Genomic DNA, 57162 nt, shown 5'->3' with positions numbered 1-57162 from the left:
ATTAAAGAAATCACCTGCTTGTCTTCTGAGAGGTTAAAGCCTGGACATAGCAGTGTGCGTTCTTCAGTATTAGCAGTTTTTGAGTGTAAACCAGGCACCAACGCCACGGCTGGCAGCAGGGCAGCTTTGCTGGGGGAAGGCAGCAGAAGGGCACCACGAAGGCATGGTGTGTGGGGAGTGAGAAACTCCGTTCCTGTACCCCCCCCGTTTTGCCAGTCTTCCCACCTTACCCGCAGCACGTGCCATCTAACCTCTCAGCGCCTCATCTCCTCCAGCTGGGAAGTGGGGAGCGATAACGTTTACCTACCTCATGAGGTGCCGAGGGGCTCCACCTGCTTAACTGGCACGCGTGTGGGGCACGGTTATGATTTCTGAGCAGGTCACCCAGCGGGAATCCAAAGGGTTTTGTCTTAGTTACCAGTAAGTTGTTCAAATGTGTCCTCTGAATCAGTCCAGCTGGAAGAAAGCGGGTATCTCCCCTGCTTTATAACGACATTAAGCCAGATAACTCCCCCGCATTGTAATGATATTAAACCGGAGATAAATGTAGGCCAACAGCCAAAAGGTGAACATTGTCAATGAATAATGCCTTCTGGCACAGGAAAAAAAAAAAAAAAAAAAAGAAGTCCTAGTGTTTCACTTTTTGCCATTTGTTTTTATTACAGCTCCTGTTCCCTCAGAAGTTATGTGGCGACAGGGACAGCCCTTTAGATCCCATCATTTTTGCACTAGCGCTGCCTGTACTTTGAATGCTCCCTAATAAACACCTTTTGGAGAGGCTACTTTACTCTTTATGTTATATGCATGTGTGCACAACTGATAGAGATTGATGTCTGTTTCTACCAGACACAATTACACAGCCTATAAAACCATCAAGGAGGGTATTTTTCCATTAAAGGGAAAAAAAAAGTCTTTATCTTGGGCACCACTTACACTTATTATTCATTAAAACAATAGATGAAAAGTATATGTGCAAATAAAACCAAGACATCTCCTTCAGGCAGCGTCTGAATCGTGTTTTTCTGCTTATTAAGAGGAGAGTGGCTAGGCATGAGGTTAGAACAAATATGTGAAGTGTGGTCTTGAGGATGTATTTCACCTTTCATCTCCCCTGGGTTACAAGAGACTTCACGAGCACTGTCTAACTTCTACCTGCAAGATCCCACCAATGTTTTGAGAAACAACGCCCGAAGCCAGGCCCTGAATACTGTTTGATGGGTATGGTCCAATTCTGTGAAGCGCAAAGCCTCTGGACAATTAACCTACCGAAGGACAGGATTTTCATAAGGGATTTGGGCAAAGGAAGCCCAGTGATGAATATGCCTTCTCCAAGGAACCTGATCCAGCAGCAAGGAGAGAAAATGTCAGCCCTGCTCGTTCCGCATCTGGCTCCACTGTACTCTTACTTGCTTCTAACCAAATCATGTCTTTGAAAGAAAGCAACACTCTCTTTATATATGTATAATGTATATGCAGATAGCGTATAACAGAGGAAGACACTGGGACGTGTACCTATGTTAAATAGTTTACATAAGTGAAATTCTAATATATTGTATGTAAATTACCATTTATTATGCCCAGAAAACATGCTGTGTTGAATTGAAAAAAGGCTCTTATTGTCAGCCAAGGGCCAAGAAATGAGGTACAGCAAGTTATTCCATAAATTAAAATTACGTGTTCTCTCACATTTTCCTCCTGAAGAAGGAAGTGTTGAGAAGTTTGCAAGGAAGGCTGATGCTAAGCTGGTTGTACAATGTGTACAACCCACTGTGCTGCTCGCTGTAATCAAACCTGGTAATAAAATAACAGATGGAAAGAGTGGAAAAGAGTCCATTTCATGGTGTGAATTTTAAAATGTGACTTTAATTCTCTTTGGAGTTCTGTTACATATGAGCTGATGTCCGCCGGTAAAGGATTTGAATAAACACCTCATTCGTAATTTATTTTAAATAAAAAGCATCTCAAAAGGTGGGAGAAATGTAGTGGAAGCATGCAAGTACTTTGAAGTATGCAAAGCTCCTTGAGAAAAGTGAGCCGTTAATTACAGCTATAAGCTACAGAGACCTTTTGTGAAAATTGGAGCCCACAACTGAGGAAATTTTAGTCATTACTTTACATTTAAAGGCACACTTTCAAAAGCCCAGATCGCAGGTATATTTCTCAATCTCCATTTGACTATAAATGAGAACTTGTCATTTAATTCCTCCTTTGTGCCTTTGAAAAGATTGTCTCCACACTTACCAAGGGAAGATAAAACCCCTCTGAGGTCCCGGCTGCCCGATCTCATCTTATTATCCTTAATGCAGACAATGGGACTAAAAGAAACGGGCACAGGCGATGCTGATACCGGGACCACTGAATAACGGCTATTGTCTGTCAAATTTCCACAATGGAGAGATTACAGCAAGGTACAGTCTAAATAAGTGAGATCCTGCCCCGCTGAAATCTAAACAACAGAAAAATGTATTCAAAAAACAGCGAGACTCTAGCACTATTAAAATTAAAATGTAATCCAGCCTCACGTTAAGCTGATTAATTCCTTCGCAAAAATGACATTTAAAATAATGTATGAGGGTCATTACTTTCCTGGTCAGAGGAATTACCATTCTGGATGAAGCGAGAAGGGTGGGGAGGGAAATGGTGCACGAGCAGGGGGCAAGGTGCTGCTCTTGGCATCCGGCTCTTGTGGCCAGGCAGGAGGGGACCCCAGGCTGAGCAGAGCCCCCTGCGGAGGCGAGGATGGGAGGATCCAGCTTTCCCAAGCACTTTGTGCCTGGGCATCACACGTCGCCATGTGGCACTCTTTAATTTGGGCAAGAAAAAGCTATCTTCTGCTGGGAGCCAGGCTTAGGCTGGCTATGGGCTGGGGCCTGAGACCTTGAAAGACAAGCAGTGTCTGCACCCACAGCTGTCCGCAAAATTTTCTCCAAATGAATTGTGCCACATGCCACCCATTTTTGATGCTGACCTCCGTTGCACCCGGAAAAGAAGACCCCCGAACCTTCCCCAGAGGAAGCAGCAAAGCACTTAGCAGAGAATTTGAAGACCGATTTTTAAGATTTCCTGCCTTTGAGGAAATGCGCAAGACTTATCATGGCCAGTTGTCCCAACTGGACGTCTCCCACAAGTCTTTTAGGGGTCTCGGAGTGTGGATATGTGCACTCGCAACCATAGAAATTAGCTTGGGAAAGTGCCTGGCAACTCAATCCGTGGAAAATGCATATAAATGACATGAAAAAAAAAAAAAAAAAGATTTTACTGCTCTACTTGTCACGCAGATTTATAGAAGAAAATTGTGTGTTTAGCTTAGAGGGAATTCGGAGGGGGAAATGAAAGGACAAGTTAATTGTAACGACAGTTTGAATTACTTGAACAAATATATTTTGGGAAATGGGACAGAACATTAGAGCCGTAAAACTCTCTAGCCTCCTGGCTCTTTCCAATTTATCTGGATTTTTATTAGGATCCAAATTTATTTCGACCATGAAATTTTAAACCTTTCTTATTAAGGTGCATAATGACCATATTTTTATAGGTAGAGTTGGGAGGAGGCCTTCAGTGCCGCGCACAGATTGTAATTGCAGCAGCCTCCAAGTAAAAATACCGCTCCTTTTTTTCCCCTGGAGTTTCAGGAGAGATGGCTGCCATTCTGCAAAACGGGAAAAGGAGAGTTTTTCAGCCATTCATCAGGGAGACAAGACACTCTCCAAGGAGCTGGAGAAGAGAAGGACCATATCATTTGCACAGACAGTAGCTTTGACATCTAATGCATGTTGTTGGGTTCTAAGTAGGACTTTGGAAAACTGCGTGGGGAGGAAAGGAAACTCCTGCTCGGGCCAGATCTGGTGACGCTAACCACCTCAGATGGTTGTCACCCTAACCATCACTGCCAGCCACGATGGTGACATGGATGCAACCTGCCACCCCAGGGAAGGTGACAAAGGACGTTTCCTCAGGGCTTGGTCCCACGTGCTGTGCCTCCGTGAGACCCTTTCTTTGCAGGGTCAGTGTCCGCCTGCCCCAAACGGCTCTGGTTTGGCCCCAGGATGGCACACTAAAGGAAACGTTTCTCTTCCTCCGGGGCTGGGGTGGGGGCTCTCCGTGTGTCTTTTGTCCTTGAGGGAGGTTGGTGCCCTGGTGTGCAGATGTGGTGGCTGTTTGCAGGGGTTTTCCTGTCAGATTTCTGCCACATCAGACCTCCCTTTCATCCCAGTGGTGGCCCAGGAGAGGAGGAGGAGTCCTTGCTTCAAAGGGACGGTTCATCTGGAGAGGGGCTGGTGTATGGCACAGAAAGCAGGGGAAAGGATGGAAATGGGAGGCCCTGCTGATTATTTTGGGTCAAATGGTCTGTCCCAGGCCCTTGGGCACTCTGTGTCCTAAATGACAGAGCCATAAGGTGCTTAGCTTAAAAAGGAGAAAAAAAGTAGGAAATGGGAAAGAGGAAAGAAGAGGAAAAAAGTCGTTCCCCCAATGAAAGCAAGTATTTTTGTGACTGTGCCAAAGGCTGCTCCTCACCTCTCCAGCCTTTCTTTAATCATGGCTGTAATGTATGTGCTTTCCCTTCCTTAGTCCTCTGGCAGCTGACGTAAACATTACAGCACGTCGATATTCTTCCCACGTCTCAGCTGGTGACAAAAGCCATGAAAGTATGTGACCAACAGCTCCACTGCAAACCACCTTCGTGCTGGTGCTCTGCCAAGGGAAGAAACCATCGAGGCTATTTTACAAGTACAAACCCCGTCTGTAAGGCTGTTTTCTTCTCTTGTGAATCCAATAAAACAATTAGTTGAAACGATTTAATTAGGAGGAGGTAAAACAACCTGGTACAAATTAAAAAAAAATAAATATTCTTTTTGATTTCATAGAGGAGGAAGCAGCCTCAGAAAGAAGTCCCAGGCTTACCAACACTTTAGGTGTCAAGCAACGTAGTGAGAGGCCTGGCCCGGATGGCTGGTGGGTGCAGGGCCAGCAGGCAGTCTGCAGGAGGACCCACCAGTGCATCCAGGACTGGTGAAGCCGCCCAGGGAGCACTTTAGATCCAGACTTTCGTTCCTCAGCTTCTCCATCCCATGCTGCTGGGCTGCTGCCTAAACCCTAAAATGCTCACACTTGCTTCCAGGCACAACCGTTCCGGCTATGGAGGCTGGCTTGAAGCCTCGTGGTCACTCTGAGGCATGGCCCTGGTCCCCGGCTCACCCTGGATGGAGCTGAATGCTCTGATGCTCATTTCTCATCAGGCTGGTTCAACCTACTCAGTGCTGTGGTGTTAAGCTGTCCCTGGTGCCATTTCCCAGCTGTCTCTCTGAACCTGGACGTACCTCAACACCTTGAGCACCTTTCAGCCCAGCCTCCTGGCTTTTTTGCTGTCGTTAGAGCAGGTGACAGACTCGAAGACTTTACATGCCCTTGCTGCCAAGCAGATACTCCTCCAGCCATCTTCTGGTGTTCATCCTGATCTTCATTTCTATTCGCCATGAGGCTGCGAGAGGAGATCAGGAACCTCTCGGAAACAAGCCGATGGCAGCTGAGGAGAGGGAAAGAGGCTGAAAAATGTTTCTCAAGGGATGGGAAGGCTGGAGAAGGTGAAGCTGCTGAGCCTGGTTCTTGGGTCGTTGGGCATACGTATGGCACAAAGGCTTGGTGGGCAATGGGGTTCTGGCACAGTGTGGTGAAGCCCAGCCTGGCTACCACACTGACACCTTGCTGGCCAAGGAAAGGTAGACTCAGGGAATGTCCACACCACCAGGACAAGGCCACCATGCCAAGCGCTGCCACAGCAGCCATGCAAAACCAGCTCGGTGGGGCTGTGGGGGGGCCAGCCAGCCGGCTCCCGTGCCTGGAGGCAGCATCAACTGCACTTAAATAATTTCTGACAGATGCTCGTGCAGCCTGCTCTTAAAAACCTGCAATCCCACAGCGTCCCCGGGCAGTTTATACCAGTGTTTAACCGGCCTTAAAATTAGAAAGCGCTTACTGGTAGCCAGGCTGAATCTCCCTTGCTGTAATTTGGACCTGTTACACCCTGCGCTACCTGCAGTGGGTGTGAAGGAAAGTTTGAGTAGCTAAGTTTGTGCAGATATCTATCAGGTTTCCTCTGCTCTTCACTTCTTTGGACTAGGCCTGTGGCCCTCCTTGAAGTCCCCCTGGTTTGTTTACAGAGAAGCCTTACAGCAGCCTTGCTCAGCCCCACCATTTCCTTCTGCGGAAGAAGTGACATGGTTTGGCACTGGAATTTGACTTATTTTTTTTTGTTTTTCAGCTATTTCATTAAATGTCTCATTATGCCACATGGAGGTGATAACTCATCCATGAACAACAACCCCATCTTTACCATAACGCCTGCTGCGATTGCCTGGCAGCCCAGAAGTGGCTAGCTTTGAACCTTTACAAAAACTCTACTGAGCAGAATAAACCCCTCCCCTGCCTTAATCATCAATAAACTCACGCATCCCGTAAATGCATGGAAGTGCTTTTCCAGGCTTTCTGCATCGCTGCAAGCTTCGGTTCCTGCCATGGTGGCAAATAATGCCTCCAGTATAATCCCAAGCAGGACTCCCATAGGATGGGTCTCTTTTATTAGCTCTACTCTCCAGCAGGGAAGCTCTGATGAGCTGAGGCCACCACGTCCCGCAGCCGGGCAGGGGAGAGGCAGGAGGAAGGCTGAGCCCTTGCCCTTGCCCTGCCCGGTTGTCCTGGCTCCCCTGCCCCAGCAGACGCGTGGGCAGACAGGCAGAAAGCTGGGCCCCCCTGCATGCCCGGGATATGGATAAGTGCATTTTCATATTACATCTAACGTAATAAGTCAGTTAAATGCCCCTAGTCCGGGGAGGGCAGCATGTTAATAAATGGTCGTTACCAGTAGTTGACAGTTGGTTAGCACAGATTAATTCCTAATGAAGGAAAAAACTCTTTATGTAATGTAATGCTTCTGGCTGGGGATCAAGGGTTGCAATCATCCACCCACGGTAGACCTTTTAAATCCGGCTTTGTTCCACTGCGGGAAAAATAGACCCCCAAAAAAAAAAAAAAGATCTCCTATTTTTTAAAGGTTATGATTCAGCCAGCGTCACTCAGATCCTAATTCCAGGAGTGCTGAGCTTGTTTCCTAAAGAGTACAATATGTTGCACCGCAGCCTGGTGATGCAGATGTGGCAGAGGAGGCGGTGTGAGGCAGGCACCGCATGGACCCCGCGCCCCAGGGATGCAGGAGATGGCCTTGTGCATCCAGGGCTCTCGCATCCGGCAGGATGATGCTGACTCCCTGGCCACAGCCACGGGTGCTTGGTGGCATTGGGGCACACTGGGTTGTACGGAATCACCCTGGGAAGGTGCGAGGAGCAGGGGTGCAGCTGTGCTGTGCTGTGCTTGTACCCAGGTCGGGGTAGCCAGCCCTCACCTTCCAGCAGCCACAAGGAAACCGACTGTGAAAAACAGGAGGTCAAATCCAGATTAAGCACCAGGGATTTTGGCAGAGGACCACACAGCCACCCGGAAACCTGTGACGCACACACAGGCTTTCACCATTCCAGCCATGAGGAGGCTCCTGGGACCTTTATTTCCACTTACAAGAAGGCAATGCATTTCACACCGACTCATTTACTTTCCTCTCCCTCCCTTAAGACATTCCTAGAGATGAGGGTTTAGGAGCTGGTTCCTGGGCTCCTCTGCAGGGGACACAATCTCTCCAGGCTGTGCAAGTGTCACCCTTACAGAGGGACTTACAGAGGCACCTGCCTGGCAGGGGCTCTGAGATATTCTCCCAAAGCCATGAGATCAAAAGCAAAACTCACCGGAAAGCCAAATCCACTGAAACATCAACAAATAGTGTCAATAATTACTCTACCAGTGAAGAAAAAAAAATCGCTATGGTTATCCTGTGACCTAAGGATACCGATAAAATAAAACTGATTATAATAAAACTGATTCACACAGAGAAAAGTGATTAGTACTTGTGAGGACTATTTTTTTATTATACTTAACTTTACTCACGATCTGACAGGACTCTCCATATTGATTTGCTAATGGTCTCACAGGAAAAATTTGGAAGGAATTTTACAATTATAGCTTAAAGGAAGAATTATTCTGTTTACTTGAGCATTTTATATTTTACTGTATCTTGACTTACACAAAATAAATGTGCATAAAGTGGGAGAAACCCCACAAGCTGTGACATGTGAAGACAAACAAGACTGGCACCTCCTTGAGCAGCGTGGGTCCTCCGCAGGTAAAACGTCATCTCTCAAATGTTGGGGTTTTCTTCCATCTCCTTTCCGTTTAGCCTTGCTTTTCCACCAAGTGATGGCAAGCTGCAGAAAGCAGATTAAATCTGTAAGAAGTGTGAGAACAAAGTAAGTTCTGTGGAGGCAAAGGACTTCAAATGGGGAGGAAGGCTGGCGGCGGAGATAGTCATAGGCAGAGACTTCAAAAGAGGCGCAGCAGGTGATTAACTTTGCAACTAATTGGTGCAGCTGGAGTGAGGTACGCAGGCTGCGTGAGCGAGGCTGAACGCTGCAAATTTCTATTTACCTCATTCCTTTGAGTTTTTGCCATTTGCCTACACTCATCTTAAGGGGGTGTGGAAGAGTCCCGTTCTTGTGTCTGGGGGCACGACATTGCCCCTAAGGGCTTCCCATCTCCCTGAGCCCTGGAGATGGGAGGGCAGGAGCACCACCACAGAGGGATCGGGCTGCCCATGCAACAGCCTGGCCAGCTGCAGCCTGCAACCACTCCACGGCTTAAACTAGACACTGTGGCAGATGAGAGAGGCAAAAGGAAACACCACTGGGGCTGCTGCTCAGGGAACACATCTCTAGAAGGCCCCAATCACCAAAGGGCTATCAGCTGATGCTACCTGGTTGTGTGAAGGAGGCTTCGTGACAGGCTGCCGTGCAAGCAATGGGGGTCGGGTACTGATGCGACCAGAGAGAATGGTCATTGCCCCCTCTCTGAGCCTTTTTCACACAGATTTTTACCAGCAAAGTCCAGCAGCAGCTTTATACTTCTCAGCACCAAGCAAAATCCAGCTTCTTCTTACTCATGGGTGACTCTGCCTGTGCTGTAACGGAAATTACAGGCCACGTTTATAACCATCAGAAAATGTTGTGACACCAATACAACGTGAGCAATGAGATGAAAACATTTGGTTATTGACATCAGAGATGGAACAGCCCCATTAGACCATCTTAATCACCTCTCAAAAATGCTGAATATTTTCTAATACTTTATCTGGGCTATGAAAGAAGTTACTGTTAATGGGATGCCAGCCTGAGATTGTTAATGGTTTTTTTGGCTCTGGCACACTGAGCAATGCCTTAATGGCAAATGGAGAGATGAGCTCTTCCAAGGAGCTGCAGAAGCCGTGTGCAAAAAGCATGTACAAATTAATAACAACCATTTTTTTATTTGCTTCAGCACTAGAGAAAGCCAAAAAAGAGCAGACAAGGTTTTGCAGAAATGCCAATACATTCTTGGGCCTTGGGGTTTTAAAAGAATCAAGTTTTAAAAAAAAATTCACCACCGTTTTCTATATCTCAAAACATTTTGCTTTAGAAGTGTTTGCTTGGGAGTATCTCCGGTTTTATTGCGTTTCCTTGCTCAGTCTTGCTATCAAAAGAGGCTAGGGAAATGAAGGAAGTGAACAAAAGGAAAAAGCTTGAAAGGCTTACAGAAATATTTTAATGGAGATGATTCTGGGGGGGGTTTTTTGCTCTTTTTTTTTTTTTTTTGCAGTGGTGGAGAAGCAGCATTCTCAGGGCTCAGCTCTGGGTGGTAGGATAGGAGACCACACACTGATGGCTGATGATAATGTGTGTGCTGGGGCTCCATGGGCACACAGGGCAGTTCTTCCACATCTCCCTCCCACACCTATCTCTACCATTCCTTTTTTTCTCTGCCAGAAATATCACGATCCTACCTGGGGCCCACTGTAGACAGGGGAAAGCAAGTTTGTCCCATAGGGAGTCACCTCTTATGCAGGGAAGTCTTCAGTGCAATGGCCAAAATGAAACATATCTCCTTCTGACACCATCTGCACAGAGGAGCGGAGTATGGCCATAAAGGGGTACACACTCACAGTGGTGGGTACGCTCAGGAACCCAGTGAGACACCCCGAGTCTCTTGGTTATACTTTGAAAGTGCCCACATTTGGAAAAAATGTGCAGTTCCATTTTCATAGAATGGTTTAGGTTGGAAGGGACCTTGAAGATCACTGAGTTCCAACCCCCCTGTCATGGGCAGGGACACCTCCCACTAGACCAGGTTGCTCAAAGCCCCATCGAGCCTCGCCTTTTCTAGAGTGATTGCAGGTTTATAATCCATGGATGAATGCAATTGTGTCATATTTACATTTTTGGTCATGGAAAAACCAACTGTTTTCCTATTAAAACCAAAACTCAAGTCTGGTCTTGGAATATATTTTCTTTTTGCAAGGGAATGTTGTTTTCCCAGACATGTTATACTTTATATATTCAGCACAAAACTCAGCCATCATGTTCTTACATACCATGGGCTGAGTTTCCAGAGGAGATTTATGCTTTTCCTGGACTACTTCTGGGCTGACATCATCATGCGGTGCTGCAAAACCATAAACTTGCAACTACACATGCCCACAGTCTGCTTTTTGGGTTGTTGCCCAGAGCATCTCAAAACACTGTCTTCCCTTCTATTAGCTCTGTTCTGGATTTCTCTCTGAAATAATTACATTATTTTTCTTTAAAGATAAACTGTTCAAATGCTATTAGTATCAAGCCTCCGATAACAAATTCACTCTTGCCAGAGAGGGAGGGGAAAGAATTTGGCCTAAGAAATCAGAGTTCATTTTCAAGTGCCTGAGAGTTCAGTGAAATTCCCATTCAAACCAAAGCCATAAACAAACCCACTAATGCCAGGCAGCTTTCCATAATTAGAGAGTGATGTCTTTTGGAGATAGAAGGGGAAGAAAAGAGAGATATATTTTATTTTGGGTTTTTTTTTGCATCTTTGGGTGAGTTTTACCACCCGTGGGAACTGCTCAGCTGGCTCCCCTGAAGTCTCCAGTTATCCACATGTTAGGGGGTCTGTGGGCTGTAGCAAACTGGATTTTTTCCCACTTCCCACACCCTGGGCAGTTTTATGGGCCGTGAGGGACCTCCCTAATCCTCTCCCTTCCCCAGAGGGTACCAGAACGATGTCGTTTCCTTCCAGGTACAACTATACATCTGCTTACAGTCTTTTTTTCATTGGGGGTTAAACTCCCCCGACACACCAAATTGCATGAGTGAGACCCTCAAAAACCACACATGTACTAAAGAAGTCCCTCCTGGTGATGGTTTTTTTTTGCATGAAAAAATGATTCCTTCCCTTAGGGAGAGTTTTTTGTGTTGCTTTATGCCTCTTTCCCTTTCCACTCCTGCCACAGCTTGCTCAGGGTGACCAACACACAACCAGCCCTGAGCTGCTCCCCAAACCCCCTTCCCCTCCTCCTGGACCCACCTTGGCCATGATGCTGGGGCTGCACAGCGTGGACATCCCTGCCAGGCCCCCATCCTCTGGGAATCCTCTTGCGAGGCAGCCGGGATAAGTAGCTGTGGAGCTGCTTGTCTCCAGCAGGTGGGAGCCTGTCTGCACTGCTGCTGCCTGCCTGCACCACTGTCCCCACTGCTTCCCATGCCACTGCCCACACCACTGCCTGCACTGTGTTCCGAGAGGCAGAGAGCCAGCCTGGCTGTTGCAGACACTGTGACTCGGGCAAAGAAAAAGTACCCAGCTGGTAAATCCAGATGGAAATGCACAAGAAAAATGGAGTGAACAATAACAAAATTTCCCCTTCTTTTCCTTACCCTCTATGTCCCTGCACCACAACGGAAATAAAACTTGCAGATGATCCTGTTCCCCTGGCTGCAATTACAGGAGCATCCATGGACTTCAGCACTGGGTGTAAGGCCCATCTCCCATCCCATCTCACCCCCAAAGGTCCCCAAGGCCAGTCCCAGGTGGGACACAAGCAAAGGATGCTGGTGTCAGAAGTGGGGCAACCCACAATGTAACCACGTGTCCTGGGGGACAGGCAGCTGCTCAGGGTTGCGTTGTCCTGGTGCTGCTGCAGCTCATCTGCCTCTGCATACCTTGGCTTGAACGTGCAATGAAATGAGAGCAAGAGGTTGAATTAGGGAAGTAAGGTGCTGGCTGTGACAGGGTAAATAGGACAAACGTGCAGAAAACAATGATGTGAGAACTCAAAATGCTCATAGGAAGAACCATATTAATTATGTTTGTGCTTTTGTCAAGGCTTTCCTCTCTTATGGGTATATCTAAAATGTTTTAAACTCTACCACTCTGCTAGTGTGCTTGCAAGGAGGTATACATCTATTTTTCTTTATTTTATCTGGAAATAGAGCCATGTAAGATAAACACTGCCTCTTCTATCTGTTTCCCCCTCAGTGAGCTGCTGAGACCTTTCTGACAGACCTTTTGTGCCCTGGTCCCCCCGGCGCTGTGCCTCGTGTTCGCTCATACACTCCAGTGGCTCTTTTCAATGGCTTCAGCATGTGACTGTTTTAGTGGGACGTGCACGGATTCATAGAACTGGCATTGACCTGGTTTGGAAGGTAAAAGAAGAAACAATGGTGAAACCACGTGGGGAAGTTAAAAGAAAAACAAAAAAAACCCCTGGCTTTGTCTGTAACGCAGCTCACCTACTACATTGCAATCCTGATGTTGTACTCCTTCCCTTTCAACATCTGGCACTCTGTTTTTCCTACACAGCTTCTGCTTGCAGCAGGTCAAGGCCTCTGTGACCTTGCTGAGCTGGATGTCCCCTGCTTAATCACTGCTCCCAGGTCAGCACAGGAAGCAGTGCTTCAGCCAGTAACAGTGACAGCACATTCAGGAGGCTTTTATATTTTCTGGAGGCGCAGACCTGTTCTCAGTGATGCTCGGTGGAAAGCAAGTGGCAACTAGTCACAAGCTGCAGCAAGGTACAAGGAGAAAGCTGCTGAGAGAGGCTGTGGAAACTTCACCCTTGGAGGTGTCCAAAATTCACAGGGCCCTGAGAAGCTTGGTCTAAGTTGGATCTCCCAAGTTTAAGAGCAGAAAGTACCACCAACACTTTTTTAGTAGATTGTACAGGAAAACAAGCCTGTTCCTCGCTGTGTGTTCATCAGAAAAGAAATGCGAAGAATCAAGACTTCCTATTAAGGCTCAGTTCATACCTGTATAAAGATTAAAATATCCTCGCAAACCAAAAAAGAAATTAAAACCAGGGCATGGGATAAATATATCAGCTCTAGACAGTGGTTGTGTTAATAAAAAGTCTGGCTCCCAAACAATTTCTTGGAATAGCAAGAAACCAGATACTGAGGCCGATGGTCTCACATCCAGGTCCCATTGCTTTATGACTTTGATTTGAAACGAGCCTATCAAATACTTCAATAAAGTCTCAAGAGATCAATGATAATTTGTGTTTCAAAAGAAAGGAACATCAAAATGACACTAATAAAAAATTGTAAATGATATCAAGACTGAAATTAATGAAAGCTCTGTTACAAACACAAATCTGTGATGCCACTAAGACGTGACAGTTAATAGCTGCTTCTGGCCACGCAGTCTGGGAAATGACAGGATTAAAAGTCATGACTTGGTAGATCTGCTGAACCCCTGAGAAATCTCAGCAGCCTCCATGGAGGTAACACTAGGAGCAGAAGAGGCTAAGGTAGGCAAAGGGGCACCTCCTAACTGCTTGCAAGACGCCCAACGCGAGAAGGCCCACCCTGATGCAGCACCTGTTAAGGGATGTATGGCACTGTGCATGTCACCCTTACCTAGAGAGACACCCCATAAGGACCTAGATTGTCCTGTGGACACTTCAGGAAGGATAAATATCAAACAAGGAGAATTATTGGTGTCAAAGGGTAAACTGGTCATGACTAGAACTGGCCATGTGTAATGTAAAACTTGAAACTAGAATATTTCTGTCACTAATGTTGAGGAACTGTGTTACTCACCAAGCAGTGAGGTCAGAGAAGCTAAAGTGTTGCAAGATGGGGTTTGATGAGTTTATGGAGATGAATATATAGGCTTTGGGCATCCATTTTCTTGTTTGCTTCACAAGGGTGCTGCAAGAAGGCTGGTGGTGAGGGAAGCTGATGGTTGTCAATTGTTTGGATCACATGGGTTTAAGATGCATTCTTCAGTACTGAACTGGTCACCTTCACAGGCTGGGACACTGCCACACTTGCTCTTCTTCAGACATGCCACTTGGGTGACAGAAAGGGCAGGGGGGCTTTGGTTTTATTTTTGACAGTACAATGGAACTTGGCAAAAAATGGAGGCAGGACACTACGCACTGAGTTGTCCTCTTCAGACTTGTCCTGGAAAAGGTTTTAGGTGTCTGCTTGATGTGCTTTGACTTCCTTGGGTGTTTTTTTGTTCTTGTTTCCCTCTGTGACATGAGCCATTTCCAAGAATAGTCAGTGCTGACACCTGAAGAAACCCTCTCATTCTGCAGACGGAGAAGTAGGATGCTCTAACACTCGAGAAGCTCTACAGACATACTAAGCTTGTTCATTTGCCAATGGCAGTGATTTCTATGCTACATAGTCATCTGTTGATTCCTGTACACTTGCAGTCTCCTGCTGCAAACAAGACCCCTTATTAGTATTTTATTTCAGTTAATTATTCCAATTAGACTAATGTTCTACTAATTACAGTCTTGTGTCTTCCCATATTACACCATATGGTATCTGCAGACAAGGGGCAGAAACTAAGCTGGTGGAGATAAACAATGTGCTTCACTGTGGATCTAGCCCACTATTTGTATAAAGACATTAACACCAGCAGCAAAACAAACTGGGCAAACGAATGTTTTGCTAAATTGAGATCCTGGGAGACAATAAAGCAGGCAATTGCTTCAGTTAGAATAAAAATTTAAAAAAGAGAGAACATCCAAAGAACATCCAAGCTGTATGCAGTACAAGAATTTTTGTCAGAGAATTAATTTGTTGAGAAAATGGTCTAAAATTAGTCCAGTTCTCCTGTGTGAATCTGGAGGACAGAGCAATCGGACACCGGTGGGGTTGCACTTATTGGCAACAGATTAAAGGGAGACAGAGTGGGGAATGTCTGTGTTGTGGGATTTCTGTTCTGTCACAGATCTGAGGACCTAGAAAGACTGCAAGCAGTCTGAGATCCAGAGGCGGTAAACAGTACCAGCTGTGGTGGTAGAACTGTGTCAGAGAAGTTTATCTGTGCGATTTGGGTCACCTGCAATAACCCATCCAGCAGCGTTTAGAAGCTGGCCACTGAAATCAGGATTGCGTGGTGGAGATTTGGGGCTCCTGTTTGCTCTTCTCCTCCTGGTGAGTTTCTCTGCAGTTCATAATACCTTTTCAGTTTGTTTTTTTATTGTTGCTGCTTTGAGGAATCAGTGTTCTAGTGATGAAGATCAGTAGCAGAGGAAAAGGAGCCAACTGGTAATTTTCCAAATGACCGTGTATAGTTCACAGAGCTTCAGTACATCCAAATGTCAGACTAATATCGTTTAGGACAGAAATTCAAGGAGTATTGTTATTAGAGCTGCCTGGATCTGCAGTCGTGTTCCAATGTCAGTGCAAAACCATGAAATATCTCAGAACTGACAGAGCTGGAGATGCTGCAGCATATTCACAGAGGAAAATAAAAGCTCCTGGATTTCTTTGTGCCAAAATGAAAAAGTTGCAGTGACTCCAGCGAAGGTAAACATGTAGGAAACCATTGGGACAGGTTGACCACGGACACTCAACATACGAGATTCTGTCAGATGCTTAGTGTTTGACTTGAAAAAGTTAAAAGTGATGCTGAAGCCATATTTGAAATGTGTGAGTCCTGTGAGTGCTGGCCAGACAGGCCGTTTGTGGCTGCTTGGTGGGTCCATCAAATGGCCACCCAGGGAATTGGGTGATTCTGAGGAGTAGCTTGCTGAAAACCACTGTGTACCTCAAAGTACATCTACCAAAGGAGAACACTGTGATATTTGATTCTCTTTATTTTAAAAAATACAAATTATTATTAATTTGGGACTTAAGAACTTCTTTTTGACCAATAATTATGTAAAACTTAACTGTTATAACATGGCCTTAACTGTTATAACATGTTATAACTGTTATAACTTCCCTCCAAAGTTAATTATCACTGTCAAATTCAGCAAAGGTTGTCAGATCCAAACAAATTTGTCTTTCAAAAGCACTGTTAGAATTTGCCACATCAGCTGGTTCCAATAACTGATGGCTCTAAGACTGGCTTGTTGACTATTTAATCATCTAGTCAGCTCTTCTTTATGGCACTGGCTATTGGACTTCCCCAGATTTATCCCTGAGAACTAGCCCACATCCTTCAGAAAATTATAGTATTTTCAGTTAAAAAAATACACTAGTGGAGAAACAAACTTTCTTGGTTGCTGCTAAAAAAAAATAAATCATATGTATTTCTATTTGAAATTTGTCATCTGTGGTCTTCCAGCCACTGGAAATGTAAGAGCTTTAATAAAGCTATTTTAATAAATCTTTAGCTTTCTGGATAGAGGAGAGCTCTTGCTTTCAAGACTCAGACAGTTTGCATCATCTATGCAAAGAGGTAATATAACCTTCATACTCTTACAATATCCCCTTTTTTAAACACACAAGCGAGTAAAAGTGGGGATTTTTTTGGCCACTTTTTTGTATGGGAAGGCACTGTCCAATTAGTTTTCCGAGAACATTCTCTATTGATGTCCAGAACTTCTCCTTGTCCTAAGATTATAACCCACTTTCTTGACTGTTAGGTGGGTAGTTTTCCAGTAATCTGTAGTGAAATCATAGAATCATAGAATGGTTAGAGTTGGAAGGGACCTTAAAGATCATCTAGTTCCAACCCCCCTGCCATGGGCAGGGACACCTCCACCAGACCAGGTTGCTCAAAGACCCATCCAGCCTGGCCTTGAACACCTCCAGGGATGGGGCATCCACAGCTTCCCTGGGCAACCTGTTCCAGTGCTTCACCACCCTCACAGTAAAGAATTTCCTCCTAATATCTAACCTAAATCTCCCCTCTTCCAATTTAAACCATTACCCCTTGTCTTTTTTCTGTTGGTGGACATAAGCAACAGAGCAGTGACACGAGTAGTTTCTGGATCTTTCCCTAAGTTATTCCATGTACCCTTTTTGAGTGATCCTTCAGTTTTTCTGATCTACTTCATGTCACTACAGGCCTAATCAGGAAGCAGTTTGCGTTTTATTCTTGCTCATTGAGCAGGACAGAACAGGATAAAGACACAGTCTCTTTGGGCAGATATTTGCTTCACCTGAGGAAGATATGCCATTTACAGTAATATATTAATGTGGGGGTTTTTATCCAATTTTTAAATATTGTCATTATTTTATCTTGATACTGTATTGTGGCAGTTCCTTAATCAAAATGCCATGTGGTACAACATCAAATGCCTTACAGAAGCACATTGCATAGCTTCATTTCCTCCAGAAAACACATTTTAAATTAATCAAAAAAGGATTAGCTTGGAAAGATCTATTTTTCTTTAAAGCAATGCTAATTGACATTAATCAAATTACCCTCTAACTCTTTATTTATTGAGTGTCATATCAGCCATTCCAATGTTTTGCCTGGGATCAGTGTCAGGCTGAGGGCTGTAATTACTCCAGTTGTTCATTTAATCCTCTCTGAATATTGGCAGAACAACTCTCTTATTAAGCACCTCTGCCTTCTCTGAATTGCTATTGACAGTTCTGTAGCTGTTATTCATACCAGCGTTAGCTTTTGCCTCAAGATGGCCCTGTTGGAGTCTTGGTGGCTGTGTGTAAGAATCTCGTCATCATTCTTTTTTGTTCCATTTTGCTGCTGTCTTTTGAAAAACATTTTGAATTATTTCTTGGTTGACAGGCAGAGGCTCTTAGCGTGTTACTGATCAAATTCCCCTTTGGGGATGGTGCAGATGGGCTGTGAGAACTGTAGAGGAAACTGGGAAACCCTTTTTAGCTAGGGTTGTGGATGTAAGAAATGTACTTATTGCAAAAAAAAATGAGAATGATGTGGGCTTGATAGAAAGGCTGAGGACCAGAATCTAGTCGTCAGAGTGAAATTAGTCCCTATCCAGAATGTGAAGAGCACAATTTCAATCCAGTCTGAATGCTTTCATACCTTTTAGCTCTGGATCTTCCAACAAAGCTAAACTCACACCCTTTAAGAGAGCAGTCCCTCCTGGTAAATGAGCATACTGTGTGATCTGGGGATCAGGACATACGGGGGAGTGTCAGGGGAATCCTTTACACTCATAGCATCCCATGTCTGCCTCCTCTAGTATATCTGCTAGTAGCAGACAAAAGTACTTCCCAATGGGCTGCACCAGGCACTCATGTACATATTTCAGTATTTTAATTTGGCCTTCTTAATCTGCTAAGAATAAAGTATCCTTCTGAAAGTGTCTTTCTGTCTTTTATTTATCTTTTACTTTTTAAAGTATCTTTTTCTAATTTTAGTAGCAGAACCTCCCTGCAAAAAAAGTCCGGTGCCCCACGGCCGAGTACACACAAAGCCGCCTAATCCAGCTAATGCAGCTCCGGGAAATTGTGGAACAGGCTGAAACAAAAGGACAGAGCTCAGCACGCAATGCACATAATCTCTCAGGCAGAGTGTAAGACCACGTAAAGACACTTGCGAGCTCAAATATGTCCCCACGGGCACAACGACACATCATGTTGGGAGAAAAGAAGCAACCGGTGGACAAAGACATCCTTGAGCAAAGAGCTCTAATGAAATGAGAATGGTATTAAAGATGGGCCTCGTTGGGGTGCTGTAGCATTGTTATTCATTTCAGCAGCAAGAAACAGCAGCTGAATGCATTAGTCCTGAAGCACTGCAATTCACTCAAGCACATTGTGTGCTGTAGCCTTTCAGGTTTCTGCCCAGCACAGGCTTGGCCTATTTCCCTTGCCTTTCATACAGTGCACAATCCATTTAGGGATTTATAGCGGCTTAGAGGCACATGTACAGTGCCTTGCCTATATCTGATTTTTATTCTGTGATAAGAAGGGTTGGGGTCATGGGTTCGTTGGCACTTGTCTCCCCCCCGCCATTCATCTTGCATGGAAATCTAATTATTCTTTAGTGTTCAGGATTTCTTAAGGTCCATTAATGTCTTCGTTACTACCTGGAGAAGTCCCAGAGTTTTCCACAAAAGAGCACGTGAACCTGCTCTCATGTGATGTTATAAGTGAGGGGTGCAAGAGAAACCAGAGAGGAGCAGGGAGATAAAGACAAATATGATAATAAAGCACAAAGGTTATTTGCAGTGAAATCCTTGCCCAGTATAAAGTGGTGTGATTCCCATCCTGGTGCACACTTATGCCAGGTCTTTAACACTGAAAAGTAAAATCATCCTTGTTGGGACATTCCTACCTGCCTGACTCCTCCTGGCAGCTCCTGGTCTCTGCTCCTCACAAATGCAGCCCTTTGAGTTGCAGATTGGAGAGTCCTTGTTTCTTGTGCCTGCAGAGGAAATATTGTCTTTCCCTTTCTGTGTGGACTCCTTTGGTTTTAATCACCTCGGCGTAAATATATGTATTCAAGCTTCTCTCATCCTCTCAACTTTCTGGGGAGTTTGATTTCTAGTTGTGCAAGAGCAGAGCACCAACTGCTATGGATAGCCACCAGCTCTGCTGACACCACCAGAGTGAAACTGAGTGGATATACCACTTATCCCCAAGTTGTTCAAATTCTATTAATCATCTGTACTAATATTCTCCTTGGAGATGGTCCTATATCCAACAAACATGAAGGATCCAGTTGACATATTTAATCTTGTGCAGAGCACGTCCCAAAGCACAAGTACAGTTGTTAAAAAGGGACACAAGTAATGGATTCAGAAAACCCACTAGCTTCATATTAAGCCTGATTTTTAAAGTATCTGACAAATAAAGGCACTAAAGAATTAAAAAACAATACTCTGACCAGCATGCCCTGGAGACACAGCGTGGTGTTTCTGAAAGACACAGAGCTGGACAGGGGAAATAATGTTCCAGAAGTCAATCAGCATCCTATCAATCACGCAGGTACCCTTGTGCTCCTCCAGCTTCTGCAAATGTAAATCACAACAGAGATACGGTGACACATTCATCCATGTTTGCACGAAAAGCTTTTATCTAAAGGCAGACACCCATTAGGAAGAGGTTAGAACATGTAAATACTATAGGGTCTTTTATGCGTGGCTGCTGCAGTCTAATTATAGCTCCAGGGGTATTTACATGATCTATACTGTGTATTACTGCACAATTTGAAGCTTTGGGTAATTAATTAAACAAGAGAAGGCTGGGTTCATGATTTGACTGGAGTTATCATTGTGGCAGACACTTACATGGCATTGTGACTTGGCCCTTTCAGGCACTGAAAGTATCTCTGGTTTCCTATGGTGGCTGCAGGCTTGAGGGACTGCTCTCCAGACTGGATTTCTACTTCTGGTCAGCATCTGACCAGCATCTGACCAGTATCTGACACAACTGACTTAAAGGCAAAACAAGTCTCAATTTTTTCTTCTGGCTCTCATTTAGGAAATAAACAGGTTTTAAATAGAATCAGGCAAATAGCTGACTTTTCTGTGGCCAAATGGAAAAAATGTATCTTTATCTGGCTCTAAACTTGTTTATTTAACAAATTATAATAACATAGTTGGGTCAAACAGAGTGAAATGTTTACTGTTGTGACATTTCTTATCATCCTTTGTCAATGAAACCCCAGGAAACACAGGATTAGAGTCCCAAGTAGCCTGGGAAACCTGCATTTAGATGTCCTCAGTAACTAAGTAAAAGCCCATGGTCCCATCGAATTCCCCTGAGGAACAAAGTGACTGAAGAGCTAAAGCCCTGGAGCAGGCAAAGCAGTGCCAGCTGGTGGGTATCGAGCTCAGCAGGAGCTGAGGGTGGCATATAAGACTAAGCAAAATTTGAGGACAACACTGAAAAATATATTTTGTTCAATTTTTTCTGTTTTCTTCTATTTTTTGTATGTAAGGCACATAGCCATCATTTATCTTTTCCCCGGATACTTGAATTTTTCACATTTGTTCTAATTGTCATATGCCAAGTGCCCACCATTTTCCCTCTGGGAGAATTAGAAAGAAATAGTGCTGGAAGTGACCCTGAGAAGTAATATACTCTAACTATTTGTCCTAAACCAGGATTAGCAATACCTGTCTTAATTGCTTCTAATGATGGCAATTACACTCTGCCCGTGTAATCTACTGCAATGCTTCACTGTCCTTATTGTTAGAAAATATTCCTAAAATCTAACCAAGTATCTAACCTCGTTTTTCCCCTTACTAATCTCTCAGCCCATTATTTTTTGTTCTGTATATCGTGACCATTTGGAATAGAGTATTTTTCTCTTTGAAGTGACTTTTGCATATCTCGAGACATATGCCGTGCCATTTCTACCCTTTCAAGCCTTCAGTTTGGGTTGTGCACCCAGATGGTTCACCGCTTCCTTCTGGATCATTTGCAGAACTTGCTACTTCTTGCATGGAGTCAGGGATAACTGCTCTTGAGGTACAGCAAGATAAACCCGGCTAAAGCCAGCCATGTTTTGCATCAGGCCTACGAATATCCCATGCTCCCCTGTCTTGCTTATGAGAATGTTGTGTGAGATGGTGTTGAAAGCTTATCTAAATCTACTGCTTCTCCCCAGGCTATGAAGCCTGTTGGGGAAAGAAATTAAGTTTAACGTGTTTGTTCTTTGTGAGATGTTTGTTCTTCATGAGTCCGTGTCTATCCCTCATCCAGTCAATATCTCCCAGGAGTTTAGAAGTTGTCTGGTGATTTGTTCCAGGATTTTTCTATGAATTGCTCATATTTCAACTTTTCTACACACAATGATCCAAAAAAGGGGAATTGAACACACTTTCTTTGGCCTTCTCTATGTCTTCTTTTAGGAAATTCCCTCCGTTAGTGAGAAGATGAGTGTTTCCCTCCTCTCATGTGTACCAAGAGACCTCCAGCTTTTCCAGGGCAGCTAAATGAATTCATAGTTATCCCTTGCTTGTCAATCCCCATTTGCTCCTCTAGGGACTAGCATTTCTTTTCTAAAGGTGTATGAAGTAACAAAAATGTATCAAAGAGAAGAAAAAATTCCTTTGATGTAAGATGTCCTAAAACTTCATATAGATTATTGCAAAGACTGAAGAGAAGTGCATCAGGTGAAAAAGTGTACAGGTGAAAAGAAGAGTTATTAAGGTACTCTTTATCCTCCTTGAGAAGGAATAGGTGAATCAGTGGAAACTGAACGCAGATAATTTTCAAAGATAAGACGGGTACAACTCCTTTGAACAGCAACAGCGATTAACCATTGCAACAAACTGCTGGTGACTGATCGCCCATCTCTTGAAGCCTGCATGACATTGTGTAGGAAATGTTTTAGGCCAGCAAATCATTAAATTGGATCTTGGTTGATGGATTGAAATTTCAGTGGCTTTTGATGTGTTGTTTCCGTGGATCCTGGGGCAGTGTAAATGCTCACTGAAGTCAGTAAGGCTTTGTCAGCTAAGAGCAGGTAGAGATCTGCTCCCCAGGGTTTTTAGAAAAGGCTTTCATGAAAAGAGATGGGTGACTTGATGAACTGGTCTAAAAGAGAAATCCATGGGTAACAGGCAGAGGAAGAGGAGCCATGTCAGCAAAGGGATGGGATGGGGCTGGTGGTGTCTGCAGAGCTGTGGGCAACGTCTTTGTGATAAGACATAAGTGGGACCAGAGCTGTAAGGCCTTGTGGGGAGGCATGGAGGAGAAGGAGAGTAAACACAGTTGTGGGTTATGCAGGAAGGGGGGTGAGCTCCAATGAGATGGGCAATGTGTCTGGCTTGACCGTGTGTTTCTGTCCACGCTGTTTTGTTTTCTTTAGCACCAATGCTAAATTGTGTCAGCCACGTGAGACCCAACACACCAGCCCCTGAAGCTCTCCTGCAGCTCTGGCATTTGCTGCTCTGCTTCGCCAGGGTCCCTTCAAACATCCCAGTGCAGAGAGGAGAGCTATTTCCCCCCCATCCTGTCCTCTCCCAATCCCTCGGTACTCCAGGAAGCTTTCCGGAGACTCTGCAAGTTCTGAAAGCACCGACCACTCCAGCCACAGAACCACCCTCTATTAAAGTAACGTAGAAAAACACACAGGGTCAGAACGTGGTCCTGTAGAGCTAAACGGAAATCAGTTTTCGCTGGAAACCGATACACTTATCACTTTTCAATCTATTGGGATGCCTGTAGCAAACATCACTGCCACACAGATATGTTCAGTGATTAAAGAACAACTAACGACACCTGCCTGACTAACTGCGCTGCTTTGGTTAACCAGGCAGAAACACATATATACCATCTCCCACAGGTACTCGAAAGGGGTTCAATTTAAACTAATTAATAAAATAGCCTGTTTTGACAAAAAATAATTGTTCTCTGAGAATACGTGAATTCAACACTGCTAGAAAATCCCTGCCATCTGACGTAGAAGGATTTATAGGTTTAGTGGAAATTGCTTTCCCCAGTGTCCAGATTAAATACTGCAGGATGATTTTTTCTATGAGTAAACATCCTTCCAATAACGATCAGACCGATAATGTCTTAAAAAGAGGAACAGGATCTTCATTTTGGTTTTCTTCTTCTTATATGGACTATTTCTGGATACAGAACCTTCAGGTAACATGTTGACTGTCCATAAAATGCATTTTAGCATCTTCCTGCTGTTGTGGGGATGGGTTTTATCCACTGAATGCAGAGCCCACCGGCAAGGAAAAGAAATACATGAGGTATACAAAAAAGGCAGGTGAGTCTCTTTTTTTTTTTTTACATTCAAATTGCTACAGTTTGGACAAATGTAATGTTTCAGGTGAAGATATAATGACTAACAGATAATTAGAGTTTGCATTTGCAGATTGTGATCTCTCAGTCAAAAATATTTTCTGTTGCTGTTTTTGCCAATGAGTAAGTTTTAAGGTACTTTCTGCAGTGAAAATCATTGCTCTCCCCCAAAAAAATCAGTTTGTGAGGTATCTCAAAGTTTGAAAGGGTGCAAAAAAGAAGCATTTACTTATATTTATTGTAGTTAAAATGTGGTAGTGTATTTACATGAAAACGGAGAGGAAATTTAGGTCCATGAGGACTGTTGCATTCGCCGAAGCTTAGATCTTGAGATCTCAGATTAAGACCTTCAGAATTTATTTTATTATTCCCATACTATTCGTTTATAGACCTTTTGAGAGGAAAAAAATGAAAGTGTCTCTGCAAACTTCAAGGCTGTGGTCAGTTATCAGAGGAAACAGAGCATCCAGTGTATTGAATTAAGACATTTAAAGTTATTTAAAATATTGTCTGTTCTTCTCTTTCTCTGTCTCTTAAAAAAAGGCTGTGTGACGTTTTTCTCCCACTATGTTGTAGACAGCTATTTTAGGAAGTTTTGAGGTTTTGAGGAAGGTTTTTTGCTACAACTGAATTCTGATTACTTATATTCTATTTGGGGAATATTTGGAACTTTTTATGAGGATTTTTCTACTCAGGCACATAACAAGGTACACCTGGAGGAAAAAATCCTTTGGGTTTTTTTGGAGGATATAGCTGACATATTTTTAGATCACTGTTCAAATGTCGTGTACTTCTGCTTGTGACAGACTGAACCTATGTTATTCCTTCTTTGCTATATTCACTGTTGCTGTTCTGTAACGATTCCGCATCACCATCAATACTGCAAAGTGTGTGGGGATGGAAATGCAGGAGTGTCACGGTCATGAGAAATTCAAACCATTCCTGTTAGCCTTCAGAAAAAATGATGAAAGCTGGAAGGGAAGAATCAAAGAATCATAGAAAGCACAGCGCTTTTTTGTTTTCCCTTGTAGGAAGTCAGAGCTACATTACAGAGTGATTGCAGGCAACCAGGGGTCCATGAGCCATCTTATACACAGGAAATGGCTTTAGCAGTGACGTCACCTTCGTGGAGGTACAACTGGCAAAATGGATGCAAGTGGCTGTGTTCACGACCAGCCCTCTGGACACGCGTTCCCAGAGGCAGTATGGATGCAAGACAGCCATGAAACCTCTGTTTTCATTGAGGTTTCATGACAGTGGCAGCAGAGGTGATGTGCTGACTGTAGCAAAATAAAGGGGTGAGAAACAAGGAACCACAGTCTGAGCTGAAAAGTGTCCAGCAGAGAAGAACACGTACACACAGCCATGTCCTTGGTTAGCATCTTTAACAAAAAACTCCCACTGCACCAAACCCTTAACAGTGTCAGTGCAATTAAGTGACGATACAATAAGTCACAGCAGAGAAGCGTGTTAAAAATATGTGAAAATGGAAAAGAAATACCTATTCTGTTCACTTAGGAGCTGCCTCTTCCCTTGTGCTTTGCATATATGGTGTAACTGTGCCAGGACAAGCCCGTCAGAAAGCCCTGAGGTATCGCAGCTTTGAGAAGCTGGATCCACAGCCCTCCCAACGTGCCCACGCTGGCCTGGGAGGTCATTTCTGGCCTATTTCTGCCTCAGTAGGGCAGTACTGACGCTGAGGAGGGCTGACGGGGAGAGAGGAACAATGCTGGTTGTGTGGTCGTAGGGTTGTCCATCAGCAGCGTGGTACCTGCTACAGCGCTCACTTTCCCCTACGACGGCATAAGCCACAAGAGACCAATGGTTTTAATAGTCTTGCAATTTGTAAAGCCAAAAAGGACAATTATGGTCATCCATCTGATTTCCTGCTAAGCACAAGCAATGAAGTCTTCTGTATGGATTGTACACCAAACATGTAATTTCTGATAATTACCTACAATGTCAGATAAAGTCAGAATAGATTGCAAGTATTTTTTAACTTTGGCTTCCATCCATTTTCTCCTACTCTATGATAGCTTGTCTCTTCTCCATCCAGATGGATCAAGCCCCCTCTTCATCTCCTCCTAGGTATACTAAAAAGATTAAGCTGGTTGTATTTCTCATGGTAGGATGTTTCCCAAACCTTGATGCTGTCATTTGCTTGTTTTCCTTTGTCCCTTCACTGCTTTTTCAGGGTTGACATCAGGACTGGGTGCAGTGTTCGCACAGTCTGGTGCACAGGTGCTGTATACAGAGTTACTCCAGGTACCTCCTGAGATTGTGGTCACTGTCTCCGTTGCAGTGGGAGATCATGTTTGCCCAGCATCTGTGTATGACAGGACACCTTGTCTTAAAGATACAGCCAGTCCTCTTTGCACTCATGTGTAGCTCCCTATACGTTAAGATGCTGATCATATCAGACGGTTTTGAAGCAGACACGGTTCCTTTGCATTTCGGTCAAAGTCAAGGCCAATTTCCATCACAGAATTAGATTCTGGAAGCAAAACAAAGCAAAGGGGGATGCTATATAACATCAGAAAAAGCTTGCAGTGAAGATTGCTCCTGAGCATTTTGTTACTGACTGTTTCCCCCTGGCTTCAAGACTCAGTCCTGAATATCCATTATGCAGAAGACGTTACAGCAATTGACTTTGTTACTTCTCTCTGAGCACTGTCATCTCTTGCTCCATAAGGCTTGTGGTAAGGACCAGGATGGAAGTCCATCCCTTCACTGCAGCCTTTATCTTCTGAAGAAGCCACGTGCCTCACTGGAGGCTGATGGGGGAAATTTATTTGAAGTGGAAAAGGCTGGCTCCACACCACCACCGGATGCTCAGGGTGGCTTGATTTGCACCCATGGCCTTCCTAGCCTCCAGAAGCCCTTTAGGGGTACAAGACCATCCGCTTGCCCTACTGCCAGGGCTCAGTGCCAGCCACTGGTGTTGGCAGGCAATGCAGGCACCTGCTGTAGAGACCTGACACCTTGGGTGTGCTGCCAGCATCCTGCTGTCGTCGACAGACGTGTCCAGCTTTGCTCCTGATTCTCATGGTGCTGTTGATGAAGGAAATACACAGACTTTAAGCATGTTTATTTGTATGGTGCCATTCTGCAAGTGTTAGTTTCTTCCAAGGAGACTCACTTGCTCTGAACTCTGCTCTCAAATAAAAACTCACCATTTGCTCTGCCATTTTTAGCACCAGGGGTTGTCCTTTCACCTACCCAAGTCCAGCTAACCCCACAACCTTTGCACCCCTGCTGATATGGTGAATGGAGGGCCGCAGGGTCAGACACATTCTGTGTCACAATTTTTGGCACTGCAGGTACCCCGAGGTAGTCATTCTGTAGTGAGATGGAACAACCTTGAAGAAGGGTGAGCAGAAGTGCATGATTTTTCCCACAAGAGTTCATGCACGCACCACAGTCTTTTGGGGACTTGGTTGGCACGACAGGAACTTTGCAAAAGGTCCCAAATAATTCCTGAAATAAAGCTGATGAAGCTTTGGGACACAGTGACAAGAAAATGGCAAATAAGTGTAGGCATAGTATGCATACAGTCATAGTGAAAGCAGCAAAGTAGATAGCTTTATTGCGTAGGACTTACTACAGAGCCCTCCAATATTGTAATTCACTGTAAAAATGTCTGTGTGCCAGTCAAAGACTCAACTACTTATTTTTGCTAATCTCCAGGACAAATCACCTCAGAGGAATTTCACTTCAAAGAGCAGCAATATAAAAATAAAAGCTTTCTCACCTTGCAGACCTGTTCGCAGTTTGCAGTCAGCCGGGTGCAAATCCTGCGGGGTTTGCAAAGCTTTTTACTCCTGCTAAATCCATGGTGCCAAAACTCCTACAGGAAGAAGCTGAGATCCGGAGCATCGGCAACAGGGCTGTCTGCTGCTTTCCCAACTGCTCAGGCTCTTGGAAAGCCACCAGGCTGCATGGGGGTCACTAGAAGGGTACAAAGGATCACTAAAGGTCACAGCATCGTTATGCCAACAAAAGGGCCAAAGCCTGTGTTGCTAATTAGGCTTGCAGAATCTGCTAGAGAGGATGAGCAATAGGAAAAAAACTGGCCTGGAGTCGAGCCCGGGTTGTTCTGCCCGAGCTAATTGCTGGAAAAAAATCTCTTTTAACACTAAAATCTTCCTGGACAGCATTATAGCCACCTTTCAGACAAAAAACTCTCAGCAGAAGAGATTTCACTGTACAAGATTTATGGATTATGTTTGTTTAATCTTAGCTAAGAGACCCTCTTCATGTTTTCAGTCATGTCCCTACCATTCCCTGGGCACATTATAATCATTTTGCTTCACTCTGGTCTCCAAATAGCAACTCGTTTTCCACTCCTCCAGAGCTCCCTGTGCATGTTTCTGTCAGCAAGAACTATCTTTTACAGCAGTTGCATGACATCCTCTACAATAAGCCCTGGGCTTGTTATCACAAGGTCTCTTTCATGGCCACAGATCTTTCGCTTTATGACGTTTTCAGATATTATTACAATTAGCAACACTCTTCTTAAGTGATGGGAGCCACCTTGCATCATTATGGCCATGGTTCCTGTCCAGTCCTTTCTCAAAGGCTCAGCATCACTCTGAACATTTGCAACATTGAAGTTACCTTCCCTTGCTTTTGTTGAATTTGGATAGGACTTCTGTGCTGTCAGCTCCTCTGTACCCCAGCCACGTTGTGTTCAAGCTCTCTATGCTCTGTAAATCACACAAAATGTCTATCTTGGTACCCTCACTGAGGTTGCCTCCTACACAGCTTCTTCCTTCTTGCCCTCCAAATGCTTTCTCTGGCCTCATAAATTCATCCCTAACAGGATTTCTTCCTTTACCTCCCAGAAGTCCTTAAGCTGTTCTCTTGTCCTAGAGTTTTGCTCTTGTATCTTATCTTCAGGATTGATCCTGAAAGCATTTATTTGCATGAACAAAGCTTACTAATGCAAGCTGTCTTTAGATCAGATCTTCAGAGTGCACGCTAAGCCCATAAAATGCCCGCTGAAAGCATTGTCTATAGGAGCACATTATCAACAGCGAGCACTGAGCACTCTCAGGTCCCAAGGCACTCCTTTTTAAGACCAGCAGTTTGTGTTGTGACTTGACACCGTACACACCAGCAGTGCTGGGTATCAGGAGTGCAGTGAGGAGCCCAGAGTGGGCTTCAGGCCAACGCAATGGAGTCTCTCCAACTCCCCTGTTGGTAACTTGTGTTCCCCTTCCCTCCTTTCACCTCCATTTCTTTCACTCCTTTTCTTTCCCTCATTCAAGGATCCTCCTCTTCTCCAAATTGCTCTTTCCCTTTTTTGTCCCGGATTTTGTCTGCCTTCTGCTTCATCTGTCTCATTTATTTGACCATAGGCACAGACATTTCTCCAGTTGCTTTTAATTCTGTATTATTCTGTAACTTCCTTTTCTCTTTTTTGTAAACCCCCTTTAAATACTGAAAGGTTGCTATAAGGTCTCCCCAAAGCCTTCACTTTTCCAAGGTGAACAACCCCAATTCTCTCAGCCTGTCTTCATAGGAGAGGTGCTCCAACCCTCTGATCATCTTTGTGGTCCTCCCTGGACTTGCTCCAAAAGGTCCATGTCCTTCTTGTGTTGGCAGCCCCAGTGTTGAACGCAGTACTCCATGCAGACTGAGTTGGGGTCTCATGAGAGTGGAGTAGAGGGGTAGAATCACCTCTCTTGCCCTGCTGGCCATGCTTCTTTTGTTGCAGCCCAGGATGTGGTTGGCTTTCTGGGCTCCCAGCACACATTGCTGGTTCATGTTGATCTTCTCATCAATCAACACCCCCAGTCCTTTTCCTCAGGGCTGCCCACAATCCATTATCCACCCAGCCTGTATTTGTTCTTGGGATTGCCTGTTCCCATGTGTAGGACCCTGCACTTGGCCTTGTGCAACTTCATGAGGTTTACACACACCCATCTCTCAAGCCTGTCCAGGTCCCTCTGGTTGGCATCCCTTCCCTCCATTGTGTCGATGGCACCACACAGCTCGGTGTCATCGGCAAACTTGCTGAGGGTGTACTCAATCACACTGTCCATGTCGCCAACAAAGATGTCCCAATACTGACCCCTGAAGAACACCATTCATTGCTGATCTCTGCTTGGACATTAGGCCATTGGCTACAACTCTTTGAGTGTGGACATCCAGCCAATTCCTTATCCACCGAGTGGTTCACCCATCAAATCCGTGTCTCCAATTCAGTGACTGAATAGAAAGCTGGTTCTGTTTTACCTTAAACCAGAACAACTCTGTCATCTTGATCACCCTCATCTCCAGGGTCATTAACTTCTTAGAGAAGTCTATTATACTTACAGTGCATAACATCACTCAAGAAAAGTCATACTGTCTCTCTCTCTTCTTCAATATATACTATATTTATGTGGTTTTACTATGGTGGTAGCTAATGTGTCCAGTGGAGTGGTCTGTAGCTTCTCAGATTCCACTTGCAGCTCTTTTTCCAAAGAACTGGAAAATTGTCGCCTTCCACTGCTGTGACACAAAGAACAATGTAAATGCTGGTTCAACAGTTTCTCATTTGGCTTTCTTCTGGGTGAAAGCCTGGTGAGTTGTTACGGTTCAGTCCATTTACTTTAAAACTGTCTCTGGTCCTGTGCCAATATGAATATTTCTTAACATTGGCCCAACAGCAGAATCGTTAGAATTCTGTAGTCTTGGTAATGCAAACAAATTCCTTAGTTGCTGATGTTTTTGATTGCCTTTATGAAGACAGAGTGCTTTCCCTGCTGTAAATAAGGAACTAAGACAAGTGTAGTATTGATAATTAGCTACTTATTTCCTTTTCTGCATTTGTACAATTATTTTTCAGTACTCCGTGCAGTTCTTTATGTTCTCTTTTACTGAAATTCCTCTTATTGACACCAGACCATTTCTCCAATGTGGTGAGAGAACTTTCAATTCTGATCCCAGACCTCAAATTTTCTGTTACTCTTTCAAGCATGCCGTCATGCACGAGTTTTATAGTTCTGTCATTTGCATTACTATTGAAAGTATTGACTGGTAGTTTCCAGGATGAAATCCGTGAGATGTCATTTAATATCTCTTGACAGCAAAGTAATGGCATTTACTCTTTGGTCTTCAACCATGCTCAAAGTCACAGTTTCATCCCAACCACATTTCCCTAGTTTAGTAATGAAAAATTAAAAACTTAATTCAAATCTACTTTTCCTCCTGCTTACGCTAAGGCAGCCAGTTACACTGTCTGCAAGGACATTAGACTGGTTTGACGTCAATTATTGCAAAGATTCACATCGAATGATCTTTATAATCTCGTTAACTCTGGCGGGGGCGGGGGGGGAGAGCAGACAAACAGATCACGAGTCTGTCCCAGTTTCTTTCCAAACGTCAAAACTCCAACATCCTTCTTTTGTCCCCTGCTTAAAGCCAGCTTTTGTGTTCACCCTCAACCTCTCTCAGGGGTATCACCCATCTGTGAGGAGTCCTCGGAAGTACCTGTTTACAGCTCACAGACTGTAAAAGCTGGTACTCCCAGTACCGCCAGGGAAGGGCCATCAGTCTCTGTTGACTTAAATACCTTCAGTTTACCTAAGTATACCTTAATGTGCCCTTCCCTGATCTGCACTGTGCTGACATCTGCTTACAAGGCAACTTTTCTTTGCAGACTGGGGCAGACATGAAACCTTTCAGCACGTACTACGTTGGCCCATTAGTTGCTCCCCTTCCCTTCATCTATTTTTCTTTTTCACTTAGCTGAGCCCCAGCACCGTGCATGCCTCCTCCTCAGCCGGCAGGACAGACCTCAGTCACGCTCCTTCTGCTTCCTCCAACCCTTCCTTTCAACCTGTGTAACACAAAACCCAACAAACACACACACATACTGGGTGCAATTTCTGCCACTTTCATTTCTGCAACATGAGGTATAGCGCCAAGACCTCCGGTGGCGTGACATTCCTGTGAATAATCACTATGCATGGGTTTGTTTCATTTTTTTTTCCTTTTGCCAGTGTTTAGGTCCAGGCAAAGAACAAAGGAAGGGCAAAATTTAAAGGGATGTATATATGTCTCCTGCCCCTGTGTATTTTGCATTCTGAGATTGACCAATATTCAAGTCATACTGGATTAAGATGGGGTTATCATTGAGTTTTCGTGTCACTCAAAAATAAGATGTTAGAACAGCTCTGAATCCCACTGTTTCTCAGACATTGTCATGTGAACATCGAAAATAGTGCTCTTTCCCCATTTCTTTGCATAGATTTAACCACCTATAATAGCAACGGGTCACCTTTCTTCACCATTTTTAAGCCTAATAATCATAAGGACATGTGACCCAACATAATTATAAGCAAACAAGGGCTTGCCAAATGCCAAGATGCAATACATTTTGTCATTAATTTTCCTCAGTTTTTAGTGGCTTGTTTACAGCTCACAACTTTGTAGCTCTCCCAATTTGAGTACAAATTAGCGGATTTCTATCTTACATTATCCCTGAGAATTAACATGTTACACAGCGGATCGTGTCTCCTGCTGGATAAGAGCAGCTTCCTCCACTTGAAAGTTTGCTCTCTCCTCCATCGGATACTGGGTGGGTTTTCTCCCGGTTTAAGCTACCTCACTTTGCCTCCTTCCACAAAGCATTTCTCTGGGCTTTGGACTACTTCTCAGTCTTCACCTAGACCTGCTGCACCACGTGCCATCAGCATCTCCTGCTTGCTGAGAAGGTCTTCCCCATTCATTTGCAAGTCAAAGGCATGTTATGGGGGAACTTTCTGCGAACCTTCTGCCCCAAAACCTCTTTCCTTCCTTTGGGACACAGTCTGAGAGGTTCTTTAGCCCAATGAGACTCATGCGTCTCCAGGGGCCAGGCAGCATCTCTGTCCTGCACCACTCTGGTGATGGGATGAGGCACCGTTTGAGCCTGATGTCTTCTCTCTGCTCCTTCTGACATTTTCACTCTGGCCTTACCCAGTGGTTCCCCTCTGGCCTTACCCAACATTTTCCATCCCTTCCCATCTCTGCCTGTCCAGCCTCTTTTCTCCTCAGTCTCACCCAATGCACAGCCTCTGTTGACTCTTTGCCTCTGCTCCACTTTTTGTCCACAGAAACCTTCTGTATGGTTGTGCATACCATCCCCAGCCCCTTCCTGCCTCTCCCCCATTCCCTGGCCCTACACCCCTCACCTAGTTTCTGCCTTTAACATGATGCTGATGTGGTATGAACCCAAGTCACTGACTGGTCATAAAACAGAGGGAGAAACAAAACCTAATCAAATATTTAGGCATAAGTCTTTGATAAGACCTCTACACTTCTCGCAGCTCTTTAGTAGTACCAATAAACCTGTGTCCTCCCTGCAGGGGGAACTTTATCCCCTGCAGGGATTTGGCCTGCTCTCCTGGTCCTTCTGCCTCAGGCAGTGTTTCACCAGGGCCTTGCCCAGCCATAATTTTATGGGCAGACCAAGGAGAACGCAGCTCCTGCCATTTCCCTGCCCAGTATGGCATGAAGGCTGTGCAGCACAGAAGGTGCAGGACAGGAGGCACCACACAAGCTGCCCACCAGTGTCCACTCTGGGTCAGGGAGCCCAGAGCCAAGCACCATGAGGGAGTTTTCATCACTTCCATATCTTTCCAATTAAAGGTCCTGCTGAAAACTGGCTCAGCAAGCTCCGCACCCTCCCGTGCCTTGCGTCAGCAGTAGGAGAGGCTGTGGATCGGCTGCACTGCAGCACAGCGTGAGCTGCAGAGCTTGTATCTGACAAAATTAAGTGCGTGGTGCTTTCAGAGGGTAAGGGGGGAAAGTCCAGAGTCTCTGCACCAGAGAAGAGGTGGAGGCATCACCCAGGCACAAGATAAGCAGAGATGAAATGGGCACCCTGGGTGTCTCTGCCCCAGCCGCTGGCTGTCAGGCTTCCAGGGAGACAGGCACCTCCCCTCAGGGTAGGAGGTTTGGGGTCAGTTGCAGCCCCAGCTCCTGGCCAAGATGTTGCTGACGACACAAGTAACCAAAGGACAGAGATTATGCCACAGCCACATCTCAGCAACATTTCCTGAGGCAGGATCTGTTCTGACATCTCTTCTCTGATCTGCCATGCTCTTTGCAGACCTAAGAATATTGTAAGGGATGGAGAGAAGAGACTGTCCCAGAATTTAATGAAATCTGATAACATTAATAATAATGTTAGTGTTAGCCCAATCTGCCAAACTCACCAGCACCATTCCTCGAGGATGCCACCCCTTGGACCCAGGAAAGACGATGTGAACCTGGGTCCATTACTTCAGCAACACACTTTCACTTTTCTCTTGAGGAAGATACATCGGATCTTGCTTTTTCCTGAAGAACTGAAACTGTATTTTGATTTAACTCCTCAAGGAAGAAATGTTCTCAGATCCTAATGAGATTATCCTAATAACAGTGTAAAATAGGTCACTATATTGCCTGCTGTAGAGAAAAGAACGTATGCTTTATAGGTGGGAAGTGTATGCTGCATAAGTAATTACAAACTGAAATGCTAAGATGGGTAGTGGCTTCTCTCACATTTGTTGTGGTTGCTTCCAAAAGCTCTTATTTCAAAGATGAAGAATACTGTGGGTTTTCTGGCACACACTGAAAGTGTGGACCTGACACTCCTCTGGCACATGTCCTGTGAAGCTGGGCATTCGGAAATGTTTGCTGGGACATTCAGATGTCACGGTTGGACTGTGTCTTCTGAAAATCAGACATGGTTATCCCTAACTCTGCAACCCTTTTTTGCTGTGTTGGAGGGACTACAAGTGCTGTAGTGAATCTTTTTTAAAAGGTGCTTTTTTTAAAAAAAAAAAAAAAGAGTAACTGATTTTTTCCTTGTGTCTGTAGTGATAGTAATGAAAATCTGGTTTTGCTGACTTTTTTTTCCCTAGCTATCCTAAACTTCAGTTGCTTCATTTTCCCCCCTGCCCCAGCAAGCCTCAACCTTTGGGGCAGAGACATTTGATGATCCCTTGAAGCAGTGGGGGGATCTGGGGGAACAATGATGCCTTTGGAGAGGTTACATCACCCCAGGAGCCATCAGGAGGGGCTTGAGAGCTACTCTAGCAATGTCACAGGGAGCACTGGGAATAAATGCCACTCTGCTCCAATTGTTGCTTTTTCACGAAGCATCCCAGTGAGCTTCATGAGCCTTGAAATGCCTTTCGGCACTGTAACTCTTAGGAGATAAATATTGACATTGGGGAAAAAAAAAAAAAAAGAAAAAAAAAAAAGGTTGTTCATTATTCAGTATATTTTACCTTAGGAGTTATCGGTTAGTTTTAAAGACAGCCTGTCACCCCTGTGAAGGCAGGAGCAATACTGTCACACTGTGTGGCCACCGTGGCAAACAGTCACACTGAGCAATTTGTGAGCAATATCTGGACTGAATCTCTGGAGTGTGGCTGTCTGCCACAAAATGCTCAGCAACAGCAGACGTGTGAGGGGCAGCCGTAGCAGCTTGCCATCAATCCACAGCCCGAAGGGGCAGGCTAATGGGGTCCCGTGATGGAGCTGCCATTGATCACTTAGCCAGCAGAGCACTCCCCAGGAACTGGACCAGAAAAGCTATTTATTGAGTGGAAAGAAATGGGGCTTCAAATCGCAGTAACTGGGGAATGATCGGCAACAGGTAAAAATGTTTTGCTGCCACAGGAGGAGGCAGGGAAGTGAGGGAGGCTCGGTAACATCAGAGCTGTGACAAGGGGAATGGAACTGGCAAAAGAAGTGAAGGTGCTAAACTAAAGCACAAATGAATACAGTTCCCTTGCTCCATGTGGTGGGTAGAGCATGGGGGACATTTTATGCTGGTTTGCAATAAGGAAATAAAGTTTAGTTTAGAGGGAGCAGAGAATTTCCTGGAAGAAATACGAGGAACCACCCAGGGCTCCTGGGTGCAGAAGAGAGGGAGGATTCGGCCACAAATCCTTGACGGCCATGCCTTGAAGGCTCTCTCTACAGGCAGGATAGGGCCAGGGCCCACATGAAGTATTAGATAAGCTCTACAAAGAAAAATGAAAATTAGAAATTGCAAGAACATGGCCTGCTTCATCCCTGTTTGAATACCAGCATTATTCCTGAACAGCCAAGAGTTTACTAGGGCACTTTAAAGTCATGTAAGTAGGTCAGCTTGTCGCCAGAATCTGCTTATCCCCAAAACATGTGAAATTACTTCCTGACAGCCAGCAGATGAGAAGCAGGCAGCAGCGAGACACGTCAGCGGCAGCCCAAGGGCGTTTCGACAAGGCAGAAGACTCCAGAAAGTGCATTTTGCATCTGCAAGTGCATTTTGCTGCATGATGCCCAGGTCCAGAGAAGCTGCTCCTTGCAATAGCAATGGTGCTGCATGGCCCGAGGCTCCCCCAAATAGTGGTCTGCCAGTGGGCTTATTCCCAGCCCTCCTCTGGGAAGCACAGAGCAGATCCTGGGAAAAAAAAACAGTCCCACTTGGTCAACTCTTTGCTTCAGGGCAAGTCAGTGATACATCCGTGCGCCCACCCCTTATCTGGGCAATGTGGAGGTTCTCCGCTTCCCTGTGGCAGCAAAAAGTTGAATTTCCCTCCAACACTATCAGCTTTCAGACAATTCCCAGCCCAAGGGAAAAAGCGTCCTGTGAGGCTTGGGGTTTGGCCACCACTCACCAAAGGGATGATGGCTCTTGGGCGGTGACGCTTGTTATTGCAAAAGGTGTTTTGCCTCTGCAAACCTCTACAGAGGGATTTGAAATGTCTGTTAATGGGCAAAAAGTCTCATTAATAGAGGTGATGAGTTAGAGTTTGTTACAGAGAGAAGCTAGTTTTTTTAACTTCTAATTAAAGGCAAGTTAGAACTGTTAAATGTTTAAAATGTTACTTTTGCACAAGCTGGCACTTACATTGCTAAAAGCAATATTATTTTCTTTAATGATCAAATAAAATATCGGCCAAACACCTGAGAGGAGCTTTCTTGACAGCCAGCTGGGACACAGTATGAAACCAGAAACAAATATTTCCACAGGTTGTTTTTTTTTTTTACTTTACTTTCCCCTTGCCCCCTTCCCCCCTTCCCTGGCATACTTTGAAAAGGTTTTCTTCTCATGAAAACACCCAGCTGCCTGTGGTGAGTAGATGTAATGGCTGGCAGAGGCCTCCGGGCAGCCTGCCTTGGCCTGTGCAACATGGCCTCTCTCCAGAGCCCCTCATGGCGCCGGCCATGGCTGCGGAAGGAGGGAGGTGAGCCGCCTGCCTGCCTCCTTTGCCAAGGCGCTCAAAACCTGTGGTGTCCCACCTCACAAAAACCATCACTCCCCTCCTTTCGCCCTGTCCTGGCCACAAGCCCCGCTGGCACCCCCGCCTGTGCACCCTCCGCCATGCCCAGCCTGACTCCAGCCTCCGGCAAACAGGTACGAGCCATTTCGCGTGTGTGACAGGAGGTAACGCCGCGGGGACCCGGGGCTTCCCGCCTCGCTTCCCTCACAATGTCCTCACCCACCTGCCCTGTCTCAGCTCTCCCTTTTCCTGTCGTTTCCATGCAGCCGGCCACAGCGGCAGAGAAGGGAGGCCCACGGCGAGGCGCACAAGCAAGGCAGGTAGGCAAAACCCTCTGGCCCCTGCCCCGCCAGATGTGTCCCCATGGCCGGGCTGAGGCTGTGGCAGGGGAAGGGGACGCCATTCGAGCATGGCAGTCTTTAGGTAGGAGTCGGGCCATTAGCGGGATCCAGTGGGTCCCAGAGGAGGCCGCGTTGCCTGACACCTTGTGGAGGTGGCCATTTTCCACAGCCCCCCAGGCTGCATGGATTATGTCACCCATAATGCGCAAGCAGGTGCCTTCCCTTCAAGCGTCCTTTCTGCAGAGCTGAGCTCCCCTCCACAGGGCCACAGGGTCTCCATCCCACCGCTCATCCTTCCCTCTGCCACTGCCAGGGAGAAAGCGTCTTTCCGAGCATGGTCAAGCCTTTCTGAGCACGGTCAAAGCCTTCCACCAACTGTGGAAGGTTTTGCCAGTGACCTGCTAATATCACTCCCCCATCTCAGCCAGGTGAGATGGATGCTTTAATGATGGACGCTCACAATGCCACAGGTCTTTCAGAGGGTCCTTTTAAAGGAGAAGCAGGGGCCAATTTTTAAAATACCTGAGGGATAATTCGTGTCTAGAAGAACTCACTGATGGAGGCAGACGACTTGCCACTCCTAGAAATTATTAAACTGAGACTGAGCATCTTTCTAAGATACTCTGTAGTCAAATAAAGCTCTGGGTTTGAGAGAGGAGTCACTGATAACACCACTGGTCTCTATTAGGAGATTGTTGTATTGGCTTCTCATGGCACAACTGCCCACAAGTGTGTGAGAGGTACATCATGGCTAAGCAGTCTCATTTAGGAGGAGCTTTATCTCAGGACCAGATTCCCTATCAGTTTTCTTTGTTGTCCTATTTTCCTTTAATCTATTTCCGACTTGTCCTATGTATATTCATAGATTCATAGATTCATAGATTGGTCCAGGCTGGAAGGGACCTCCAAAGGTCATCTAGTCCGACCTCCCCGCAGTCAGCAGGGACACCTCCTACTAGACCAGGTTGCCCAGGGCCTCGTCGAGCTTCACCTTGAATATCTCAAGGGAAGGGGCCTCAACCACCTCCCTGGGCAACCTGTTCCAGTGTTCCACCACCCTTACGGTAAAGAATTTTTTCCTAATATCCAATCTAAATCTCCCCTTCTCCAGCTTAAAACCATTGCCCCTCGTCCTGTCGCTGCAGGCCTTTGTAAACAGATCCTCCCCAGCCTTCCTGTAGGCCCCCCTCAGGTACTGGAAGGCCGCTATGAGGTCTCCCCGGAGCCTCCTTCAGACAAGGAGACATATATTCAGACAAGTGCCTCTGAATGTACCATCTTTTCTCAAACCGAGAACCAGCAAAACCTTTCCTCCTGTTTTTGAGCCCCCCTGCTGCCCAAGCGGCTGGTGTGTGGGCAGCAAAGCTTCACCTACATGATGGGGCAACTGAGGAGCTGCTGCCACCATCATCCCAGCCGAAGCACTGGAGTGCTGAACAGCATTTTGCATCTTGGATGTGGAGGAGGAGCAGAGCATCCTCTGCCCAGCTTTTGATGCAACTCTAGCAGCTTCTGGAATGACCCTCCCAGGCTCTTTAATTCTCAGAGACCTCCCAGGTCTTTAATGCTCCTTTTTATCCTCGTTAGAAATCTGGGGCAGGAACTAATCATTTTATCCCAAGTTAGGGGATGGCCTGCCTCCTGGCCTAGTTCCCAGCCTGTCTCCATTTTGTTTCTGGGCAACAGCCAGTAGCTTATTTGATATATTTTTTCCCCTAATTCTTGGCCTCATGCCCTGTCATAACTCAATGTCAGAAATGCCCCTTCCCACTGCTTCCATTTCCCCACTTATCCACACACAACTATTCCTCCAGCCCACACTTTTGAATGATTGTCTCCAAACTGTGCTATAAGCAGAGATAATTTTACAGTGGCAAAAAGTCACCAAACAAATGTTTTCTTAGTGCCAGAATTGTCACAGGTGCCTGAGCTGTATGTTGAGTGCAGGAATCATTTTTTAATGACACGCTGCCAACAACTGCAAGCAATCACACGACTATGGTCTAAGGGGTAATGGAGCGAAGTGGGCACATACTTTCCACAGGCACTGCCTAGGACTCATAGCTGTGCTTCTCTCTTCCTGGTAGCCCAATCCTAAAACGAAGCCCTGACATCACCAAATCTCCCCTGACAAAGTCAGAGCAGTTGCTGCGAATAGACGACCACGACTTCAGCATGAGACCAGGTTTTGGAGGTATGAAATGTGCACATTTGTCACTGGTCCTGTTTTACACTGTCGCTCCTTTATACTGTAACGTGTAGTCAGGCAAACAAGCAGATTGACAAACAAAGCCTTTTCTGTCTCTAATGGTTGTTGTTTTGTGTCGTGAATTCATGACATGCTCTCAGGGATATGGGTGCAATGAAATAGCCATCTTCCTCAAACGAGCGAATAGCTTAGTCAAAGGCATGGAAATGTGATTACAGGCAATATAATATTCCTGGTATTCAGCAACACTTTCTTCTGATAAAAATCTGCAAATACACCTTATGTTTATTCCCAGATGATGGGGAAATCCTAAGATTTGGTCTTACTATGGTGATGTGTGTGCATAATCAAATCACGTATGACGCTTACTGACCCAGCCACTTCATTTATAACCCAAAAGAAAATCATTTGACTACCGTGTGTTAATGCTTGCTCCCAGTTTTGTGGCTGTGTGCTAGAGCAACCTAAGCTTTCACGGAAATGGATGAAGAACACATTTTCTTTCAGCCCATCGGATTAGAGAATGTTGTAATTTATCTACCCTTTCTGGCTGACAGATGGTCATTCAAATCCAGGATACCATTATATACTCTGATGGAAGATTTTATTGCTAAATGCTCAATATACCAAATACCAGCATGTTCAATTAATTTAAAAAGGTTTCAGTTTCATAGCAGTCTGCTAATGTGAGCACTATTTATCTTGACAGACCTCCTGTGCTGTAATTGCCAGAGGTATGTGAGGGGCTAGTCAAAGCCTGGAGGAGGAAAAAAAGATCGAAACCTCTGTTACAGGGGGTCACAGCCCAACCCTTTCCCTTGGGAGCCCCAGGCTCAGTGGCACATACCTGTGTCCTGTAATGCATCCTCTTCCCTCAGCCCGTCCTTTCCACAGCCGAGCACTGAGTGTTGTGAAAGCCAAGTATGTGGAGTAGCTCTCAGGGATGTTGTTAGCCTGAGAGGTGAGCAGAAGTGAGGGAAAAATTTGGAGTAACCCTCCCACATCCCCTTAACTGCACTGCTGCTGCTCTCCATATGGAGAATGGGTGCCCTGGACCCAAGTGCTAGAGACAGGGCTTTTAAAATTTGAAGGAACGTGTGTAGGATGACACAATAAAAAGAGAAAGTCAGTAACAGGTCAGTCTCAGTGCTGATTTTGATTGTTATTAGGAGGTTTTTGTTATGAATTCCGATTGTTTCTATTTTCAATTAGTTTACTCATGTTTCTATTTCTGAACATCTATTTTTATCTCTACGATATGAAAGTCAGAGGATTACTTTGTCTCACCACATTTATACTTTCTCAACTTTTTTTTTTTTTTTTTCCTCCAGGCCCTGCTATTCCTGTTGGGGTGGATGTCCAGGTTGAAAGTCTGGACAGCATTTCTGAGGTGGACATGGTAAGAGTCACAGAAGGGCTAAGGTCCGATGGGACCTCTGGAGACCATCTAGCCCAAGCCCCTGCTGGGAGCAAGGCTGGCTAGAGCAGGCTGCCTGGGTTTGTGTCTGTGGGGTTTGAATACCCCCGAGGATGGACACTCCACAGCCTCTGGAAGGCAGATTTGGGTTTGATCTGAATCTATCGACAATTTCTTCTATTGACTTCATGCTACCATTTCATCTCCCTTGAAGCAGAAGGAAGAAATCTGACAGTTTCTTTTCTCTAGGGCAAAATGACACAACGCTGCCAAGACTGTCCCAAAGGATTTGGGTTTTTACATTTTCTTAAGACGTAGTAACATGTTTAAAAGCTCCGAGGAGACCAATTAACATGTTAGTTTTAAGGCACTTTGATATATTGACCAGTTCTGGGGTGGTCAGGGGCCAGGTAGCTCCCAACTAGAAGCCATGTAGGCACCCTAAGAGCAACACTGGTTCAGACTGGTAAGTCCTGCTCTCGACAGGGCAGCCAGAATGAGCTCAGAAGGCAGAAGCTTCTCCAGAACTTGCCTTTGGTGCGTTAGCAGTTGTATCACCCCTGCTGTGTGCCGGGGACCAGCATAAGGCTCTGTTGGTCCTTCCTGTATCTTCACACTGATGCTGAAGCAGGATTTCAGGGGCATGTAGGACTAGTACTGGTGCTCTGCACAGGCTAAATTCCTTACTAAGTCCCTGTCCTTTGTTTCCTACAGTATAATTAGTAATGTGAAAACGATCAGTTTTCAAGCGCTCTCAAAGCAGTGCAGATCTTGATGATTTTTGCTGGTGGGGCTTTTTTCATCACAAAACACTGCTGAAAGTAAAGGATGATTTCTGCAGGAGATTTTCCACGGGGAGATTTTCCACGGGAAGATTTTCCATGCATACATGGCCGGTAAACATCAGCCTGTGCAGGAGAGCAGGAGCACAGAAGGGGAACGGGAGATCGCCCTGCTTGTACGTTGCAAGACCTACTCCAATTTTATTCACCCTTTTAAAACCCAGAGCTTGTCAGACCTGCCCTGTCAGAGCATCCCCAGAGTCTCTCAGCAGCTCAGCTTTTGCTTGGGAAGAGAATAAAATAAAATAAATCACAGCCCAATGCAGAATACTTTCTGAGAAAGCTCCAGCTTTTCTCTGTGCTCCTAATTAACAGCTGCAGGGTTAAAGAGACTGCACCCAACCTCCTCCCATGTCTAAGCCGGGAACATGGCTGTGTGGCAGCGCAGCTGGTGTTCACCAGCCACTGTGGTTGCACTCCAGGCTCGTCTCACTGCAGCTACTCCAGCTTTTGAGAGCTGTACTGAGGCACATCAGGCTGTACATTCTCCCTAGCCTTGGGGAGCCTTCCAGTTGTGTGTCCCCCCCACTTCTCTGGTGATCTTCCACCCTGAGGGCCCTCTGTGGGAACTCCAAGGTTTTGCCTCTCCTGGGCTGGTGCCAGCCCTTCTTGTCGAGGAGAAAGCTTGTGAAGGTGCCCAGAGGGCCCCTGAAAAGCTTTGGGACTTGAAAGCAAAGGGAAAGAATTTAACGTTGAGGATTTTAAAATAAGAAAAAACTAAACCCACTCATTTTTTAAGCAAGCATTATGATTTTGAACATCTTCCCCTGGTTTTTGAATACTGCCCCTGCTCTTCATGTAACATCGTGCTGCAACACTCAGCAACATGGGAAAAGCACTGAATGGCCTCGGGTAAAAAAAAAACATTCAGGGTCAGTTTTGGATGTTTGCAGAATAATGATAGAGAAGACTTTATATTGTCAGAATCAATCCTTTTTAACTTGTGCAGCTTTATAGGAAAGGGCCATGGTGCTTTGCAAGATCGTTACTTGCTTTTTAAATGAAGAGACATCAGTGACAGAGACTCGACTAAATTTAAGCTTGCGGAGTTAGATAATATCAGTCTTTCCTTTTTTTCTCCTACTTTCCAACTGTTTGCAAGAAAGTGGTAAAAAATAGAGGACATTATAAAACTTCATTAGGATGTCACAAATCAGATTCTTTTTGTCCAATTAATTTAAAAATTTATGACTATCTATTATGGGCCACTGACCCTGGAATTAACAGAGCTTTTGCATGCTGTGTGGGGCAGCTCTTTTATCTGGAGGAAAGATGGGAAGAAGGAAAAACCAGATTGTTACCCAGGATTGGAAATTCATTTGCAAACATAACAGGAGAGCTAATAGTGTCTCTGAGAAACAGACCAAAAGAAGAGCGAGATATTATATGGTTGTTGCTTGAGGCATTTTCAGATGATGCATTGTAAAATACTGTGGTTACTTTAATAGTCTAAAACTAGTATTAATAAATCTTTCCTAATGAAAGCTGACAATACTTGGGTTTTTTTCCACAGCAACCATAAATATAACATTATGCAAAAAAGTGAGGCATTTTCTTCTTGCTGAAGAACAAATGTCTGTCAATTTATTACTGTTTAAAGGACACATTGACACACAGGAGTCAATGTAAAATGTTTCCCAGAACGATCTTTCAATTTGGATACAGGGAAAAGATGTTAAAGAGCACTCTAGGATGGATCAAATGAAAAAGAAGAAATTATGTGGTCAGCGGCTTTGGGAGCTTCTGTTGAGCTTCAGAGCTTCTGTCCTTGTTTGAGGACCACGACAAATTCAGATGCGATATTAAGCACTTCCAAGAATATATTGGCTTCTAGTATAATAATAGCACAAACTGCAATTAGCAAATTACTTCAACTGAAAAAAAGACTACAGAGACCCCATATTTCAAAATGCTTGGAAATTGTGGGAAAAAAAATTCAAATGTCAAATAGTTTTTTTAAAAAAAAGACCCTAAACCCATCTGACTTCCTCTACCCCAAACACCAGGGCAGGTTGGCCAGTCTTAGACACTTCCCTTAGTTTATGGGCGATATATTATGCTACACTCTAAGAGATCATGCTTCTAAACACTTGTGAGTGAGCTTACCTTCACATATGTGAGGGCTTCCTTTGAAATAAAGAAGGCGGCAAACCCAAGTGTACATGCCTCTGGGTCTGACTCCAAATACCACAGAGCTCAAAGAGAAGGAGCATGCCTCAGATACAAGAATAAAATATGTGGGGAGAAAGAGAAAAAAAAAATCCCTATTTTAGTCACATTGCGAGTCAAAAAGATTTCAGTGGCTGTGCTGGAGGAAGAGCTCCCACTCTCCCACGCTTTTCCAGCTGCCTGGGGGAAGGCAGTTGCCAGAGCAGTGTGAAGGGCAATGCAGGCAGCAAACACTTCTTCACCGATGGCTCCAGAAACACAGCATCATATGGTTGGGGGATTAAGTGGTTGGCAGCACTCTCACCTACCGCTGCCTCGGCATATCTGCCTTGTAGTCCCTCGCAGACACCAAAATGCGACATTTGCATTTCAGAGGTAGATTCACCACCTGGATGGCCTCTGATTTCTGAACCCAGTAAGTCAGTCTGACCTGAGGAATAGACAAGCTGCAGCCGCTCGTGTCCACTGCAGCTCGGGGAGTGGATGTGCCTTCAGGAATGGTGCTTTGCAGCTTGTGGTTTGTCCCAGAGAGGAGAAATCACTGCTATGCCGATAAAGTGTAAGTTGTGACACAAGCCTGTTTGTTGCAGGACTTCACCATGACGCTTTATCTGAGGCACTACTGGAAAGACGAGAGGCTGTCCTTCCCCAGCACCAACAACCAAAGCATGACCTTTGACGGCAGGCTGGTGAAGAAGATCTGGGTCCCCGACATGTTCTTTGTCCACTCCAAGCGTTCCTTCATCCACGACACCACCACTGACAACGTCATGCTGCGGGTCCAGCCAGATGGGAAGGTACTTTATAGCCTCAGGTAAAGCTGCATTCCGTCAATGAGAGCTATTAGTGGAGAGAGAGAGAAAGCCGTTTAATTGATTCCCATATTGTGGTTTTGCATGACCTCGTACTGAAAAAAAAACCATAAAAAAGAATGAATGTGCTGACTATCCACCAACATCTGAGTCCCTGTGCAAGTTCATTAAGTGCCTGTCGCAGGAAGCCAATTTCTGTGCCAAATTTGGTGATTCCACCGGTGTCTTTCCACTTTGCGTGCATGGTTAGCCCCTGCTCCTGCTCTTGGGAAGCTGTGGCCAGAGGTGGCAGTCCCTTGGGGCAGCCCACCGGGGACCAGTGGGCTGCAGTCCCTGCCAGGCACTGCTGAAGAGGCAAGGTACAATCTAAGGAATTTGCAACCTATGGAAATTTGCAAATTGTGCAAATTCTATTCTTGTAGGTAATTATGAAGAAGAATAAATTACACTGAGTGCAACTTTAGCTCTACGATAAGCAACAAAACAGATGGAACACCCTTCAGCAGATGAAGTGACAAGCTTCAGAGCAAGGGTATATAGTTCCTGGTGGCTCACATGGATGGCTAGGGCAACCCAAACACTTGACTTCAACTCCTCCTGCTTTTTGCTCACATTTCATGTGAAATACATGAAAGCTCCCTGAAGGGGACATTTTTGGTAAACTTTGTTTTGTCCTCTAGTTTGAGGGGTGATCCCAGCCCTGGCTTTCTCCCTTATTTTCCAACTGCTCGATCAGATTTGAGAGGAACATTGCTGAGCTATGCCTGAGCATTATTAAACCAGGATATTTTTTCTTTTTAATAACTAACACTTTCATACTTGGAGATGCTAAGTGAGGAGCGTCAGTCAATCTCCAAAAGCAACTTAAATCGGTGCTTCTGTTTTTCTTGGCTGCAGATCCATCCAGTTAGAAAATAAGTATTGCCAAATGACCCATAAAAACCTATTAGAGAGGAAATTGCTGTACGATATTCTGATGCAAGAATGTCGACATCACCTCCACAGCAATGAAATAGCAAAATACATGACAAACAAACAAAGCAACAGATGATAATGTGTTCTAAAGGACAAAAAAGAAGGAAAATCTGACTGATAGGAGGTCAGTATCAGCAAGATGCATAGATTTAACTCATGATAAGGTTGCAGAACACATTGCTTGGGAAGGCTGTGGGGGGTCTTTAAGGGCATGTTAGACAGTGACCTTAGGAGTGGCAGAGGTAGAGCTGAGCCTGCCATGAGGTGAGGAGATCAACTTCTCAGCTTGCCGAGGTGTTTTACGACTTTATGAAAGGACGGAAAGCAAAGCAATTCTTGATTCCCTGTGGCATATCAGTTTGACAAGAGTTTTCTTGTTCTCTGATATTTTAATCTTACTGTTCATTGACATCCACAGCCTGAATAGTGTCTACCTTCTTGTTATTAAAGCTTTTTCTTCACTCAGCATATTAGACAAGGTTCAAGTGGTCCTTAGGCCATTGCAAAGTTTGCTCGGGTCCTCAGTACAATAAAAAAAGGACAATAAAATGACATAATGTTCAGCTATAGCATGCATGCCTATACACTCTTTCATTTAGCTGATAGCAACCATCTGTGTTGCAAGCATTTATGGTTGTCTGAAGAAGATAGGAACAGAAGAATATCAAACTACTCAGATCCTGCCATGCACAGTCTCCTACTTAAACAATTGTCCTGTACAAAATGGTGGCAAATGTCTTGAATAGCAAATTGACAGAGTTTCATTATTTTATTCAGTAGCGACTGCAGGTTGGAGTGCTTTACGAATGCAGGGATAGTATGAATGCTGGTCTTGCCTTAAGAGCAAGCAGGTCATTCCTGCCTGCCTGCCCTTGCTGAATGCCTTTGCCTGTAGATTATATTTTTCATTGGTGTCTGCCTTTTTAAGGTTCTTTCTTTGCCAGATTTTGTCTTCTCTTGTCTTGGAAACCACTGTAGGCCTCACTGGCACCTAAACAGCAAATCTGAGCCAAGCACTTTCACTCAAAGACTAAATCCAGACAGGAAAGCAACACCAATGGGAAACCACACATGCAGAAGGAGTAACATAAGAGACTGCATCTTGTTTTTATCACTATGTGACAGATGTCTGTCTACCATTAGCTCTGCTATAATTCATTAATTCTTTCCCCATTATGATTTATACTTCTATTTTCATTTACTTCCCTAGAGTTCAAGCCAGTTGAGCCAAGATTTATGGATGCTTCCCGTCCAAACACAAAATTAGGCTATTAAAGATGAGATAATCAGACTATAGCAAGACCAGAGCTTTTGATTGATGAGGCAGAGCATTTCAGTGGTCTCTTGTTGCACACCAGCTCCAGCCCTAACACGAGGCACTGCCTGTGCCCTCTGGTGGCTGATACCCAGGTGTGATCACTGGGTTCTCATTGAGCAGCTGGAAATTCAGCAGGCTGGCCTGTATCAAGAGCAGTATCATTGAGCAGCTGGGCATTGAGCAGCTGGCCTGTATCAAGAACAGTGTAGTGAGTAGGACCCGAGAGGTGATCGTCCCCCTGTACTCGGCACTGGTGAGACCCCACCTCGAGTACTGCGTCCAGCTTTGGGCCCCCTACCACAGGAAAGACATTGAGGTGCTGGAGCAGGTCCAGAGAAGGGCAACGAAGCTGGTGAGGGGTCTGGAGCACAAGTCTTACGAAGAGAGGCTGAGGGAGCTGGGGTTGTTCAGTCTGGGGAAGAGGAGACTGAGGGGAGACCTTATTGCTCTCTACAAGTACCTGAAAGGAGGCTGTAGAGAGGCGGGGGTCGGTCTCTTCTCCCAAGTTACAGATGATAGGACAAGAGGCAATGGCCTCAAGTTGCGCCAGGGGAAGTTCAGGTTAGATATTAGGAAATATTTCTTTACTGAAAGGGTTGTCAGGCATTGGAATGGGCTGCCCAGGGAGGTGGTTGAGGCACCATCCCTGGAGGTATTCAAGAGAGGAGTTGACATAGTGCTTGGGAATATGGATTAGTGTTGGGTGGTGTGGTGGTGTGTGTGTGGGTTGCGTGTGTGGTGGTTTTTGTTTTTGTTTTTTTGTGTTGTGTTTGTTTGTTTTGTTTTTTTGTTTTTTGTTTTTTGTTTTTTTTTTTTTCATTGGTTGGACTAGATGATCTTAAAAGGTCCCTTCCAACCTCTGTGATTCTGTGATTCTGTGAAATTCGCAGTACGTGGAGAAATCACCTGCATCCCTCATGGCACGAGGATGGCTTTGATAAATGTAAATTATTTTATCATACAAAGCACCTGTTGAGGGCACAGATCTCTGCAGAGAGAAGTTTGCTGACAGTCAAAGAGGAAAAAGTGCCCTCGCTGCTCTTTCCCATTTTCGTCTCTTATTTTTTGTCATCTAGTAACAATTTGTGGTGGTCTAATTTTCCAGTCATCTTTTCTAACACCAGTTTGCTGAAGAAATGGCGTTAAGTGGAATGGCTTTAGCTGAATGGAAGGTATTTATTTTCAGTGGTTTGTTACTGCCCAGATGGTTACTTAATAAAATATGAAACTTGCAGCTTTACTATTTTTCAGTCACGTAAAAATACAAGTTTTTAACAGGATGGTCTTTATTACTCCTAGAGTTACAGTAACAGCAATGTGCAACATGGATTTTAGTCGCTTTCCCCTGGACACACAGACATGTTCCCTGGAGATTGAAAGCTGTAAGTAAAGCGGAGACATAGGGGAGCTGAGGGCAGCACCCCATGGGCACCCAAACTTGTTTAATTAGATCAATAATTATACCAATTATACCAATAATGAAACTGCTGCTACGTTCATGGAAGCTCTGACCAAAGCAGAATTCAACACTAAAAAATTTCCTGCCCGTATTTTTTTTCACTAGAAGTAGATGATGTTTCCAACGACATGGTGTTTTTAAACACCAGCTGTGAGGGTTGTCTCGCCAGTGTCCCCGAAAGCCAGCCAGGCTGCCCCACTGCCACCCTGTCCCCAGAGGACCCCAAGCTGCTTGCCTGCAGGTTGTCTGTCCCCAGCAGCACCTGCTTGCCCGGGTGCCGTCAAGCACATAAATAAATGGCCCTGTGCCCCTCACCTGCATCATCTGCTCATCTGCGGTGTAGGAACCGTGACGGGGCAGTGACATTAATCACCTTCCTCTTACATTTCTTATACCTATGACAGATAAATCCAGCTTATACCCACATGTAGCTCCTTTGTCCCAAGTATGTCACACATGAATTGACTGGATTTCATACAGAGACATTTTAAACTTTTAGCTTTTTAGGAGGTTTTTTTTTACTTCTCCTTCTTAAGCTTACAATAAGGAATTATAATCTTAATTCTGTTTTAATATATTGATGTGTGATTTTTTTCTCCCTCTCTGGGAATAGTTGTTACTAAATCCCATCTGAAAGGATTAATATTACTATATTTCCACATCTATTAAAAAAACCAAGACCTCTAATTTTCATGTGTGCATCACAGGCAGAAAGTTTACCCAAGAATTTGTCCTCCCACATACCTCAGACTGTTAATAGCCTGTTCCTCCCATTACCCCAAGCAGGGTTTTTCCTCTAAGTCTCCTTTCCTTTGCTTCTGATTTTAGGATGACTAGAAGGGACAGTTTTTCAAGTTCTGATGGGTTACCTGAAGCATGGGTTATGTGTACAAAATTACGATTAGAGAAACAGAAGGGTTTATGAATAGCACCAGGCATCAGGCCTGAGGCCTGTGACAATGAGCCAGTCCCCTCCTTGCCACAACCATACCCCCCGTCAGCACGGCTCTCAGCGGGGCGGTGGCATTTGACGTTTTCAGCCAGGTCGCCAAAGATAGCCTGGAGGGTGTGTGGGCTCACCCTGGGCTGTGGGTGCGACAGCAGCTGGCTCAGTGCGCTGCACCGAGGTTTGCTCTGCTTCCCTAGATGCCTACACCGAAGACGACCTCATGCTCTACTGGAAGAATGGGAACGATTCCCTAAAAACAGATGAGAGGATATCACTCTCCCAGTTCCTGATCCAGGAGTTTCACACCACCACAAAACTCGCCTTTTACAGCAGCACAGGTGGGTACTGACGTGCTTGCCAGAGAGCGGGCTGGGGGAAGAAGGGGTGCAAACTGTTCCTCTCAACCTTGGCCATGGAGGATTGTCCATTGGGAGGTCTCCTTGCAGCCCATCAGACCTGCCTCTCTTCCATGCCGAGGCTGCTGTCCCAGACACAGACTTCTACCTTGATGGTTATGTAGTTTTGACAGGCCATCCCTCTGGCTCAGCTCTCTGGGTGCACAGGTTATTTTATCTTCTCTGGACGATAAGGTTCTGAGAAGTTCTTTGACTTTGATGGCTGGTTCAGTAAGGAGTCTTTTCTCTTAACTGTGGTCATTACCTGCATTTTTCTAAAAGCAAATGAGGGGCTATTCCCCTGATGCAACACCACTTTATCTGAAAGTATGATGTTTGATGTTGAAGTGACTTCTCTTTCTCCTTCTCTCTGTTATACAGGGTGGTACAATCGCCTCTACATAAACTTCACTTTACGCCGACACATCTTCTTCTTCCTGCTCCAAACCTACTTCCCTGCCACCCTCATGGTGATGTTGTCTTGGGTGTCTTTCTGGATCGACCGCCGAGCAGTTCCTGCCAGAGTCCCTTTAGGTAAAAACAAACTTGTAGCCCACAGACAGACCTAAGAGACAATTGCTGCAACTGTGGCCTTGACCATCAAGACACAATCCCCTGTGCCATGTGCTGCCCTCACGTTGCCCTGTGGCATGGAAATCAGCTGTGTCACATGTGTCCGAAGTGTCAGTATCCTTCAGAGACTTCAGTGAGGGAGAAGGTGAAAATTGGTATTAGGAGCCCTGACAAAACTTTGGGTTTATTGAGTTTTGCTAGAGGAGGGAGGGTGGGGGTAACACAGTCAGCTGAGCTGTGCTGTTCAACTTGTTACATGAGGTTACAGCGCAACAGGAGGGATTTAGCTTCCCCTTTTGCAGCATCTTTCAGACAGATGAAGCCATATGTTGAAGGAGTCACTATGGGAACAGAGCTATGATATGGACATAAATCCTCTTCTAAAGCAGATGTTTTGCCCTTAGCAAAGTGCCGTTTGTGGTTTTGAGCCCGACCTTGCTTCTGCTTATTCCAGGCAACGCACCTCGGGATTTTATTTATTGTTAAAATCATATTCCTCAGTGGAGAGGATATATGGAGGCAACGGGGCAGTTCTCCATGTCTGTGTTTAGAAACACAGAGCCAGGATAACACCGAACTACAGGTGCTGTAGAGCTCATTGTGCTCACCCATGGTGTAACGTGGGGCAGCATTGCCCTGTGGGGCCCCATTAGTCTCTGCTCTTGCTCTGGGGAAGGTGTGAGAGCCAGCTGGTGACTTCCATGACTTCCAATGAAGCAGGACTTCCCGGGAACAGATGGAAAACACAGGCCTGGGGAAACTGGTGGAAGCAGCAGCAGCAGATGGGCTTTGCTTGTGCCCATCCTGGTGGAGGGGTTGAAATAGAAGCTGAGATACTCAGATCATAGAGTCATAGAATATGTTGAGTTGGAAGGGACCGATAAGGATCATCAAGTTCAACTCAATGTATTTTTACCCCTCCAGGGACTATCCTGAGCCTGGAGGTGGAGTGCAGCCAGCACGGAGTCAGAGTGCTGTTGCCTGGCCGTGGGGTGGGAGACTGGTGGTGTGGTGAGGAACCAGGCTAGAAACACCCCGAGGCCAGAACTAGAGCTGTTTTCACCAAAAAGACAAGAAAAGCCCAGTTAGAAATGAGGGCTGCCTGGACAGTGAAACCCGTTGCTCAAACGGGTAAAAAACAATACTGCAAGGTAAATCCAGATGTCAGGAAATTGTAACAACAGCTGTATTTGTGATGAAAAGTCTGGTTTGAAAGTGTCTTACCGTCTCTGCTGTCTCTGCTGGTGTATTCCCAGGGATAACCACCGTGCTGACCATGTCCACGATCATCACCGGGGTGAACGCCTCCATGCCTCGTGTCTCCTACATCAAAGCAGTGGACATTTACCTGTGGGTCAGTTTTGTGTTTGTCTTCCTCTCGGTGCTGGAATACGCGGCAGTGAATTACCTGACGACGGTGCAAGAGCGAAAAGAGAGGAAACTGCGCGACAAGGTGAGGTTTTTCTATCTCCAATGCAGCTTTATGCCCTTGGGAAAAGGTCTGGCAAATGTCTGGAAGCGTTCAAAAGTTTGCAACTCCAGAGTGCTGCGCTCAGCTGCCCGGGGAGAAACCAGTGCCTGTAAAAAGAGGCATTCCAGGCTATAAAGATTTGCTACAGCCGAGCCACTTCCAGACTCTTTCTTCAGAGTCTGAGGACGCTCACTCCCTCTACATATAGTCCTCCACTGCCTGTACGTTAGGATTTTATTCTCAGGTTGCCCAGGGAAGCTGTGGCTGCCCCATCCCTGGAGGGGTTCAAGGCCAGGCTGGATGGGGCTTTGAGCAACCTGCTCTAGTGGAGGTGTCCCTGCCCATGGCAGGGGGGTTGGAACTCAATGATCTTCAAGGTCCCTTCCAACTCTAATCATTCTATGATTTTACGATTTTACCTTTAAATGTTTTTTTATACTGAATATCCAAACCTGTGAATAGCACCAGATGGATACCGCGTTTTGGGCTTCAGATGACACGGCAGACATCCCCCACCTTTCTCCAGGCACACTCTAAACTTACACAACGGTCCGAACTTCCCCTTTCTGCCTTCGTTACGTTAAATTATAACCACCCACAATTTCAGCCTAAGCTCTTTTCTTCAAACGGGCCAAGCCTCATACGTTCCTCCTTGTGGTTCCCCTCTGCCCTCTTCTCTGATTGTCTCAGCTTGGAGGCTGAGAGGTCCAATGACCTTAAGCCAGAAAAGCTTTTCCACAGACAGCCCCGCTCTGCGCTGCGTCTTGCAGACGTGGAAACGGAGAAGGAAAAAGCTGCTGCCCAGCTCCATCCTCCCTCTCTCTCCCTTTTGCATCCCAGCAGCCTGGATTCCCCGGGCTTGTCCCCTCCTTTGCTTTTGTCAGGAGAAAAAAGGGATGTCTGCGTAGATCCAGACACAACTCAACCCCACCCTGCGCTTCCCTGTGTCCGCAGCTTCCCTGTGCGTGCAGCCTGCCTCAGCCGCGGCCCATGATGATGGACGGCAGCTTCAACGACGGGGACGTGAGCGAACTGGGACACTACGTGTCGGAGAACGGAGACAAACAGGACCGAATGATGGTGCAGCTGGCGCTGGGGTCGGAGAGGGGCTCGGGCAGGAGGAAAAACCAGAGATACGTCAGCATGCGGATCGACACCCACGCCATCGACAAGTACTCCAGGATAATATTCCCTGGTGCATACATTCTATTTAATTTGATATACTGGTCCATTTTTTCATAAATCTAGGTAAGTTCTGTAGTCACAGAGCATTGTGACGTTAAAAGAAAGTACCGGCTCACAGGCTAACAGAGAGAAAATGGAGAATTGTTTTAATTAGAAGGAAGATTGATACATTTTTTTCAGGATTTTTTAAAATTAGATGCAACTCATCTGTGGCATAAATAATTGTGCAAGTTTCACATTTCAGCAAAATATAGGATATACAATCTAAAATTTTATACTTATTTAAAGCTGTGCTACGTTCCTTCTTGTGCCTCACAGGCCACCGTAAACTATTTTAACAAGTGACTATAATCGCCATAATTGCTTATACATGGTGCATCCTCCGTTCTGCGCCCCTGAGATCCTGATTCTCTGCACATCCATCTCTCCAACTCAAACAAACTTATCACATATGATACCAATAAATAGAAAGAATATGCAAATACTCGCGTGTTTGCGGGACGAGGTCAGAAACGGTCATTATAAACACAAAATATCCTCGCTTTGGCGGAGTCATTGCCAGCTAAGGCTCGCTTACGCCGCTAAACGCGTGCTGCCGGCTCGGCACTGGCAGGTCCATCTAGGAGCACTGTCAGATTTGTGATCGTATTTAAAACCAAGAAACCTTTCCAAGCTGTTTTGACTCTCTTTTTAAAACATGACTTGCAATGCACACTTGCTAAGGAATGAACGAGAGCTGGACTTTCTGCGACGCTAACCAAATCCTCCGGGAAACACAGGAGTTCTCCTTCTTTGGGTCGGTGGGAGTTTTGCTGCTGAATTTCCTGGGAGAGAACACAGGTTTCTCGACAAAATGATCCAGTGAAAACAATCGGGTGTCTACAAAAAGACTAAAGCTGCTATAGGAGACGCCACTTCTCTCTGAGTCTGAGACAGTCTGGGCATTACTGGTCTGTACAGCCTGAGAACCTGCTGCAGCCTGTAACTTCTCATCCCTGCTGAAGCCACCAGTAACTGCACTGGTCCATCCATTTTTAGTACACGCATAATGGAAAGGTGCTCCACAGGTAACGCAGCAGTTGTCAGGACTTCATATCTGAGTTACTATGGATACCACGCCAAAAACTTTGGAATGAAGTACAAAGGAGCTTCCACCCTAAGGGAGCAGCTCCGTTACAGACCCTGGTACATCTGACCAACTCGGCTGCCCCCGGCGCCCTGCAGCCCCCCCTGCTCTCAGGGCAGGCTCAGCACCTCCCAGGGCAGGAGCCAGAGTACACAGCTGGAGCTGGGGACAACCGGCGTGAAGTCCCAACCCTCCATCACAGCCTCTTACAGAGCAGCCAAGCCAGCGTAAATGCTCCACATGGAAAAGGCAAAATCTGTACCGTAGAACTAACAAAATATTTCAGGAAAGCAACGGTTGGTGGAATCAGGGGCCTTTACAATAACGGGAGCACCAAAGGTGTCTCAGAAAGCGTGGTCCTTCCGTTGCTCTGCTGTCACCCGCATCCACACAGGGCGTGGGGGTGACAGGACTTTAAACACACGCATGATTTTGCACACAGTTACGAAATTCATCACTCCCTGCACAGCAGACGCTGTTGTCTTCTACAGGTGTAGCTGCTCCGAGAATCAGACCAAAGCAGTTGTGTTTCCGAAAGGAAAGAGAATATTCTGACACGGAATCTGCCCTGGACTGGCTGACGTGCCGCTCTGTGCTTAACGCTCGTGACACGGACATGGCAGTTGTCGGAGCAGTGCCGGTTGTGGCTTTAATTTCCTGTGTAAATAAACACCACGCGAACACACCCAGCGTTCCTTCCAACTGCTCAAATCACGACCTGCAAAACTACCCACGCTCATCTCGCACCTACAGCCTACGCCCCACAGGTAAAGGCAACGAAACCACAACAGCTCAAATCATTAACAGACACCCCCCACGTAAGATCGTTTCGTTACTCATTTCGACACAGTTTGTTGTGGTTTTTTTTTTCCACATACACACATTTTCTTAGCTTGGTTTTATCAAGTTTCCTTCCTATCATATTATTTTCCGGTGATGTTTTTTCAAAAGATTAAAAAAAAAAAAAAATCAAAATACATATTTTCTTAAACCATAAACATTTCAGTCAAACGAAGGGAGAAAGGTGATCCCGGCAAAAGCAGATGAAAGGCTGGCCACCCTCCCTTATCCCGATGGCACCTTCCCCCACAAATAGCTCCAAGGTTTCTTGGGCACCACTGGCACAGGAACGTATTTAGATTCTCCGTGTTGTAAAGAACCCATTTATTTCTACAGTTAGAAGAACAGCAGTGCCAGATTCTATAGTAAGCTCTCCAGCTTCCTAAGGAGCTTAACGCTATGTAGTTGGCCGCAGCGCTGTACGCTCCCTTATAGACTCATTAATCTCACACTACATACATTATTTGGCATCTGACCAGCCTATTGAGGGAGATTTTGAAGACACAAAGGGGAGCTGGACTTTTGAATCCCCTGGCTCTCAGTGGGAGGCTGGTTTCTAATTTCCCATGTGATTTTCAAAGTTTTCCTTCCGGCATCTCCCTAAACGGATTCCCCAACCTCTGTATTTGGATTTACATGGTTAAATCACTTGTGTTTTATTTGGGAAACTCTAGTGCCTTTTCAGTCTTATATAAATGTGTATATAGATGTATTCTTTAAGTACAGGATATGTCATGTACAGCCAGTGTTTGCTATCAACAGCTGCACTCATTAAACATATTTACATACGGAGCTTTTTGGCTTTTTAACCTTCCAGTGTATGGTTTCAGATCCAATCGTTCACAATCTGCTCCCTTCCATTTCCACAATAAATCAAAGTGATCTGTCTGGTTTTGGTTTTATTTCTAGAAGCACTCAAAATCGCAATAAAACTTCACATTTGTACAGCACCGTGTGGTTTCTGCCTCCAAAAGAATGATCTCCATGAGTTTATACACGTATGTGTAGAAACGTCACAGAATCACAGAATGATATGGGGTTGGAAGGGACCTCTGGAGATCATCTAGTCCAACCCCCCTGCCAAAGCAGGTCCACTCAGAGCAGGTTGCACAGGAACATGTCTAGGTGGGTTCTGAATGTCTCCAGGGACAGACTCCACCACCTCTCTGGGCAGCCTGTTCCAGGGCTCTGCCACCCTCAAAGTGAAGAAGTTCCTCCTCATGTTTAGATGGAACTTCTTATGTTCAAGTTTGTGCCCATTTCCGCTTGTCCTTTTTGCTCAGGACCTGATCCAGTCAAATACCAAATGTCCTTAAATCCCATGACGCTAGAAGGGCCGGAAAGCCCTGAGATTTTGGGAAGCCTGCACCCAAACTCAAACTGGCCGAGAAGAGGACATTGAGCTCTCCACCCCAGACTGTGCACGTTACAGCCCTCCTTCTTCTTCCTTAGGAGGATATTCTGGAATATAATTCAGGGCAATTTCCTGAAGGTTAAACCAAAGCCTGGGATGCTGCTGGTTGGAGAAGCTGAAGTGTATTTCCAGGTCTGCGTGGATTATAGACAGACACAAGTTCTGCCTGTGAGCACATCGAGATTAAGAGCTTTGGAGAGCGAAGCCTTTAACAGTCTTTAAGGACACTGATGATCACCCACAGGGTGGAGCAGGAAGGGGGGAAACTTCAGTCAGGAACGGAGAGAACAGTGAGAAGGCATGAAGAAAGATCAAGGACCTCTTTCCACCCTCCCCCACCCCGGTAAAAGGACATTCTCACAGTAATCAAATCATTGGAGGTCTCTCTTTCTACAACACTGCACACCTGAGCAAGTTCTTCACAAAGCCTGGACATAATCACCTCATCCTTCAACAGCTGACATCTGCTGTCAGCTCTTCAGAGTCATTTCAGCAATTACAGTTTGCCACTCGCACGTTTTGATTCATTGCTAGAAGTACTGTCCTTGATAAATATTCCAATATTCTTAGATTGCAAACAGCTCGGGGAAGGACTGCACTT

At 45.4% G+C, this 57162-nt stretch overlaps 1 protein-coding gene across 3 annotated transcripts; it reads left to right on the top strand.

Moving 5' to 3' along the window:
* Positions 1-23674: 23674 nt before the first annotated feature.
* On the top strand, positions 23675-53238 carry LOC141466921 (gamma-aminobutyric acid receptor subunit rho-1). 3 transcript variants are annotated; one of them, XM_074151079.1, is made up of 11 exons: positions 23675-23796; positions 37333-37386; positions 37618-37620; positions 39495-39601; positions 40948-41015; positions 44635-44858; positions 48449-48531; positions 49755-49895; positions 50334-50486; positions 51782-51978; positions 52951-53238. In XM_074151079.1, exons 1-11 carry the CDS (start codon positions 23675-23677, stop codon positions 53236-53238), a joined length of 1440 nt encoding a protein of 479 aa, XP_074007180.1. The 3 variants fall into 3 exon arrangements, with proteins under 3 accessions (XP_074007180.1, XP_074007182.1, XP_074007183.1); XM_074151081.1 differs by lacking the exon at positions 37618-37620; XM_074151082.1 differs by lacking the exons at positions 37333-37386; positions 37618-37620.
* Positions 53239-57162: the final 3924 nt, after the last annotated feature.

Source organism: Numenius arquata, chromosome 7, assembly GCF_964106895.1.
Source record: "Numenius arquata chromosome 7, bNumArq3.hap1.1, whole genome shotgun sequence".
Taxonomy (NCBI): Eukaryota; Metazoa; Chordata; class Aves; order Charadriiformes; family Scolopacidae; genus Numenius; species Numenius arquata.
This window is presented reverse-complemented; position numbering and strand designations above follow the sequence as displayed.

Coding starts and splice junctions, on each gene's coding strand:
- LOC141466921 (XM_074151079.1), top strand. CDS start 23,675: ATGTTGACTGTCCATAAAATGCATTTTAGCATCTTCCTGCTGTTGTGG. Junction 41,016..44,634: donor GCATTTCTGAGGTGGACATG/GTAAGAGTCACA, acceptor TGTTTGTTGCAG/GACTTCACCATGACGCTTTA. Junction 48,532..49,754: donor TTCCCTGGAGATTGAAAGCT/GTAAGTAAAGCG, acceptor CTGCTTCCCTAG/ATGCCTACACCGAAGACGAC.